This window comes from Megascapheus bottae, chromosome 22 (genome assembly GCF_031878675.1).
Source record: "Megascapheus bottae isolate mThoBot1 chromosome 22, mThoBot2.hap1, whole genome shotgun sequence".
NCBI lineage: Eukaryota > Metazoa > Chordata > Mammalia > Rodentia > Geomyidae > Megascapheus > Megascapheus bottae.
The window spans coordinates 1,675,758-1,747,554 of NC_143530.1; the positions used below are offsets into that span (position 1 = coordinate 1,675,758).

General features: G+C 48.3%; 1 protein-coding gene across 1 annotated transcript; it reads right to left on the reverse strand.

The window, feature by feature from the left end:
- Positions 1-1,153: 1,153 nt before the first annotated feature.
- Hcrtr2 (hypocretin receptor 2) lies at positions 1,154-58,490 on the reverse strand. The gene is made up of 9 exons (XM_090356505.1): positions 58,442-58,490; positions 57,406-57,618; positions 38,351-38,599; positions 14,437-14,615; positions 9,693-9,936; positions 8,085-8,200; positions 3,892-4,100; positions 3,518-3,639; positions 1,154-2,937 (listed from the first exon to the last, which is right to left on the reverse strand). Exons 1-9 carry the CDS (start codon positions 58,488-58,490, stop codon positions 2,708-2,710), a joined length of 1,611 nt encoding a protein of 536 aa, XP_090212631.1. The 3' UTR covers positions 1,154-2,707.
- Between the last annotated feature and the right edge of the window lie 13,307 nt (positions 58,491-71,797).

The following is a 71,797-nucleotide window of genomic DNA, read 5'->3' on the forward strand; positions in this document are numbered from 1 at the left end:
AACAATTTGTAACAGGTATCTAATATCCATGAACTCTACAAACTTTGAAAAATTTTTAAGTATTTTTTTCTCACAAAATGAGAGTCATCTTTTCCCAGGAGTACATAAAGTAAAATACCCAGGTTTTAATGGTTTTGTAAAAAAATCTAAAAATAATGAAGTTTAAACATGTTCTCTAGCACATAAAATCATGATCGCATCAGTACGTACAACAAAATTTCAGTGAGGTTGACATCTTACATTAAATCATCGAAATATAGCAGAAAAAAATAAATATGTCTGATGGACACCATAAGTTCCAACAAAAACTCTTTATACCAAGTCTTCTCATGTGTGTTCTAGCACATAGTGAGGTAAGAGGTTGACCCTTTTATTTCTCAGTAGCACTGACAGAATTCGGAGCCTTCTAATTCTTCCCCATTTATCTTAGGAAGAAAACCAGACCGAGCCCTGGTCTCGTCCACATTTCCTGGGTCTGTGCACGGGTGGTGTATACATCGTCTGGCTGCTCATTTCCCGAGTTCCTTTGAAGTATTTTTACAGTTGTTTCCTTCCAGGAAACATTCAAAGTCACCTGGTTCCGCCCCGCTCCGAGTTGGGCAGATGAAATTAGAGACAGAAGCATGAGGGTTGAGAAGTTCTGCTGACCCCATGGCAGAGTGTCCCAGGCCAGGCCTTCCTCCATGTCGCCCACGGGCTGGGCTTGCTGCCCCGTGGCTCTTACCCTGGAAGCCAGAATCTCTGAGCAAGATGTCACCCATAACTACTGTCTCTTCCTTCAGCTCTCCAACCGGGTTGAGGGCAGATGGTGGCAGTTCTGGTGTGGTGAGAAACCTTATTCCACATGGGCTAATAAACGGATCCCAGAAGACGTAGAGTGGTTTCGGATCTTAACACAAAAACTCCAGAGTCACCCAGAAGGCCGAGAACTACACACAGACCCACCCCAACCCCAAAGGCTTCTGTCTGCGTGGGTCCAGGGCAGTGTAGAAAGTTCCTGGGAGCTGCCGGCGTTGCTGGTTCTGTAATCACACTTTGGAAATCCGGCTTAGAAAAAAGTAATTCTGACCGGGTCTGTCACACACCATGTCAGTCTCCTCCCCCTCTCACCCCGCCCCCTCCCAATAACAAGGACTGCACATATATACTTTACATGACTACTTGCTACTCTAACCTGTTCCTTGGCTATTAAGGCATATTGCTCGCACAATTCAAAGTTACCTTCGAATTAAAGTGCTCCCTTTCATCACACTCTGAAAAGTGTACCTCTCCTTTCATGCAGCATACATGAAACAAAAAAAATTCTCGAATGTCCAAGGGGAGGGAGAAAGGAGAGACTTCTGAAGTCTTGCTTTGATTGACAGTGCAGATGCCTAACAGAGCAAGAGGCCTTGTGTAAAACGACCGCCTTGCCCTTGAGTGCGAAAAGGCACCCAGTAAAAACCTTACATTCCAAGATGGAGAACGAACAGTGGATAGCTTTGCTGTTCTGCTTTTCTCTGAAATGAGAACACGGAGTTGGAAACATTAAGAGGTACGCCTCTATGGTTCGTCTGTGAAATCATTAAGGGGTACACCTGTACGGTTCGTCTCTGTGAAAACATTAAGGGGTACACCTCTACGGTTCGTCTCTGTGAAAACATTAAGGGGTACACCTCTACGGTACATCTCTGTGTTCTGGTCCTTGCCATGCTTCCTGGTTGCCTCACCGCTCTGCTCTGAGCAAGACCCCACCGCTCCAGCTGTCTGTGCCCCCATGTCAGACTGTACATCGTTTATGGGGGTCGGAGGAGAGTCAAACCTGGTCACTGTGCCTGCCCGACCAGAAGTGAGCCACCTCGGAGCACAGAAGACGAGTCTTCAAGCACCTTCCCTACCCCCTGCCACTGGCACGCTCTGTTCTATTCATTCAGACAAGCAATTTCATTTGTGGGGTAGAAGAACATTACAATGTGATGTTGTCCCCTTGTTTTTAAATATTAAAAGTATTTTCTTACAGGTGGAAATTTGTATTCATTTTAGTAGTTTGCACGTAATTTACATAGAATATTAGTGGTTATGTGCTGGACAAGAAATATGAGAGACAACGAAGCTTCAGACCTGAGAAAATTGAGTAAGTGTTGATATCGGTGGAACAAAACGTTTGGTAGCCTCTATCTTATGCGATGTTGAAAGTTAGCTGTTAAATGTCTATGAACAGTACACTTCTCTGTAAATACTCTCTCAGAAGTCACTTTATAATGACAATCTTTGACTTTTTGAAAAAAAAAATTAAGTCAACTAGACATATGTCTCTTGTCACCTGGGGATTCATACTAGCTGCTTCTTTTTTGCAGCCAAGAGTAAATCGTCAAATAACCTTTGACAATTTTTCACCAGCTGTTTAAACAGGTGATTAAAAAAAGAACTAGGGATTGCAATGAAAATGAGAAGTGTTCCTTGAATCGATGCAGGTTTTAATGTCAAAGTGAAATAGCCTCACATAAGTTGAGCCAAAGCTTGAACTTCCAAATGTGTTGAAGCCAAACATTGAGAAATTGTTTTAAACTGACTTGCTCTTTTTGAAATTTCCAAAGAGCCATAACAGTTTGGTTTTGTTTTTTTTAAATGGGGAGGGGGCAACAATCATCTTACCCTCTGCTCCCAGGGGTAAGAGAACCATGTACAGAGGTTCTCCGTAAAAGGCGCGGGCCGGGCGGCGCGGGCTCTACCAGCTCTGCAGCGGGCCGGCGCCGTTGCCCGTGGGGAGGCGACTCAAGCTGGTGAGCAGGACTTGCTCGGAGAGTTTGGACAAGTTCTCAAAGTTGCTGATCTGCGTGGTGAGGGACTTCCGGCTCTCCGTGCTGGTCCTGCCCGCGGCCAGCCGGTCCTCCTGGCCAGGGCCCACGCCCAGGCAGCAGCAAGAAAATGCAGCTCTGAATTCCTCCCGAAACTTTCCTGGCAAAGCAGGGAGACAGAGAGACAGACAGACAGACAGAGGAGGGAGGGAAAGCTTTCCACCACTGGACACTAGGCCACCTGCGGCCTCAGGGAGATTCCCGAGGTCAGCATGAACCCTGGGGAGAGGCCCTGGGCCGCTCCAGTCCTCGTCCTCCCTCGTCCACCAAAGGACACCAGCACAAGGCCACCCAGAAGCCGTGGAAGAGAAGCCTTCCAGCAGGAAGCTCTGCCAGCCCCGGGGAGCGGGTGCTCCCGACTCCTCACCGCCATCCTTCGCTTCTTGTTTGAACGCGTGTTGGGTTTTACAAGGACCACGTAACGTGGGTCATTTTCTCTCGTGGGTCAGGTGGCCAGAAGTCCACGCCCTCCTCAAGGCAGGCCTGGCGGCTCACACCTGCAGCCCCAGCCCTCCGAGGAGGGGATGGAGGCCCGAGTTGGACGCCAGTTGAGCCTACGTAGTAGGACCTGCCTTACATATCACCAAACACAGACAGCCATGTGACTGCACACAGCGCAGTGTCACAGTGGGGCCTGGCTCCCGAGCTCGTCAGGGCGGAAGCGTGTGGGCAGCACTCACCACTGAGGAAGTTATAGATGATGGGGTTGGCAGCACTGTTGGCATAGACCAGCCAGTGTGAGAAGGTGAACCAGGCGTACACCGTCTCTCTGTCCTCCGCGTGGGCAAACATGCCGAAGACTCTGCGGAGGGAAGGGGACAGCGGAGCCTGCCGGGGGTGCAGGGAGGAGGAGGAGGTGCGCTGGGCCGCGCTCTTCCCTCCTCACACCCGGAGGTGGGCAGGGCCTGGACTAGACGTGCCCGCGGCCCCTGACCCCTGCCCCCTCCACCCACCACCCCGTCCCCTGTCACCACCACAGCCACCAGAGCTGCTAACTGCCAGGCTGGCGGTGCCCCTCCCCTCCCCCCTCCCCTCCCCCCAGGCACCCCCCCACCTCTTCAGCATGTTGAGGATGCTGACGGGCAGGTAGCAGATGGCAAACACGGCCAGCACCACCATGAGCATTCGGGCCGTTTTCCTCCGGGCTCTGATCTGCTTGATTTCCGCGGCCATGGCGCTGACGCGGGGTCTGGGCTGGCGTCCCGGCCCCTGAGACTGCAGAGGCTTCCATTTCCTCTGAGCCACCGATGAGGCTCCCGGAATCTGCAAGCAGAGGAGCCGTGGGGTTCGGGGGTGCCTGACTGCGTCCCCCTCCATCGGAGGCTGTGTGGCCGGGTTAGCTGGAGGAGCACATTGGAAAGGGGTCGGTGTTCAGGAGGGCGGCGCGTTCTCCATTAGAGATCCTAACGCTGCAGCCCTGCCCCAGCTCATCAGACAGGAGGACCCAGCCGAGAAGGAGCCCTGAGGGACCCTCCGTCCAACCCTCTCTGCCGCCATCTGCCGCCTGGAGAGCCAGGGCTTGGTCGGCTCTGCCTGGTGTTGGTGGCTCGCCTCGGACACAGCCCATCGCTGACCGGAAGGGGCAACCGTCTAGGAAGTCTGTGGTTTGCGATCTGGGCTTATGGAAGTGTTGTCTGTCCCGCCACGTCTCGGCACTGAGCAGAATCTGTGAGAGTCCTGAGACACAGCCAGGGCCTGTCCGCTTCCCGTCAGGCTCCGTCATGAAGGTGGGAAGCTGGTGCAGCAGGAAAGCGAGTTAGTCCAGCCCTGGAGAGGACAGCACACCAGAGCGCAGCCACGGCCACCACGGCTCCGTTCACACGGCTCAGCGTCCAGTCCGGCCGTGTCTGGGATGTGGTACGAGGGGACACCCGCCTGCCAGAGCCCAGCCCATCCCCTCCTCCCCGTCTGCAGGCCCAGGCGTCGTGCTCTGCTCCCCGTCAGGGTGATCCAGCTCCCGGGATGGGGATGGGTCTGACAGCGTCTCCTCCTCTGCACGTCTCTGTTCAGGGAGTATAAGTGTGACACGGGAAGAGAAGCAGCCATGACGCCGGGACAGAGCTGCAGCATGAACTGCTGGATGGCCTCGACTGCTTCACAGGGATCTGGGACGTCATTTAAACTCCTGTGATGCCATGGTGGAGTGCTCCCAGAAGGAGAGAACAGTGCTCTGCACCCTGGGGCTTCCGCCAGGACCGGAAAGGGTCAGCCAAAAGAAAATGGAGAGTGGGGTCCCTGCATCAGAAATACTAACGGACCTGGAGCTTCGCTTGAGCCAGCGACCTTCACCAGGATGGAGCTCCCCCCCCCCCACCGCCCTCCTCAGCTTCCCCCGGGTCAGACTCAGTCACTTTCAAACACTTCCTTAGTGGTGTTACTGGGGTTTACAGCTCAGTCTACACACGCTGCCTCGATTGGTGCCTGTTTAATCTCAACAGTACATCACAACAGTCTCTCCTCTAACATAGCTTTGTCCCTCCCTCTCCGCCTTACCTATGAATTGAATTAGGTGTTGGTAGACCAACACCTTCACAGTTTTGTAAACCATTGCCTTTTAATCTACATATGCAAGAACTACACACAGGTATCACACATGCTATCTTTTGTGTTTACCTTGGCTCGAGCTCTAGTTCTGTGTGTGATTTGAGTGACTGTCTTTTGGTTCTGTCTGTGTAAATTCCTAACATGCTCCCCGTTTCCCCCCATCCTCGTGATTCCTTTGAAGAATGCAGAGCAGAGCAAGAGATGGAGAGAAGGGCTGAAAAGAGTAAGGTCTTTCAAAATCTTTGGAAAGTTGACTCTCATAGCCTTACAGGATTTGGCCTCCCCCTCCCCATCCCCTCCAGTGCTTGATAAACATGTCTGTTGTGGATTGGAAGCAGCTCTTATGATGGTTCAAATGTAGGTATGTAGGTGCTACATTCTCCAGAGGCTTGGGCCTGGAAAACATGCTGTCATGCGCACAAGAGGCCACGCCAAGCCCCAAATACAAAGTTCTTAAAAACAGGCATTATAGAGAATGGCTTGCAGTTTTCTGAGTCCCCTGCATCATACTGTCAAAGAGAGAACTTAAATAACTGGTTCTACCAAAGAATGGACTGATTCTTTCAATGAGGCATGAAATTCTCGAGAAGTCAAACCAGGACACGTAGTTAGCTCTCTAAATCTCAGAGTAGACAACAGATTTGCACACCTCTGCGATTTCAAGCAAATGGGACAGGATCTCTGCTTGATGGCTTGCTCGCTGGGCCGGTGCTCACAGAGCACCAGCAACTCTGTTTATGGACACTGACAGTTGGGAATGGAGAATTGCTCAAGCAGAAGTCTACATAATTACCCATGTGGGGTTAATTTACTTTATTGTGGCTGCTGAAGTGAGCCCAGATCCACTTGCTATTATCCTTTCCAATCTGTTTTGTAAATATTTTAGTTTCATTATCGGGCTGCATAACTGCAAATCTTCTGAGCCGCGAGGCTTCTACTGACCAGAACAATTCATCAGAAAGAATATGTGGATTACTTCTAAACCTACAATGCAGTTTTGAATTTATCTTTCAATTGGCAAAGTTGAGCACAAGTTTAAATTTAAAGGAAATTGTTTGGTATAGTGAAAATATTTTATAAATGGCCACTGTTCCTCAGATGCAGGCGAGGCTGGGAAGCCAGTGGGACAGGGCAAATCCACCCATTATCTGTTCTCGTAGTATTTTTCCGCCTACAGCCACCCCAGGATGGGTAGGTATCTCTCTGTCAAGAACATGGCCCCTCTCCGGGACCAAGGGTAAACATAAGTCATGCTTGGGCCAATGGAAAGTTGGTGGACATTAGGTTATTGCAGTGCTCAGCATAAATTTGGGCTGGAGCGGAGCTACCATTGTTTTAAAACACGTGCAAACTGGAATTATTGTGTAGACCACAAGCGTGTTTCACGGCAGCATCGCTGGCGGCCAGGTTGAGGGATGCCGCCACAGCAGAGACCCTTGAGATGCAGCCCTGGCTGCAGGGTCAGGTAGAGAAGTCGGGGAGCACTGAAGCCCAGCCATCTGTTAGACTTGTTCCCATCTGTGATGCCTACGTTGTGGGTTGGTTTTTATGCGTCTTTGTTTCAGTTGAAGAACTTGGGAAATCCAAATTTAATAAACGGAGCCCCTGGCTGCACTTGCAAGGTCACGAGAGCCGTGCCTTATTTGCAAACCCAGACAAGGAGACATTTTGGGCCTTGTGTGATGGACGGCTGGATTGTTCACACACAAGACGATTCGGTAAAACATGACCTTGAAAAATGCCTCACAAAGCAAGAGTGGACTTCGTTGCAAATGGAGACTCATCCTCAAGGGCCAAATAAAAGGCATGTAATATTTGAGCAAACGGCAAGTCTCCCCTGTTCTGAAGACTGTGTCAAGGGAGAGACAAGCTGCATGGCTCTGCACTCAGATGACAAACTCAGGGCAATAACTGCAGAAATGGTGAACACATATCTTTTAAGCATTCTGCTGTTTCAAGGTGCAACTTGTGAAACACAAGAATCTGAGCCACTTTAGTTGTCCACGCTCTGTAAGTCTATTCTGTTTTCGTTGGTGATTTTTCTTCAGGTCATTAAGGTTCACCTGCACCCTCTGTACCCCTTTGCTAGGGGCCCCTGGGCTTCTGTTGCCGGGGGGATTTTTCTCTCTGAGTGAGTGCATGTGATTTCTCTAGATCGTCCATCACTGGAGATGTAGACTGAAAGCAGAGTCCCGTGAAAGACAGATGCACCAAGGCACAGGACGGATGGATGGTGAGAATGCGCGCTGGCTTCATGGATGCAGCAGGATTCTCTAACCAACGGCAGTTACACCAAGGCAGAGGGCACACCTGTTTGAAAATTCGAGTGATGCCTGATTTTTCTGCTTTTCTAGAAATGAACTCTCTGAAGGTAGAGACTGAACTCAGAGGCTGAACGGTGCTGTACAAACCTCATAAAATCCAGCCGTTTAGACTTGGAGACTCAGGACACGCAGAGTGGATTTTTATTCGCTATTGCTCATTAAAAGCTAAATCAGTCCTGTGCCTCCGGGACTAAAATCACCTCAAATAATCACCGAGATGGGAATTTCAAGTACTCAAGGCAGGACTGCAGACCTTCCCTCAACGTCAGTGGAAGGCAAAGGCGAGGTGGGCGCATACAGGCGCTAGGGAGGAGCAGAGCGGACGGGCACTGCCTTGGGCGCCTTCTGCCCCGCCAGAGGCCAACGCTGTCTCACCTACCTGCCGGCACCAGAGTTTCCGGAAGATCTGCAGATACGCCAGCACCATGAGACACAGCGGGGCCACGTAGGTCACCAGGAAGAAGCAGGTGTGGTACACCCTCGGGTAGACGTCGCCTGGGACGGAAGGCAAGGGGTCAGCTGGCTCTTGATTTTTAATAGAGACATTTCTGAGCATTTCCCTTCAGATACAGAATTACCTTCTACAGGACATTATTAACACGCTACAGGAAATAATTCACATCCCCACCCCACCCCGTGGACTCCCCCCCTATGCCCCCCAGCCCTGCACAGGCTTCTGGAAGTCAGGTGATCACTAGTGATAGCCTTTCATTAGGCTTGACTTAATCTAACTGATTCAGACCATCCAGCTGGGGTCTCAGTGCTTCCAGCGAGGGGACTTGATCAAGTCTGGGCACAGTGGGGCGAGAACAGAAGGCACTTTGTGCTACTGTGTTGAATGACTGGAAAACATGCAGTCATTTAGCATCGTGTGTCTCTGCACAGACCGTGTGCCTGGATTCTTCATGAAAGGGAGAATTTGGAGGCCTTTGGTTTTTATGGCAGTGTGGGCATTTTCTTTTGTATGCACCTCCCGTCTCAGCACAACTACCTCCGGGTTGTAGTGACTGTGGAATTCATCATTAATCCTTAATGCACAGAGAGAGGACATTTATTAGACACAATCATTTGATGGTTGGTCTTGTGGCTTAATATTAATATTTTAACACTCTATGTAAGGTATGTTTACTGCTGGATCCATTCTGTTCTTGTTCTTTGGGTGCTAGGAGTGAGCCCAGGGCTTTGTACGCAGTTGGCACGGACTCTCCTCACTGTGCATTGCTCTTAACGCTGGAGAAGCTTCCTGTGTCTCCTCACACGTGAGCACAGCCCAGCAGGGTGGCACCTTGGCCACAATCCAGGGCTGGACTCCGTGTCTCCATGCCAGATGTGCCACAGACACAGACACCAGTGGCTCAGTGTAATGGAGATGGAATACAAAGCAAGAGCTTGCTTTTGTTTTGCTCTGCTTTGTTTTATTTTGAGCCTGGTATTGGCATAGGCTCTCATTCCATGACCCCAGTGCAGAACAGGACTATTATGCCTGCAGATTTTGGCCCTCATTACCCCAGGATATTCCCTGGAAATCTACTGCCTGTGAAGTCGTGAGTCTGCCTCAGACCGCCCTGAGATTTGACAGGTAACCCTCTGTCCTTCTCACCCCCGTGGCCACAGTTTAGAGTGCTGACCAGAGGGGAGCAGAGGCCACCGAGGGCTGGTGTGTTTCAGGGTGGTCAGGGAGTGTGCGATTGGCTGATTACCACATGTGACCATAAGGAGCCCCATGTGCAGAAATGTCAATCGAGGAAAATGACACTTTCAGACTAGGAGAGGTGACTCTAATAAGGAGATCAAGGCCAGAGCTCTACCACCTGAGCCTCAGCACCACTTCCGGCTTTTTTCTCTGTATGTATGTGGAACCCGGGGTCTTTGTGCCTGCTGGGCAAGCACTCTAACACCAGGCCCCGTTCTAGGTCTTTTTCAGGAGCCCAGGTGGAGCTCAAGGTGTGGCACGCAGTGTCGGGGGCCCGGGCGGCACACGGCTCACCTGCCCAGCGCTCGTCGCACACGGTGAACAGCAGCGTCTTGTTGGCCAGGCCCGGGAGCATGCTGCTGCACTCCATGACCACGGCCTGCGGGACCATGATCACGCACGACACCACCCAGATCACCACGATGCTGTTGCGCGCCCGCTTGGCCGTGCTCTTGAACATGAGCGGGTGGCAGATGGCGTACCACCGGTCCAGGGCGATGCAGCTCAGCGTCAGCACGGACACGGACACCGACACCGTCTGTGGAGAGAACACGGCCCACGTTGGCCTCGGGACCGGTCCACCTTGGGTCCAGGTCCCCCTCAGGCCCCGTCTGGCTGGGGCCCGGTCCACCTCTGGGGCTGCCACACCCAGGAGGCCCCGGTGGACCTTGGAGGCCCACAGAGTGGTCAGTCCACAGCTCAGGTGTGAGGAAGACAATCCCCACCATCGAATCCTACTCTTCGTCACACGGTGGAAGAGGCAGAAAACCCTAGAAAGGCAGCAGGAAGTGGTCTTTCCCCACACACCTGCCTCGGACGCCATGCAGACTCTGCACGGAGGACAGGACTGCCCTTGTAGCATTTATGTGTTTTGCTTTACCTCTTTTCTACTTACAGGGGAATCAACCGTCAGGTAGAAAGAGAGAAAATGCACATGTTCATTCTGAACTATAAAACACCTTTTCACTTAAAAAGAAGGACGTGAGGTGTCTTTGCTTTTAATTGTCGTGGGAATCAGACAGGAATTACATTTATTTACCATGTATGAATCATGGATATGTCATCTCATAATTTTAAGTAGGAAGGGACATTTGTACATTTGTTGATTTCCAGTAAAATGACTGTGAAGAAAGGACTGATTCAGGCTTGAAGAGTTTCTGGGTAGCAATCTCTGTGCCATCATCTGCTCTCTAATAATAAAATCAACTTGCCTTGAAAAAAATCAGCTAGATATCCTCAGCAGTATAAATCTTTGTTTCCATTGGAACAATATTAACATTTTACACATGCCTACCCATATCTAGTCAGTTTATGTAACTGTGTTTAATGTTTTCTTCTACTTGGAGGGAATGTGGCGTTGTAGATTTGAGAATTCAGGCTATTCACCTGCCTGTGTTTGCTATTATTTTAGGAGTATTATAATGGTGGTGATAATTTTACTATCAATTCTCTCTTTCATTCTAGCAGTCACAGAAGAATATTTACTTACTGCAAGGTTTGCCAATTCTCGCATGCTAATTTCATTCTAAGTGTCATGTTAAGGGAAGGTTTCTGCCAGAGAGGGCTCTGGTCTGCTGAGGACTCCTGAGAATTCCCTAGCGAATTCCCTAGCGCTGTGCTGGGCTCCTGCTTCTGTCTCTCACTGTGTCTCCATCTCTCACCTCTCTCTCATAGTAGGACCATACCTCACCCCCACCAAACTCCAAGCCTTCCCAGAAAATAATCTGGTGCACCTTTGGCCGCGGGATCCCATCCAAACCTGGGAGGAGAACAGGCGGTCCAGATGTGCTCAGCCCTCTGGATAGCTGGTGTGTCTTCTCTAACAGTTCCGAGTGTGAAGCGTTCCCCTCGAGGTCTAACCCACCCGAATGCGTGGGCGCTGGTGCCCCCACTGCTGAGGGATGGAAGGAGCCCGCGGGGTCCTGTCACCTCCCTGACTCGGGCAGAGCAGTGCGGCTTGTGCAGCACGGCACAGTGAGAAGACGCGCCGGCCCTACTGGAGCAGCGTGGAGAGTTCACGGGGTCGGACACTGCCATCCGCTCACACCAGGGATGCTCTATTCTGCGCTCTGAATCCCACACTTGCAGCTCTAGGTGACACACGCATGGGTGGCTCACCCCCGCTCACCTCCGCTTCACGGCGGTCTGTCTGGGATGTGAAAGTTCGTCCTGATTCAGGGGTCGTGGGCGCGAGCTCGGCTGGGTGCCTCTGCCCTGGGATTCTGACAGCAGCTGGTACAGCGCAGTAGTAAATCACGAGAGAAGCGTGTCTCACGTGGACTGTGGACGCTGTGGGCAGTGGGCACCTTGCTTTATGGTCACGTGGAGATAGACCCAAACCACCTCAGTGACTCATGAGGGCACAGGCTCGGCTCTGCCAAAGCATAAATTTGGATGAAAGGCATGAGCAGAGTAGATCATGCTAAAATCTCACAGAGGGCTGCGAGCGTGGCCTAGTGGCAGAGTGATGGCCTAGCATGCACAAAGACCTGGAAGTGGTGCTGTGGCTCAGGTGGTGGAGCTCTAGCCTTGAGAAAGCTCAAGGACAGTGCTCAGGCCCTGAGTTCAAGCCCAGGACTGGCAAAAAGAAAAAGAAAAAGAAAATCAGAGAGTGAATGAGGTGGCCTCCCTGACCATCCACCATCGAGCACCTACATTTTACTTGAGGTTTGCTCGTCATTTCCTGGAATTCTCTATGCCGGGCCTGTTCCACACTTGTAAAATAATGCACTCTCTACATGTAGCCAACCACTCTCACCAGTGACTGAAATACGTGATAATTATCCAGCTAATAGCCTAGTAAACGTCAATGGTCTTAGAATTATAGAATTATTAAAGATCTATCTAAAAGGGTCACTTTCATTATGCAGCTAAGCATTTGTGAAGTTTTTAAGTTTTGAGTACTTGCCAGAATGTCATAATGTGCCACTCATAAATCTAAAGCTTGCACTCTATTTAGGAGAACGAAGAGCACATAAAACATAGCAAACTAGCAAATGCTCAAAGAGTTGACAATATGACAAAGTAATCTAAAAGATTGACTGGGTATTACAGTCGTTGTGAGGAGGAGAAATGCATCTGGATAATTTACCAATGCACGGTGGTCTTTCTGCAGCTTCATCTTCCTACCAAGAGGAAACACTGGGTACGATAATGGACAGACCCATTTTGCTCCATTCTGTGCTTACTTATTAGTTTATACTTGGCCTGAGGAGGAGCAATAATCCATGGAGGCAATTAGACTGGGTATGGTTTAACAGAGGCAGACAGAGTTTCTCTGGCGATGAAGATGCCCCTATGGCTGTAGGGCTTTTAATAAGCTGTTCGGTGTGAGAGAATTTAAGACAGCCGTCCACTGGTTACACACTGTTTGGGGCAGATTGTCCTTTCGTGCTCCTAGCAGACTCAGATACTCGCTCCACAGCACAGACTTGCCGTGTGTCAGAACAACACAGGGCCGCATGGCTTCTGGCTCACAGATCACAGGAGGCTTTCTCAGCCCGGTGAGTCTGGGGGCAGCTGGAGCCGTCCCGGCCCTGAACGCCACCCCCAGCCCTTCCAGCCCGGGGAGGAATTGGGGCCAAGAAAATAAAATGTGCCGCATGTCCCACGGAACTGGAAAACTATTAGAAGGTTTGACTTAGAGCTTTCCCAGTGTCTCTGTGTGAACGCCATGGAAGCATCCATTTATACCTGGTTCTCAGAATGTTTCTCCTGGCTATTCTTCAGACTGTTTCTAAGATTGGCTGCATTCGTTTGTGCAGTACATTCCTGGCCTCCACATCTACCTTACAGTGAAAAATGAGGTATGCTGGCGGAGGATCACGGCATCACGGCTTCCCCGCACTGCTGCCCCTCCGTGCCTGAGGTCTGACCTTACGAAGCGTCGGCTCTCTTTCGACTCGGTCACTGAACGTCTGCTGAGCTCAAGATCTCTTTCTGACACTGGAAGCTTCTCTGATCAGCCCGAGAATGTTGTACTGGGCACTCAAAGACTGGAGCGAGTGAGGATGAGGGTGGGGGTGGGGGCAGACAGTGGCTGTCCGCAGTGGCCGGTCCACTTGCTGACCGGCTCTTACAGGAAGTCCACCACTCTACGGCTTGACCCTGGCTGCCTCCTGGTGAATCTCTTTTCATGCCCAAAGGTTTTACATCATGCCAAATATACATTTTTTAATTACTGTCTCTAAATACTTGTTCCTCATCTCTTTAGTACAGAGAGTGTTTGTTTTCTTTGCCAATGGAACATTTAATGACCCTGTGCATCGCTGATGCTTGTTGTAAACATACTGTTTATAACATGCCATAGGTCATGTCTGAGCCTCAAGAATGTATGTAAATGTCCTATCAAAAGAACCTCGCAGGGGCCGGGAGCTTGGCCTAGTGGTAGAGTGCTTGCTAGCATGCACCAAGACCTGGGTTCGATTCCTCCGTACCACATATACATAGAAAAAGACAGAAGTGGTGCTGTGGCTCAAGTGGTAGAGCTCTAGCCTTGAGAAAAAGAACCCAAGGACAGTGCTCAGGCCCTGAGTTCAAGGCCTAGGACTGGCAAAAAAAAGAACCACATAAATGTATCTCACTAAAACCAGTCCTCTTTACCAGGAGGCGCAGTGCCAAGTGTCTGTGCCTGTGCCCGGCTCTGGGTGGAAAGGAGTTTCAGAACAGGTTGATGTAGAACTGATGGCAACGTCAGTTTGAGGCAAACCTCAAACCCCCTCAGAATGGCAACAGAAAGCCAAGCTGGGATCCTCTGTTTGTACCGAGATCCTTGTACCAAGAGAGCCTAAGTCCTTCACCTGGTCACGAATCACACGGAGCAACGGGGGACTCAACCGCCGAGCCTTCCCGTGCGTACACAACATCGTGGGGAGATGCGCCGGTCTGCAGCTTTACCTGAGCCCAGGCAGTAACCTGTTCCTGCAGGAAAATGTGACAGAGGCGGGCGACTCCACCTGCTTCCTGACTGACCCCGCCTCGTCCCCCAGGCGCCGGGCTCGGGTGGAAGGGAGCACGCGGGGGAACGCGAAGGCCTCACCTGCAGGTAAGGGATCACTTTGCAGAGGGACTGCCCGAAGAACCAGGTCTCGGTGATGTCCACCACCAGCGTGGCCGGAAGGCAGGTGACGGTCACCATGACGTCGGCCAGGGACAAGTTGACGATGAAGTAGTTGGTGACCGTCCTCATGTGCTGGTTCTTCCACACCGCCAGGCACACTGGCTCGAGAGAGGGAGGAAGGCACGGTAAGCAAAGGAACACGCTGTCCGCCCAGCGGGGACCACGGGCCAGCTGCTTCCTCTGCCTGACCACCCCGCCCAGCTGCGCCGAGGCCCTGGGCCCCTGTCCCCAGCCTGGGGGACGCTGCGGAAATGCCACGCTCACCCGGCTAGACCTTCCTCCCTCAGTCTCCGGGGCTGTGTTGGTTTTATTTGAGTTTGAGTCCCCAAAGTCACTGGTATGTAATTGTCCAAGAAACCCGTACCCGGTGACTGCAAGTGAAGCACCATTTCTTCAGACAATGACATACCATTTGTCCAGGGCGGGTCACACCAGCACATGGCACCCAACCAGTATTCAGGCAGGTGTGTGTTCAACCAACGGTTCAGTGCCCACGCTTGCCTTAGCCTGCTCTGCTCACTCACAACTCCCGGGAGCAACACGGGAAGTGAATTCTGTGAATACACTCTCTAATCGATGGGAGAAAATTAGCTAATGAATACTAGGGTCGTAGTCCAAGGCCATCTCCCTCCTTTGCCGTGTCCCGCGCTCTTGGTTGATGCAGGCAATGGAGATGGTGCTAGGGTCTGTAATGATTGTTCCACTGGAAATTATTCCACACAACCTATCATCTGATGCATGAATGACCACCTCTGCCGAATCACGGATTTAATACACCAGAGAATATACGACTTTCAGAAGTCCTTGAGCTCCTTTCATGATCACTTTAGCTGCTGGCAAGTCCCTGTTCATGCTGAGTTGACATCTGTTCCCATTTCATGTCTGCTTACTAGTTCTCAATGTCTTCTTAGAAATCCGAAACTAAGCACTCCATACCTAACTCCCTGTTACCCCATGCTTCATTGTTTACTTGTGCGGATCAGAAAATGTATGGTAAAGTCAATACCTTAACAAATCACAGGCACAGTCTCACAGCCCTGCCCCAGCTGTGGGCCAGGCTTACGTCCCAGCCTTGGCTTCTTCCTCTCCCAGCCCCTGGGGCTTCCTGGCCTCTCGGCGAGCCCTGCAGCTCGGAGCGGCCATGCCCCGTCCGTCTCTGGGGTCGCAGGCCTTTGTGCCTCGGCAGGGATGCTCATGACACTGGAAAGGGTGTCTCGCCTTGGTGCAGCACCACTTCATCGTCACAAATCCCGTCAGCAGCAACCTTGGGCTCTGGCCAGGCTGCTCTGGGAGGCGGGAGCTCCACTGGAGGGTGTGTGACAAGCAGAGGCTCCAACCCCTGACGGCATGCGCCCAGCTGCTGGACGAGCCCAGTTCTACCCAGGCTTCTAATCTTGGCTTCCCTGGATCAGGACGCCAGCCTCATCTGTGCAGCTGGTGCCACCCTCCCCCTCCACCGGCTGGGACCCTCCCTCCCGGAGGCCTCCCCTCGGGAGGAGCCTGGGGGCTGCAGGGCCCAGCCCTGGGGCTTCACTCTGCCCCTCCCTCTCCGTCAGCAAAGCCTTCTTGCCTTACCGCCTTCTTAGCAGCCAAGTTGCACATTTTTGGTCATATGTGTGTCCGATTATTAGAATTATGTTGTTGTGTTGCAGTTTAAGTCTTTCCCTTAGACTCCTAGCAAGGCAAGAAAGGAGGAAAGGGGAAATCTATGAAGGATATAATTGGGCATATTGGAGAATGTAGAACACTTCGTGCTTTATGGCGGACTGCATGATGGTAGACGGGTCATAGTTGTTGTGTTCTGCCTATTCTGATATCTATAGGAGGCTTCTACCCGATTTCCACGCTCTTCCCTTTGAGTGAAGCGGCCTTTACTTGTGTCCTTTCTTTTGGGTGAAATCTGAGGGCTCTGGGTGAAATGTGCTCCCGTGGATGTGACAGTCAACTGCTGCTCTCCCTTCTCCATGTCCAGTCGCCGGGGCAGCTGGGGTATAGTCTGAGACCTGGGCTGGGCCACGGCACTTGAGGCCACTGCTGTGAAGGCCACAAACGTCATAGCTGTGCTGATCTGCAGTGAAGCCTCCTCTTAGAAGCCTGATTCTCCATGAACTAGGAATCCGAGAGGAAAGACTGAGCACAGAAGGAGAGAGAGATGGAGCAGGTGAGGAAGCAGAGTCAATGCAGTGCCACCTCAGGCATGGATTTTTACTCAGAGAGAGATCCAAAGGGCAGCAGTGACAAGAAGGCAAAAATCCATGTCTTCCACTTCCCAAAATCCATGTCTCTCACTCCCCCACACCGGCCTCTCTTTCTCTATACAGCAGGGTATACAGAGCGGGTCCTTCTTTTGTCCAAGCTGCTTGTGAAAATCCACAGGCCAGCCTGACAAGGTGACCACTAAAAAAGTACGTTAGTAAAAAAATATTCAGGAAACGACCTGATCGTGGAACTGGTTACGGCACGGGCACGTCAAACGGCCGTTCACAGGGATGATAAACGTGAATTTATCATTCTCCAAAGGGCGTGTTGGCTATTATTAGTTTCACATCGACTTTGGTGTTAGTATCTGTCAAAACACATATGGACAAAGACGAATTCTCAAACCAATCATTCACCTGGAGACATTCAAAGTAACCCAGTGTTTATGCACTACAGCACCAAAGCTGACTTGATGCAAACACCATCGGAGGCCCGGCTAGGATTATTTAATGGACGCATGGTCCCTGAAATGTCAGGTAGTAATCGACAATAAGATATAACATCAAATTATGAGCTATTACTGTATTACCACACCTCTAAAAATCTGAACCAAATATGTCAGGTTAAGTTTACTGCCTTATGAATATATTTGATCTCTATAATGTTAAAATGGAAGACAGACATTATGCTGGGGAAAATGAGCCAAACGCAAAAGGACAACTATTTCATGACTGCATTTCCATCTGTCACGGGGACTCAGAACCAGAGGGAGAGGAGGAAGGTTTCCGTTTGTTTGGTTTGGTTGGTTGATTGGCTGGGTGATTTTTTTGAAACAGCTTCTCTCTATCTGTCTCAGCACAAACTAACATACAGTCAAGGCTGGCTTCTGGGGCTTCTAAAATCATTCATTCTCCTGTTCAGCTCCACAGTTAGGGGATTATAAGCATGCCACACCAAACGCAGGAAAAACACTTTTTAAAACTATAAAACTACTCAGCATAAATTAATTGTAGAAGGATTTCAATGTGACATGACCGATGCAGTATGCTCTACCAGACTGACCTTTTGCGCTCTCTCCCTCGTCTCCCCATTTCTTTTCTGATGGGAGTGTGGGGGGGTGGAGGAGAGACCACTATCTGGTGAATAAAAACTATCCATTTGGAAAGCAGCAGAGGTTGGGAGACGGCTGGTGCAGTGGCAGCACACACACACGCACACACACACACGTGAGGTATTCACCCCCGTTGTCTGTGCTTTGCTCTCTTCTCCCCTTTGGCCCTGGTGGCGGCCTCGTGTGTCCAGTGACAGCCAGCTCATCGTTTGCAGGTTCCAGACCTGAGCTCTTTCCCGTGTGCTCACACAGGACAGGAGCTTCCTTCTTCTCACTGCGGGGCAGCAGCCCACTGCTCTGAACCGCTCTGTCTGTTGGTAGAGGTTCTGTCTCCATTTCTGACTAAGTAGACTCAGGATGGCATGGATTTCTTAGGATACTCATCTCATTTACCCCGGGTATCAACCCAGTAGCAGGCTCTCTGTATAATACGGCAGGTCTGGGTTTAGAATGTCAAGAGCCCGCCATGAAGTCTTCTGCAAGGCTAATCTAAATTACATACGTCCTCCTTCCCACTGGCCCTTCTGTCGTCCTCAAAAGTCCGCCACACAGAGCAGACGAGCTCTGTCAAATCTAGCGTACTGAAGTAAAACCTAAAACAGTGACATGAAGCACAAGGGTTTGTTTTTTTTTAAAAACTCAACATTCTAAGATATTAATGGATACCAAAGACAGCAGCCTTGTAATTTTTCACAGAAATTTTAGTCATTTGCAAAGTAAAAGTATTTGTGATGTAAGGATAATAAACTTATAGATGCTAAGGTACTACTTAGAGTTAAGGTTGAGGTTGAATTAGTTTGAATATCTATGAATATATGCATGTCAAAGATATATGGGATAACCATTTTTGACTGTTATATATTACAGGATACATCTCTAAAACGGTATTTCCTTAGGAAACATATTGAAAATGCTGTAGTTCCAGTCTTCCCCACACAGTGTCAGTCGAAGACCTGAAAACCACTCTCCCCTGCCAGCCACTCAGCTGTGAGCTCTGTGAAGCAGAATGGAAGTTTCAAGTCACACCTTCTGGAATGAAAAATGTGCATTCCTCTGAAAGTATATTTCCTATTGAGCTTTATATGCTTTCAAAGGGAGGGAGACAGGGGAGCACCAGGGGAGAGGGAGGAGAGAGGAGATCAGGAAGGGGGAAGAAGGGGAGAGATTAGGAGGGGGGAGAGAGGAAGGAAAGGGGGAGGGAAAGAGGAAGTGGGGGGGGAGAAGCAATTAGCTCCCGTTAATTATTCCTGTGTGGACATCCCGCACGGACACTTGTGCTGTGTTTACAGGAAAGACATTTCATTTCTGTACCCATGGTTGAGTTTCCTCAGAACAGAGGTGGGATTAAAAGCAGTTGAAGGGCTAACATCAGCCATAGGATATGAGAAGGACATTCCTTAGCCCAGAACCTGGTGCTTTGACCAAGATTCCTGGCTGGGAAGCACTTCAGAGGCTCCGCAACTCCAAATGTCTCTTCCCCCAATTTACCAGACATCTGTTTGGCTGCACAGAATAATTTCTATTTCTGGTCATGGAACATAAGCTCGCCGCAGAACGAATAGCACACCTCCAGCGACAAGAAGCATGTCACGGTGTCCTCAGGACATGGCAGCTCCAGGGCAGCAGAACAGAAAGGGCCCAGGCCCTGGAGGACAGCCCCAGGAAAGAGGGCAGAGCGCTGCTTCTCTAGTGCCCCACCGACAGGGAGCGCCCCTGGTGAGGACTGGGAGAGAGGACAGAGGGAAGACCTGAGTCTCCCTGACATCAGATGGAAAGCGGTGTGTCTGACTGAAAAGAGAATGGCAACAGTTGGCTGCCTCCGCAGTAGGTTGACAACCTGGACTTTAGGCATGCACTTGCACTTGAACTGTCCTGCAGCAAGAAGCCCAAGGTCAAATGCTTTGACTGGCTAAATGGAGCCTGCTTTGTTTGTCCTTAAACTCCCTGCCTGCAAAGAAAAAGCAAGGTCTTTTCAAAGGAAGATACCATTAAACTGGACTATCAAATAATTCTGGCAATGTTTTCATGCAAAATGTCACTTGCTCAATAAAAAATATCTATGATCATTCAAGAAAGCAATAGCATATGACCACAATCTACTGAGAAATTGGTGAAATTTTTTTCAGAAAATTAAAAACAATTCAAGAGAACATATATCTCTATATATTATCATGAAGAATATCAGAGAATAATAGGAAAGGATTGTTGATGAGAAGTAATATTTAGAAAGTAGTAGTCAGGAGATATATTTACCCAAGAATCTTGCAAACTGATTAATCTGTGGTATGTACCCACTGACTCAGTAAGTGTGCTACAAACCTCAAACAATTCCTATTGAAGAAAAACCACAGCCTGTAATAATCTCAAGCTACTAAAAAAAAGAAAAGAAAATTTAAAGCAGGAAAGTGGTAACTAAATTCTCACAGAAAGAAAATCGACCAACGCCTCACTAGCACTCACAAAGAGTCTCCCTGGAAGACCTGGAGGAAGTGAACAAGGTCTCCTAAAATACCGTTTTCTAAAGGAGAAAAGACGTAGTTATTAAATCACCTTGCTGCTTTTATAACGCTTACTCGCCTTGAATGAAAACAGATACACTAAAAATACCTCTTGGAGTTAAATCGTGTTCTGCCCTTGCAGCCCGTGCAGCTGTGAGTTGTTTAACTCCTCTCCACTTTGGACATGGAGGAGCCTGTCTGCTGGCACCCGTCCCTCAGAGCTGCCTAAAGACATGCCTCAACATGGAGGGAATGAGCAAGGGCGGAGAGACACCAAAACCTGTACGCTTTTAACAACTGATCTCAACTGATCTCTGTCACCTAGTAAATCGACGGCCATCACTGAGTAGTTACTAGTATTATTATAGTTTGTTAGTGTTGCTGAAGCTTATCTTTATCTAATACAGGGGACTTTTTATCAGATACTAGCAAATGTCCCCTCACGTTAGGGCTCACATCAGCCCATCTGAGATCTCTGAAGACAATGCATCAGGAAATCAGGACTTCTTCCTCAGTAATTCCAACTCTCTGCTAGGAAAATATTTTTTGTTAAATTTCACTTGGCTCCATTAGAACACAAGAGCATGGCACAAAGGGCTGCAGCTGTCCAGATTCGTCCCCCGTGGACCCAGGGAGACACACGGAGACGGGAGCCATGGGATGCGTGGTAATAAGTGACTATGCAAAGACCATTAATTGCCCATTTGACTCAGTAATATTCACACTCAGCGAACAGGCCTGAAAGTGAATTACATGCAAACTGCTGTAACTAGTCGCACCTGGACAAAGACAGGAGGCTGGTGAGGCAGCTATTGGTATTGTTGTGTTTTTAGTTACAGCGCAGGCTAAATGCTTCTGTCAGAAGAGATCTGCCGAATTAAAAAAATCGTTTGTATACAAAATACGTCCAGTGAAGTGGGTTAGGACACATCCGCTCCACTGAAGACGGTGCACAAAGAGCTAAAGCACGGAAGGAGACGACGGGCTTCGTCCTGGCCATGTGAAATGTGACGCCCAGAGCTCAGGTGGGAGTGAGAACACACGGGATGAAGACGGGGAGGTCCTGCCAGGGAGAGCCAGCGCCAGCCTCGCTCGCAGGGACAGTCGTCTATCAACCCCGGCCCAGAGCCCTGAGTTGGCGCCATTGATTCTGGTGAGTGAGAGCATCACATCAACGAGGCCTCATAATGACCTGAAACCAGACATGGGGGAGCTCTAGATAGGTAGGTAGACAGACAGACAGACAGATGGTAGATAGATGATAGATGGATGGAGAGGTGATAGATAGATAGATAGAAGATCAATGGGAAGGATAGAGAATAGGTAGCTGGTGGATGATATAGACAGATCTGCTGATGGATACATGGCTAGAAACAGATGATAGATAAATTGAGAGATAGATAGAGATAGGTGATAGAATGACAAGATGGTAACCACGGAAGTCTCCCTTCTTCCCACACCCGTTGAAAATGATTTTACAAGAAGTACTTTTCTGAAAGTGAGTCAGGCCTAAGAAACGCCCCACTATGGAGCTGTTTCCTGGTGTTTAAAATTCCTCCAGCAAAAATAAATAAATAAATAAATAAAATAAAATAAAATTCCTCCAGCAAGCTCCTCAGACAATGCTGGTGTTCTTTAAAATTTTGGTTTTAGAATTAACGCTTATCAGATAGTGATAACTAAAATAGAAGGAGACAGGAAGAATCAAATCTATTTGTGAAAGCTTCATGAAATCCACTCCACAAATAACCAGATAGATGACAGAATCAGCCTGTTAGGTCTTTTGTTTTCTATCAAGTCGACTGTTGGTTTCTTGTTGTTACACAGAACTGCCAGAACCCTGAGCTTGGATCTCTTACCACTTTCTCTTTCCTGGGAGTCTTTACGGATCGTTTGGTGCTGAGGCAGGAGGCTGCCATGGAAGGTGAGTGGCAGAAGTCCATCCCGGGGGCATCGCTAGCTGTCTTGCTCTGCACTGGTGTCCTTTGGGGGTCCTGGGCTGGGGTCTTTGGCCTCGCTGGTGCCCTGGAAATGGCATCCTGACTAATGAGCTCATGTTATCCCTCGAGTGCTAATAAATGTCAGGAACCAGAGCACATTATGTGAACAGCAATGATTTCCTTCATATGTTAATAATTATATGATTCGAATTGAATTGTCACACTCAGCTTCTAAGCTGTAATACGCATTTTAACCACGACGAGAAAAACGTTCATGGTAACCCACTGTTGGTTCCAAAATATCCAGTGAGATCCGAGCTGCAGCAGCCGGGGACACTGCGGCCGCTGGCTCGTTCTGTCCCCCCACGAGCGGCTTCACCCCACCCGACACTTGTCACTCGGAGGCGGAAAAGGGCACTGCTAGCCCTGACGACATGAGCAGAATGAGGACCAATGCCAGGAACTGTGCTCAATACATTTGTAGTCAGTAAATTACGCACTGCCTTTTTCCTACCCTTGCAACCACTTAGCAAATGGAACATGTGTAGTATCTCTCGTGGCAACTAGAGTTTATTATTAGGGTGGGAGAGGTTATGTCCAGAGTTCTGAAGGTTTCCATTTTGAAAGGAAGCCAAACACTATTTTGTGGGAGAATGGTTTCATGCAACATTGAATTATTTATGGTTCTGTGCAATGTGGTCCTATTTAAGCTTTTCCTAAATAATTTTCCTGGACATTAAACCTTCCAAATGGCCTGATAAGAACTTCTTTTGATATTGGACTCTTTAATATTCAGATAACCTAAGGAACTAGAACACATACCCTGAAGCATGTCAATAATGTATAGAGAGATATACTGGCTTAAAGCAAGCTCCAGGGATTTGAGAAAGGGTTTGAGAAGCACTGCGTGGTTTACCTTAAAATTGTGTCAACATGGTGCAGAAAATGATTAAGAATGAACTGGAAAACATGTTTCTAATTTAAACAACGATGAGCAGCCAGGTGCTAGTGGCTCACACGTGTCACTCTGGTACTCAGGAGGCTGTGATCTGGAGATCGTGGTTCAAGGTCAGGCTGGGCAGTAAAGTTGGTGAGAGCATTATCTCCAATTAACTACCAGAAGCCTGGAAGTGGACCTGTGGCTGAAACTGGCAGAGCCCGGAGACAGTGCGCGGGCCCCGGGCTCAAGCTGCACGACTGACAAAAAGATGAGCCAGGTAAAAGCCCAATTTTCATTTGTGAGTCCTGGTAGCAGTTGAGCCTCCTTTCTGAGCGCCATGCCAGAAGCAGCCTCACGCCCAGACCTGGAGCTCAGAGCCTCGGGCACAGATGAACAAGAGCGTGGACGGCTGCCTGCTGGCTAGCCGGTCTTCTGCTAGCCGGGGACTCTGGTAAATAGCGCTTCCACACAAATACCATTTGCGTCAACACTTCTCCCGTGGGTGCAGGACGTGCAAGTCTGGTGCGATCACTGAGGCAAGACTCGTGACCAGGGCCATCCAGAGCTGCTTAGAGACGCTCGCGTCTGCATTCCACTGCAGATGGAACCCGAAGGCCCCGAGGCCCAAATGAGGACACGCGCAGGCTGAGCCTGGCTCGGGAGACCAAGTGCAGAGTCCAGCAGAGGCCGTGGACGCACGCCTGGTGCCCTAGCCGCGGGGCCAGCAGCCCTGCGAGACTCCGTGACGGCCAGGTCAGCGCGCCAGCAGGGCAGGGAAGACACGCGTGCTGCGCTCCTCACTGCAGGCTTCACGGTGCGTGCAGGCCTGCGCCGTCCCTTAAGATGCAACACTTCAGTAAGCGCCCGCCAATGCAGCGCTGCTCAAAGCTTCACCCAGCACAGCTCTCAAACCCCGCCACAAATCACGGTCAGGAAAGAGCAGGGAGATGCCAGGCGGTCTGTGAGACCCAGGACGCTTGGCCGGATCGTGAATGCACACTTTGTTCGAGGATCATAGAGATGACAAACTCCATCTCGCAACACCTGAAACTTGAGCAGATTTTTAACAGGCTCCTGTGCTATTTTCACATTTTAACAATAGATTATTGGGTGTCTACTTTGATAATATACACTCTTAGAAGTTAGGGCGGAAAAAAAAACCTCCGTTGTGTTATTTTAGTATTAAAAGAAACGGAATGGGTCACTCTGTCTCATCTTCCCATGACAGAAAAGCTTTGCTACAATAGTGTACTGTGCAGGAAATTGCCGAAACGTTTGATGTGTTTAGGAACAAATGTCATGATTTCAGCCTGTTCTGTCACTCTACAATCCTCCCTACTTCTCCCATGCTGTCAGCAGTAATTTTCTACCTATTGTTTTGACCCTCTTGTCACAGTGCCAGCCAAAGCATCAATGCCATCCCCCAGCCTGTGTGCTCGAAGCCTAGCTGAAATTTTAGTTTTATTTCAATGACAGGATCTAAGGCAAGTCGATCCCCATTTCAGTCTTTGACATAGAACTACTGCATGTGGGGCTGGGATCCCAGTGGCCTAGTGGTAGAGTGCTTGCCTAACATGCACAAAGCCCTAGGTTCGATTCCTCAGGACCACATACACAGAAAAAGCCAGAAGTGGTTCTGGGGCTCAAGTGGCAGAGCTCTAGCCTTGGGAAAGCCCAAGGACAGTGCTCAGGCCCTGAGTTCAAGCCCAGGACTGGCAAAAAAAAAGAATTACTGGAATGGGAGGCAGTAATTATAAAGTTCATGGAAAATACAAATCTTCTGCTTATTACATTTCTACATTTGACTGTGGTCATCACAAAGAAAGCCTTCTTGTCCACAGATTACACGATGCTTTTTTTAAGTTGTGGGGCTTGAACCCAGGGCCTGGGCACTGTCTCTGAGCCTCTTTGTGCTCATGGCTAATCCTCTACCACTTGAGCCACAGCGCCACTTCTGCATACATTTGATTTCGCATGCCAACCACATAGCTTATTTTACAACTAGAAAGATACTCATAAAGTGAATTTTCCATACCTCATCAAATACTAAGTCAGTACCAATATAAACTTGATAGAATTCGCCATTCACCTCCATTCCTACTATAAATTATTGTAAGAAGACTCAGTCTCAGGCATCTATGAGATTTCAGCTCTGCGGCTCAGGGGATTTGTGCTCACGGGATAAGGTGGACTTACCAGCAGTCCTCCGCTCTAGAGAACAGCGAGCCAAGCTAAGAAGGTGAAGCATATTTCAGATGGTTCCACATCCATTAATAATAAAGGGAGGGATGTGAGGGACTCCAGTCAAGTGTACAAGCCATGAATTCAGAAACTGACCCGAGCCAAGGTTCACACTCGCATTAAACCATTCCACAAGAACCATTAAGTTATTTGTTGGGTTTTCTAATGAAGTGTTTTCCAGAGAAATTTGCAATGAAGCCCCTTTTTAAAATTAAATGCTCAATTTTCTGACCTCAAATGCAGAATCCTCATGTTTTCATAATTACCACACATCTTATTTTTGCTTCACTTTTTTTATATAATTAGGATAAGCCAAGAACATGTTCAATCTTTTATATTATGGAGAGACTTCTAAAAGTTCAAGGGCTTTGCCAGTCTTGATAGCTAAGTGCTCAGTTTTTAAACCAGAATTCTGGCCTTCGGTTTCTTTTCTTCATTTATTTTATTAAATATATATATATATATATGCATATTGCCAGTCCTGGAGCTTGAGCTGGTCACTGTCCCTGCGCTTCTTTTGCTCAAGGCTAGCGCTCTACCACTTGAGTCACAGCACCACTTCCAGCTTTTTCTATATACATGGTACTGAGAAGTTGAACCCAGGGCTTCATTCATGCTAGGCAAGCACTCTACCACTAGGCCACACTCCTGGCCCCTCATTTCTTTTTTAAATAAACATATCTAACTACTAATATTCTTACACAATTTCCAATAACGACCTCCTGTGATTTGTCTTCGGATGCTTCACAAAGTAAATATAAGACTGAACAATCTTAATAAAAAAATTGAAATATCTCAGAAGAGATTAAAGACAAGCCCCGAGCACTATGTCAGTCATGGAATCATTTCGGGGTTATACATATTTTCAATATTTATATTTCCATAAGTATTATGTTTCACCTGTGTGTCAAACTTCAAAAATATGAATTCAAACAGATACACCCATTAGCTACATATAGTGTTTATATGCCAAGTCAACCTTTAAAATATTCCACTTGTAGCTCGTATAGCTTGATGAATACTAATCTAAAAATCACGCTTATTGCAGCACTGGTCACCAGAGCCAAGGTAAGGGACTGGCCGGTTGCCCGCCATGGGCCAGTGGATAAAACAAAACCAGAACATGTTCTGTCTATGCACAATGGGATTTTTCTCAGCCACTAGAAAGCATGGCATCTATTGTACCGTTTGAAAAGAAGTGGAAAGGCCTGGGGAACTCTGTCTGGGGTGATTCAGGCCCGCGTGGAAGAAGGCATGCCTTCCTCATCTGTGGCAGGAGGATTCCGGCGACACACTCCGGAGGAGCACGTCGGGTGGTACGCCAGGGTGAGCCGAGGTCTGAACTGAACCAGGGCCCACGCAGGGGAGAATGGGATCGTGTAGTTCCTCTGTGTGGACTCCAGCGCCGTCCTTCCTGACGCCCTGGTCTCTGCCGGGCCCCAGAGCCAGGCTCTCTCCACACCAGAGCCCGGGCCACACCGAGCGCCCCTGCTCCCGCTCCCCACTGGCCTGCTTCACCCTAAGAAAAATGTTCAGGGAAAGGTGAGGTGGGCTTTTCCTTTTTGTCTTGTGCAAGTGATCCCTGGAAACACTGCTGGGAGATGACGATGGCGGTGAAGAGGAGAGAGAATTAACACACACCTCTGTCTAGACTCTGCTGGAGAAAATAATGAAGGGCCCAAGGTGTGCGTTTTCCCAAGGCTTCACCCTGTGCCGGAAGGCGCGTGGCCAGCGGGCAGCCGTCAGTGTTTGTGTTTCACCAGTGGCTCTGCTGGCAGGGGCTCCCTGGCTGTTCTCAAGGCCTCCGGGCCTGGCGTATCGGGGTCCCCGGGCCTGGCTCCTCAGAAGCCCCGGGCCTGGCCCATGAGCCAGCCCACCCCATGCCGGCTTCCCTCACGCCCAGAGCAGAGAAGGGTGCAGACGCTCTCAGTGTTGTCTTTCAGTCTGAACACCCCAGGGACACCCAGCCAACGTGCTTGGATGGAATCAGATTTGGGACTGACAGGTTCAGTCTTTCCCTTATGAATTTCATTTCATCCATGCTGACAGGAGAGAACTTCCATAGACTACTATGGTTTCCTCTGCCCCCCACCACACCCCCAGTTTTAAATTATCTCCAAATTACAAGTACTTGTTAAGTTTTTCAACCTAAAATGAATAGAGTTATTTTGAAAGCTCGTAAGAGCTTCCGCCAGCTGGGGTCACCCAGTGCAGAAGTTTGACCTCCCTGAGCTTGGTTCATCCAGGACAGGTCAGGACGCCACGGTCTCGGACCGTCTGTCCTGAGCGACACCTCAGAGCCCTTCTCTCTGGCTAGTTTTGAGGTAGATCTTAATTTTTCCACCCTTATTCATATTTTCTGCAATCCCAGCCTCCTGAGCTGGGGTGACAGGCTTGAGTCACCCCACCAAAGTCTGACCCACTGCTGCCAAGGCTATTCTGCTAGGCAAAGCAGTCCTGGGCATGGATTGGACACATACATGCTTGGTAGGTTTGGTCAAGGTAGAAGATAACATTACAGAGTGAAATGAGGACAGAAGGCAAATCCTCAAACCCAAAAGTGTTGACCCATCACCAAGGTTGTAACATATTGCTGGAGCAATATGGTTTTAAACAGTTATGTGTATGTCGGGGGTTCATGGAGAGCAGAGCTTTGGGAAGGGCTTGGGTGCTATCAGACCATCAGGATGTAGGATGATACCTCCCAAAAGGAATCTCAGTTTTTCTACAAATTTATTCCTCGTGTTTGTTAGAAAGTGAAGCTCTCCTGTCAGCTTTCAGTCCTGTGGTCTTCAACTAATCATGTTGAGGTTTGCTTTCAGTGGCCTTCCTAATTTGAAGTTTGAAGATGGAACCCATTTAACGATCAATATTGAATTTCAAAATTCTATGAATCTGGCTTTCCAGATGATATACCTGTTATTTTGTAAACCCAATGGATTACAATATGAAAGTGCATGTCTAAACTTATCTTGATGGTCTTACTATTACTCCGCAAAACATTGTGGTCTGCGAAAGGAAAATGTTTTCTTCATTGAGAAGGTGGAATGGGTAAATTTGTCCCTCAGAGTCCAAGGTAGTCTGCAGCTGTGTAGCATGTGCAAAGGGACTGGGACACGGTACTGGTCACTCGTGCTGAGTGTGAAGTTCCACCTTAAACTGCTTCGCTATAACAGCAAACACAAAAAGTGGATGTTGACCACTGCAAAACTGCTTCCCGTGCTACAGGATGTTCGGATTCCCATGCCATCACCTAAGGACTGCCTTCCAAAGCAGGGAGGCAATGAGATTTAGCGAAGAGTAATAAGATTAGCCTTAACATCCAATACGTGCATCAGTCATGCTTGCTTCCCAGCCGGGGAAAATGTGTGCCTGGCGGTGCTGAACTCATCGCTCCTTAGAGAACCCAAGAGCGATGCAAAACGTTTGCCGGGGAATAAATACTACGGCATCAGATTTGAATTGCCTGAATGAAGCGAACAGAGATTCCGATGAGCGTGTAACTGCCACCGACACCTCTTTGGATGACACCCTGGAATTTACACACACACACACACACACACACACACACACACGCACACACACACACACACACACACACACGTCTACACAGCGTATCTGCCATGTCTAGGAAAAGCCCAAACTTTCACATTACAAATGGGAATTGACTTACAATCGTTTAAAGCAAACGCGTCTCTCTCTCGCCTACAATAGCCAAATCCATCTCCGGCCTTAACTCTCACGCACGGCTTTGCTAACCTCTTCTCTTTGCTCCAGGTTATTTGCCAGCTCTGGACTATGGAAGGAAAGGACAGCTTAGAAATGACATTTCTAAAATCTGAGTGTGGGCAAGTCCTGAGAGATAATGCTTTAGATTCCTTACCATCAGCCTTTTTCTCCCAACATTGTATTTTCTACATCGTGGCTGAAATGCTGGTGTTTACCAACATTCTTGAAATCCTATACATATTTGGGGACCACATTCTGACATTGGTGTCTTAATAAATCAGAGCCACGAGGCCTGACTCAGAGGCAAGTTTTCTCCAGACTTCGGTTTGGGGTGAAATACTTTCCAACTTCTTAACCATCTTGCAAGTCTTCCTCTGCCATTATCTGTTGACTGAACTTGGTGTATCTAGCAATATGTTTGCAAGGTTTTGCTTAGTATCTGAAAGGATGCACAGAAAAAAAAACATATCTATTGGAAATCATAGACTAGAGAATACAGAATAATACTATGTGATATTAATGATCCCATGAAGTGAACTTTACTCATCTTCCCAGACTCCTGAAGTATACTTTTTAAAACAGTATATTAATTAAAAGCAAATTGCATGTTTTTAATGCATAAAGTGAGGTGAAATAGTCTTAGTAGGACTTAAATAAATATACTGGGATCCTTTTGCAGAAGAGAAAGTCAAGATAAAATCATCTGTAAGAAGAAATCACTTACACTCCCATTTCACTATGTACTTCATTCTGTGGTTTTGGACACCTATGAATATTGAACAGCAAGATGGTTTCTTAAGCACCTTAGCCCGCCTCCCTAGATCTGCCATAAACATGTGCGCAAGCTTCCCCCTCTGAGAAAGAGAAAGTGCTTGAAGACTGTTGTCTGTCAATCAGGGATTTTCCACCCACGGGGTGATTCACCAGATTCACTGGGGGGGTGAATTAAATCCTCGGAGCCTGTGCTTGCCCTGACCCCACCTCCAGCAAGGTGGACAGAGGGTAAGTGCAGTTAGGAGCTGAAGGGCGAGAAAAGCTCGCTGAGAACCTAGGAAGGACACTACACTTTTAATCAGGGCTGTAACTTCATCATCACAAGGGGCTTTGAAACAGCGACACCTTGAAAACTTGAAGAATGTCACCATGCCAACTGCAGAGAAGTGCTCCCCAGTGCTCCCCAAGACCTCACCAGTGCTCCCCAAGACCTCACCAGTGCCCCCAAGACCTCACTAGTGCTCCCAAGACCTCACCAGTGCTCCCCAAGACCTCACCAGTGCTCCCCAAGATCTCACCTGTGCCCCCAAGACCTCACTAGTGCTCCCAAGACCTCACCAGTGCCCCCAAGACCTCACCAGTGCTCCCCAAGACCTCACCTGTGCCCCCAAGACCTCACTAGTGCTCCCAAGACCTCACCAGTGCTCCCCAAGACCTCATTGGGCTCCCAAGACCTCACCTGTGCCACCCAAGACCTCACCAGTGCTCCCAGACCTTACCAGTGCTCCCAGACCTTACCAGTGCTCCCCAAGACCTTACCTGTGTCCCCAAGACCTCACCAGTGCTCCCAAGATCTCACCTGTGCCCCCAAGACCTCACCAATGCTCCCAAGACCTCACCAGTGCTCCCCAAGACCTTACCTGTGCCCCCAAGACCTCACCAGCGCTCCCAAGACCTCATCTGTGCCCCCAAGACCTCACCAGTGCTCCCAAGGCCTCACCTGTGCTCCCCAAGACCTCACCTGTGCCCCCAAGACCTCACCAGTGCTCCCAAGGCCTCACCTGTGCTCCCCAAGACCTCACCTGTGCCCCCAAGACCTCACTAGTGCTCCCAAGACCTCACCAGTGCTCCCCAAGACCTCACCAGTGCCCCCAAGACCTCACCAGCACTCCCAAGACTTCATCTGTGCCCCCAAGACCTCACCAGTGCCCCCAAGACCTCACCAGTGCTCCCCAAGACCTCACCTGTGCCCCCAAGACCTCACTAGTGCTCCCAAGACCTCACCAGTGCTCCCCAAGACCTCATTGGGCTCCCAAGACCTCACCTGTGCCACCCAAGACCTCACCAGTGCTCCCAGACCTTACCAGTGCTCCCCAAGACCTTACCTGTGTCCCCAAGACCTCACCAGTGCTCCCAAGATCTCACCTGTGCCCCCAAGACCTCACCAATGCTCCCAAGACCTCACCAGTGCTCCCCAAGACCTTACCTGTGCCCCCAAGACCTCACCAGCGCTCCCAAGACCTCATCTGTGCCCCCAAGACCTCACTAGTGCTCCCAAGGCCTCACCTGTGCTCCCCAAGACCTCACCAATGCTCCCAAGACCTCACCAGTGCTCCCAAGACCTCATCTGTGCTCCCCAAGACCTCACCTGTGCTCCCCAAGAGCTCATTTGTGCTCCCCAAGACCTCACTTGTGCTCCCAAGACCTCACCAGTGCTCCCCAAGACCTCACCTGTGCTATCAAGACCTCAGCAGTGCTCCCAAGATCTCACCAGTGCTCCCCAAGACTTTACCAATGCTCCCAAGACCTCACCAGTGCTCCCCAAGGCCTTACCTGTGCCCCTAAGACCTCACTAGCACTCCCAAGACCTCACTTGTGCCCCCAAGACCTCACCAGTGATCCTAAGACCTCACCTGTGCTCCCAAGACCTCAGCAGTGCTCCCAAGACCTCACCAGTGCTCCCCAAGACTTCACCAATGCTCCCCAAGACCTCACCAGTGCTCCCAAAGGGCCCGCCGTGCTCCCCAGGCTGCAGAGCAGCCCCGAGGGTTGTCTGAAGGGTAGCGTGACATCATGCAGCAGGGAAGACTCCCTCGGGAATCCCGTCCTGAGACTCGGGTGTGCTCAGCCAGGGTCCCCCATGGGCTGTGTCCTCACAACAACAACAGAAATGCTTAGAAAGGGACGGGCAGGTTAGACCCAAACAACCGGGTCTGAGCTGGGAAAATGTGAAACATCTTAAGTCTTTGCTTTCCCCTTTTATGTCACCTCTACACGTCAGATAAAAGATGCATGGGGTCTAAGGACCCATTGCAGCCCAAGCAGATAAGTCTTTGCAGAAAATAGTTTAGTTAAATTTTATGTAGAATATTGGGAAATATTAATAAGGCTAAGGGATACACAATTTATAATTATTTCTTCCAGAAAAGAAATTACAAAATTACTGTCCAGATTTATATGTTTGGCAGAGTCCACAGCCCACATTTTCATAACGCACAGAGGTTTGCACACACATTCCTCCTTACCTTTCTTCCTCACTTTCTCCAGTGAAGAATCTTGGTAGTGGTTGGTGCCTCTGGAAGTTTGATATTTCTCTGTGGTAGACTTATTCCTCAACCTTGGTCACATTATGACCCAGCACGGGACTCAAATCCCAGTACGAGAAACTCACTAGCCATTCTGTTGGAAGTTTTCCTCCCTCGTTTTCAGGATGGTCTCATGGGAGATGGAGATAACGGGGGAGGGGGCGAGCATTCCCCTCTAATGTTCCAATGGCACCCAGCGTCTGTGCAGCTCATAAAACCACCCGTGGGCCAGCCCTTATCTGTTGCTCCAGCCCCATCTCCAGACTCCTCATCGGGCCTTGCACAGAATTACCCGATTGCTTAGCATTCTCGTCACAGCCCATGCTATTTCACGCCTCTTTGCGTTTGCATCTGTTTCCTTTGCCTAGAACATCCGTACCCAATTTTCTTCACCCGGATGACTTGAATCCTCCATTAGAACTCATCACATCACAGGGGTCACGTTCGCCCCCTGCATTTCCATCTACGGTGAGGAACAGGGCTCAGTGGCTTGCCCCGGATTCCGCCTCCTTCTCTACGCAGCTCTGCCTGTCTCTGGCCACTTCGGGCGGGGATTTCTTGAAATACCTGTCTTGCTCTCCTTCTACTTGCAACCCTAGTACAGAAATGAGCACAGAGCCTCCTAATATTACCAGCTCTCCACCAGCAGACACCCAGCTCACCAGCTGTCCCTAGACACCTCCCCCGCTCAGTTCACTTTGGTCAGCTTATGTCACGGCTCCTTCATGTAAGGCAGGACTTTGCCTGCGGAGCTTGCACGCCTCCCGTTCTCCCCTGTAGCCAGACAGGTAACAACATCCCACCAGCAGGATAAATGCATCACATTTTGGCAAAAGAGTCTGTGCCTTTTCCCCTCAGTTCACTCTTGTCCTGCCATGAACACTGCGGGATTTGTTCCCTAGTTTATGTGCAAATAGAGCACTTTAAACCAACCCAAAGTGTTTATGTTAGACCTTGTGGATGGGGAAACTTCTGGAAGCTCAGTTGGACTGCCAAGTGCCTGTTACACGGGGATGTGCTGGACTTGGTAAAGTCATGGAAAGCTCCACCGGACTGAGGGACTGGCTTGCAGACTGACCGCGAGGCTGCGGCTGGCTGCAGGTCCCCCTGCCTGGAGAGTTCAGCTCCTCAGCGACCCAGACTGCTCACATTAAGGACACTCACCTGGTTCAGAGGAAAAGATTCCAGAGCCCGAGACGGCACTGGAGCGAGAATCCGTCACCTTTTGTCATGTATCCTGGGTGTGACGTCTAGGTGCATCTCTCATCTGGGCCAATTCTGCCACAACGTGGGAAGAAGTGTGTGGGCCAAGGAGTGTCCAAAGCCGTCTTGCTCACGCGTTCCTCCGCAGTACCTTTACGTCGTACCAACTGCTTGAGGTTATGCTGTTTTCTTTTAGTACTTCCAGGCAGGTGCGCCTCCATGAGCCACAGTGCATCCCCGTGTCTGCTTTGGTTATTTTCTTGTGCCGAGGGTTGGTCTGGATGAGTCGTCTCCTCCCTTCGCTCTGGGAGATTGCTGGGACTGCAGGCCTGGACTACCACCGGGCCTGTTGGCGAGGGTTGATTGCAGCCTTGGACTGTGGCGTTCCTACCTATGGGTGGATTTGAAATCTCCCCCCAGCACATTTGGTGGGTGGAAGGATCGCCTCACACCAGGAACAAGGAGGAGGCCAACACATGTGCTTGTCAGAGCAATGGAGCAGACTAAGCCGGCATCACGCGTGTTCCATGCAACAGCACCTCAGGGTCTACAGTGGAGTCCAGAGGTCCTGGCTTCCGTCGGGAGAGGTGAGGGGTCCGGCTATCGCTGTGACGCTCCTTCTAGGGGAGCAGTAACAAACACCCTTTCCTTTTCCCAGGGAGTCATTCCCTGCCCGGAACCGGCAGGAGCTTGGTGCCAGCACCTGCCCCAGCTTGGAGTTGTCTCTCACGGACTAAGGGGGCCTGACCTGGGCTAGCCTGGGACCGCGGGCTGTTAGAGAGGGTGGGGGCTGTGACCGGGCAGCTGCCCATGAACTGTGAATTGTCTCCTACATACGGAACAGCAGGGTTGGTAGGGAACAGTCACCTCCACTTCCGGTTCATAAAGCTACCTTTGCAGAAAGCAATTCTAACGTTAACCCTACCTCCTACCTAACATCCAGTCTATCTTGATCTGGGTTGGGTAAATTCTTTCTTTAGTTGACAGTGGACTTTGATCTTACTTTATATTCTACTGAGTTTAATCAGCTCAGTGCAAGTTTTTATTTAGAGCACTAATAGAGAAAGATGGAGCGAGGGCAACAACCGAGACCATTCCAGGTGAACGGGGCCCAGCACAGAGTGAGGCATGGTTCTCCACTTAGGACCTCAAGGACTGGTGGCCGTGGCCGGCGCATGGCACGTGTGAGGAGACTAGGAGGGAGGTCTGGTGTGGAAAGTGAGTGTGGCGGGAAGAAACCCACTTCCCACACGGCTAGGGAAATGCCCCGTGGGAAAATGGTGAAAGCAGAGGCCGTGAAGAGCCCCCGAGACAGAGAGGCTGGGCCAGAGCGAGGCAGACACAGAAAGGCTTCGGGAAGGGCAGAGGCCGAGGCCGCGGGTGAGAGAGAGCACCCGACCTACAGAGCACTGCGTCGTGAGTCGACTTCTACAAGGCAAGACTCCCCAACCCTCATTCCAAGTCAGAAGGAAAGAGCCCCTGAAACATGCCAGTGGTCACACAACAGGCAATGAGCACAGCTGGGCCGATGGGCGTATTTAGGGGATGGTTTTCCACTTTGTACGTGGTAGAGATAATCCTGAGGCAGGCAGAGACACGCCCAGCGAAGCATGGTGTGTCTTTGATGCGGACACAAGAGAGGCAGAAATCTGACCTTTTCCACAGGCGTGAAAAGTCAGGAGCAACTGCAAACATCTTTCCAGTTCCCACCAAGTTACTGGCAGTAGACATTGCACCCAACCAGTATCTCTACCACTTCGCATGTGCATTCCTTTTAAAATATAGAATTGTCCAAAAGCTACGGGTCAGATAATAGTACCTAGATACAAGCTGTCTGGCTATAATACAAAATATTCTTAGGAACGCCCTATTTGTGCTATTGTTTTCCAAAACAAAAAACAACCCTCCTTCCCCAAGTAAATTTTCTACTTGTTCTTCCCCTGGGCTTGGGCACTCCACAGTCATGCATCTGGCTTTTCACGAGGACGTGCATACGCACAGAGCCTCGTTGACAGTAATTTGTGCCTTCTGGTGAATGGCTTCGTCATTTCTTTCCTGGAAATTGTGTTCCATCACTGCAATGAGTATCTTTAATGGGGAAAGGAAGGCGGTGGGGATAGTTTTAAGAGGGCAGTGTGGGGAGAAGAGGGGGGGACCGAGACTTGGTGGCCCTGTGCCAAGAGCATCTTGTTAAGTCACCTCCCACGGAGCTGTGTGGGGGGAATGACCTCTAGTGGACAGCGTTCTGGGTGTGAGTTCAGCTAGACAGTCGGGTATGGGAGGTACAGACGGCAGCCACACCCGCAGCAGCCAGGCCTAACTCGAGCTTGTGACTTGCCACAAGATGCTAGTCTGTCTGTGTAGCTACTGTGTGTACCTGGCCTCTGTATCTTGCAGCCATCACGGCATGGCATCTTGTCCTGATACTCTGCCCGCAACCACCTCTAGAGGGAGGGAGGCACAGAAAAGGAGATTCCCACTTGCTTTCCTCTGGTTTGCACATTTGATGGCGGCATCCTAGCGCGGTGGTCGCCTGTGAATAATGATGCTGCTTGTTGGTTTGAATGTGGACCCTAAACTTTGTCAGTGCGCAGGGAGGGCACGGGGAGGAGGGGTTTCCGCTGGGGTGCAGGGAGAGGATTTCAGGGCGCGGAGACTTCGGTCCCCAAGGGAAGAGCTGCGGGCATCCTGCCAGCAGAGCGGTACCCGGCGCCACCTCTCCCGAAGCTGAGCCCCACGACTTCAGCACCGGGCCGTGGACAGCGCAGCCCGACGCCGCCACCCGAGGAAGCCGGGCCCTGGGGACGAGGCCGGCGTCCCACCGCGGCCAGGCGCAGGGAGGCCGGGGAGGGAGGCGGCCGGAGAGCCTCGGGGTCCCTCAGCTGCGCGGGGCTGGAGTGGCCGGGGAGTGGACGGGAGGACCCCCGGCCTGCCCCTGCCCGCCCTCCCCCCGCCCCCCTCCCCCTCCCCGCAGACTCTCGGGAGGAAGAGGCGCGCGGCGATTCGGAGCGGAGCGGCGGGGAAGGACGCGGGTGTGAGGTCAGGGCGGAGGAAGCGGGGTCTCCATGGCGCTCACCCCGTCCACCTGGCGGTGTGGGGCCCAGGCCCGGCACGGCGGGGTCCCTGCCCTTCAGACCCTCCCCCCCTCCTCCTCCTCACCTGCGGCCCCCGCCCCGGCCCCCGCGCGCCCCGCCAGCTGCTGCCGGAAACCCGGGCGCGCCCGGCCTGCGCTTCCTCCACCGCCTCCCTCCACGCCCGGCCGCCGGCGCCCCCTCTCCGCCATTCACCCAGGCTCCGCCGCTCATTCACAATTCCAGGCCGGCGCCCATCCCCGGCTCCCCTCCCCGGACCCGGCCGGGCGCCCAACCCCGGCTCCCCTCCCCGGACCCCGGCGCCGGGCGCAGAGCAGCCCGGCGGGGAGCGGGGTCGGCGCGGCTCGGTCTGGAGCGGAGACACTCGTGGACCTGACACCGCGCGTCCTCTGGGAGGAAACAGTCGCGCTGAATGGAGGGGGAGTGGGAGGTCCCGGCGGGGTCCCCAGCCTCCCCTCTGCCCGGGAGCCGCCCCAGCGCCCCTCGTCCAGGGAGGAGGGGGGGAGGAGGCGGAGGAGGCGGCGGCGGCTCCCGGCCGAGGGCAGGGCGGCCTGGCGGCTCTGCGGTCTGCATTCTGCCCACGGCGCGCGGCCGCCCGGTCCCCGACACCGCGCCAGGGAAGGAGGGGACCCCGGACACCGCGCCAGGGAAGGAGGGGGACCCTGGACACCGCTCAGGGGAAGGAGGGGGACCCGGGACCCCGGACACCGCGCAGGGGAAGGAGGGGACCCTGGACACTGCTCAGGGGAAGGAGGGGACCCTGGACACCGCTCAGGGGAAGGAGGGGACCCCGGACACCGGGCCAGGGAAGGAGGGGACCCGGGATCCCGGACACCGCTCAGGGGAAGGAGGGGACCCCGGACACCGCGCCAGGGAAGGAGGGAACCCCGGACACCGCTCAGGGGAAGGAGGGGACCCCAGGACCCCGGACACTGCCCCAGGGAAGGAGGGGACCCCGGACGCCGCTCAGGGGAAGGAGAGGACCCCAGGACCCCGGACACCGCGCCAGGGAAGGAGTTGATCCTGGACACCGCGCCAGGGAAGGAGGGGACCCCAGGATCCCGGACACCGCGCAGGGGAAGGAGGGGACCCCGGACACCGCGCAGGGAAAGGAGGGGACCCTGGACACCGCGCCGGGGAAGGAGGGGACCCCGGGCACCGCGCAGGGAAAGGAGGGGACCCCAGGACCCGGGACCCCCGGGCACCGCGCAGAGGAAGGAGGGGACCCCGGACACCGCGCAGGGAAAGGTGGGGACTCCGGAATCCCAGACACCGCGCAGGGGAAGTGGGGACCCCGGACACCGCGCCGGGGAAGGAGGGGACCCCAGGACCCCGGGACCCCTGGCACCGCACAGGGGAAGGAGGGGACCCCGGACACCGAGCCGGGGAAGGAGGGGACCCCAGGACTCCGGCACCCCGGACACCGCGCAGGGGAAGTGGGGACCCCGGACACCGCGCCGGGGAAGGAGGGGACCCCGGACACCGCGTGGGGAAAGGGAGGGGACCCGGGACCCCGGGCACCGCGCAGGGGGAGGTGGGGACCCCGGGACCCCAGACGCCGGCCGCGGCGGCCGCGCTCACCCAGGACGTTCCCGACCAGCGCCACGAGGAACACGAGGATGTAGCCCGCGATGAGCGCCCACTCGTACTCCTTGGGGCGCAGGTACTCGCGCCACAGGAACCGCAGGAACGCCTCGTCCTCGTAGTCGCTCGGCCCCGCCGGCGCCCGCGTCCCGTTCCCCTCCGCGCCCCACGACCCGTTCCCGCCGCCGGACATCGCGGGTGGGCTCCGGCCACGGCTCAGGGCGCAGCCGCCGTGCGCTCCACCGGCTGGAGAAGAGCGCAGGGGAGAGGGAGGGGGAGAGGGGGAAGAGGGAGGGAAGGAGGGAGAGAGAGGAGAGGATGGAGAGGGGGAGGATGGAGAGGTAGAGGGGAGGGAGGAAGAGAGGGAGAGGGAGAGAGAGAGGGAGAGAGAGAGAGAGAGAGGAGAGAGAGAGAGAGAGAGAGAGAGAGAGGAGAGAGAGAGAGAGAGAGATGAGAGAGAGAGAGAGAGAGAGAGAGAGAGAGAGAGGAGGATGGAGAGGGAGGGAGGGAGAGAGGAGAGGTTGGAGAGGGAGAGGATGGAGAGGGAGGGGGTGGAGAGGGAGAGGGAAAGGATGGGGGAAAGGAGAGGGGGAGAGGGAAGGAAGGAGGAGGAAAGAGAGGGAGAGAGGGAGGGAGGGAGGGAGAGAGGGAGGGAGGGAGGGAGGGAGGGAGGGAGGGCAGGCAATGGGGGCTCCAAGCAGAAATGACGTGAAAAGTTCGGTCCAATGCCTCGCTTGGCTGCCCAGTGGGGGCTCTGGGCGGCTCCGTGCAGGACCTGGCCTGAAGGAGGAGGGGAGGGGAGGACGGTGGAGCAGGAGAAGCGGGAGGGAGGGGGAGGAGGAGGAGAGGAGCAGGAGGGCAGAAGTGGAGGAGCAGCGGGAGGATGGGGAGATGGAGACTCCAGGGCGGCTCCTCATCTGAGCCCGGGCTGCAGCCCCGCCCTCCTATTCCACCTCCTCCTCCCCCCCTCACCTCCTCTTCCCCCCCTCCTCTTCCTCCCCCTCCTTGCTCACCCTGAGCAGCAGGCAGGGAAAGCCAGGCACCTTCCCAAGGGAACCCCTGTGGGGCCCAGCACAGGGCCCCGCCGGTGGTGGTGGTGGTGGTGCCACCCCCACCAGAGGACACCTGGAGGCCCCAGCCTCCTCCAGGCAGACCTGACCCAGCCCCCTGAGGTGACACCTGGAGGCCCTGGCTATGTCTCCCCTCCCCCAGGTGACACCTGGAGGCCCTGGCTATGTCTCCCCTCCCCCAGGTGACACCTGGCGCGGCCTCTCCAAGGGGTGCTGGTGTCCCCAGACAGAACCCACTGGCAGGACACAGAACCCTGGCGCTGTGGGATGGGCGGGCAGCTAGCCGGCCTCTAGTCAGCCAGTGTCTCCGGCCAGCCCGTCTCTCCGGTCACCCTGGCCTCTCTGGTCACCCCGGCCTCTCTGGTCACCCCGGCCTCTCCAGCCCGGTCTCCCCTTCCTTCCCGACCTTCCTTTTGCCTTTTCCCCGCTGAGGAGTCTCTCCTCTAAACGCGTTTCCTGGTGAGGCGCGAGGTGCTGGAGGACGAGGACAAGGGTGAGAGGACAGGGCGGGGGCCCAGCGCGGTCCTGCCCAGCTGCTGAGGGAGGGAAGAAGACCGGAGGCCTGGCGCGAGGGCGAGGTGGGGTGAGGGCCCTGTGGAGAGAGGCCCCGGTCACTCTGTTCTATTCCCTGGAGGTTTGAACGTGGATGCTGCTCCAGGAGCCACTGGAGCCAGACTGGGCGCCTCGCCCACCTCCCCTCCTTCCAGTCCTCCCAGGGCGGTGCCAGGGCTCCCGGTCTCTTGTTCCCTCACCATCGCCGCTGTGGGGAAAGTCACGAGCCGAGCGAGGAGAGGTGAGAGCATCCTCAAGGTTTTCTTCCCACACCCTGAGACCCGTCGTGTGGTAACGTTTTCACTGGTGCGTGGTCGTGGGAGCAGGGTCTGGCAGTCGTCTCCTGTGTCCGCACAGCGCGCGCTCACAGCGCACCATGTTTAATGTAACTTTGTGGTGAGCACAGTCAAAATCTTCCCTTCAATTTGCACTGTGAAATCCATGGGCGTGGACTCTGCTAAGGGGCCAGAGCAGTTGTGCCTCCTGTGGCTGTGATTTCATGCAGGATAGCTCAGCAGCCCCCGCCCTCAGCCGGACCCTCTCCAGTCTGGAAGCCACTCTCCTCCTCCTGTGTGAAATGCTGTTTTGAGTAGAGGAAGGGTAATACCTCACTGCTGACTTCCTACTCTTTGAAACACAGTTGCTTTATCTTTCTTCTCTGCTGGAACTAGAATAAATCAAGAATAAGCATGCTCAGTAATGGCTGAATTAAGAACGTGTGTTCCTAGCACAAATGTATTTAATTTGCAAGAAGTTATCTGGCATCTCTAGGCTTCAAAATACACTTTCTTACCTCATGCCGTCTAGCTAAATCTTTCGGGAAAAGTCTTGAATGGCAGAGACTCCAGCAGTCTGTTAGAGTGGAGAGAGGGAACTCATAAAACGTGTTACCACTGAAACTCAATGGAGGCTCAAACCCCACGTCCCTAAAAATTTAGCCATGAGTCACCAAGGCCACTCGACACAAATTACTATGAAGCACTTGTGCCTCCTCTCTCTGTGTGCCCATCTCTGCATCTCTTCCTGTTCTAACTCCGCCCTCCTGTCCTTCAGTGTCACCTCTGACCCTTCACCCCCTGACTACCCACTCTAGTCCTGTCCTATCTGTTTGAGTCTTTGTTCCTAAAAGGCATTGGAAAATGGAGAGGTTATTTAATTTGGTAAGGTAAATGCTTGAAGTTGTATACTGAAGGGGGAGGGCCTGAAAGCAGAAGAAGCCCCTACCCTTCCAGCATGGAGGTCCACGGGTGGGTCTGGAAGGGTACCCGAGCAGACACGGGGAAATGCGGAGCTGAAGGATAGAAATGATTCTGGGAGGATGGGGAGCAGCTGGGACCCCGTGGAAGTAAGAGAACTATTACCTAGAGAGCGGGCGCCAGTGCTCACCAAGTAATCAAGGTGGGATGGGTTATTATTATTTCAGTTTTGTACATGGAGAGGTTGAGTCGAAGGCAGAGGAGAGAGAGAGCTTGAGAGAGAATCAGGGAGAGGATGGGGGCGGGGGAGAGAGAGAGAGAGAGAGAGAGAGAGAGAGAGAGAGAGAGAGAGAGAGAGAGAGAGAGAGAGCACAGCATATGGCCTGAGTCCTTGATTTACACATTAAGTTATTTTAACATCACCATACTCTGGTGTTGGTTTCCTTTGCTCACTTTTCAAGTGAAGAGAACAACTGAAATTTGGATGACTTTCTCAAGATTCCTGAGAAATCTTTCCAAGAACTGGTTAATGCTAACAGGACAGACCCAGCTAATTGGGAATTGATCTCGTGTTTACAAGGATACAATAAATTAAATTTTGATTACATATTCTCCAGAACCAACATTCTTTTCCTGAAATAATCACTGGGCTTCAATTCAAATGTATCTTTTTCTCTTACCCTGAGAATAAACATCTTTGCAGAGTATTTTCTTCAATGCCTGGCTGAATGAGTGTTGGAAAGTCTCACCCCACCCCCGCACAGCTCTGTGATAAACAGCTCCAAGGCCTTGGCAGGCCAGATAAGTGTTCCTGAAATAAAACACCATACGTTTATATAAACCATTTAATACTAATGGCTGAGTATCTCCCCTGGAAGACACAAACAATGCTATTACCTAATGTTTACTTAGTTTCACTTGCCCTGGATGATAGGAATTGGTCATGTTTTAGAGATCCTTGGCCATTTTCTGTGCCACCAGAAACTATTATTTAACTACAACTAAGAATCTATGAATCAGCTTTGATGCTTGCTATTTTGTGTAAAAATTAGGAACTAGGATTTGGCATTTAATTGAGTCAAATTCAGAAAAATAAAGAGAACCCTCTTGTATATTCTGGTTACTAGCCATGAATTATATTGTTTTTTCCATTTCTGTTAAAGTTTCAATACAAGGGGTGACATTGATCAAGATACATTATAATGACAACATGTACCAATACTACTTAAAATAATTTAAAAAATAATAGAATTTCAATATGAATTATAATGATTTATAGATTGTTCTGGGTGGTACTGATATTTTATTAGTATTTATTCTTATGATGGCTTAGTATCTTTGCATTTCTTTGTCTTTAGTGCCTTTCATTGGTGTTCCTTTTCCATGTCAGTTTATTCTTTTTTTTTTTTTTTTTTTTTGTGGGTCATGGGGCTTGCATTCTGGGCCTGGGCGCTGTCCCAGAGCTCTTCAGCTCAAGGCTACCGCCCTAACCTTGGAGCCACAGTGCCACTTCCAGTTTTCTAGAGGTTAATTGGAGGTAAGAGTCTCATTTTCTTTTGTGCCTGGGCTGGCTTTGAACCTTGATCCTCAGATCTCAGCCTTCTGAGTAGCTAGGATTACAGGCGTGAGCCACCATGCTCTGCCATGTCAGTTTATTCTTAAGCATTTTATTACTTTTATACAATTACAAGTGGGATTATTTTCCTAATTTTCATTCCAATTAGCTTTGTTGTTTTGTAGTAATGCAACAGAGTTTTTTTCTATGCTGATTTTTATATCCTTTGACTTAACTAAATTTATTTCTTAATTCTTACTATTGGGGAGGGTTAGAATTTCTACATACAAGATCATGTCATCCACCAACAGAAGTTAGATGATGTTTCGTCTTTTCATATGAATGCCTTTCATTTCTTTTTCTTGCCTAATTGCTCTGGTTGGGATATTCTAAAGAAACTAAAGATTTCTTGCTTTGTTCTTGGGGAAAATTTGTTCTCTCTCTCCTTTTAAACTGTTGGGTACAACAGTGGTGGGTTTTTTGTTTTTTTAAAGATATCTTATATTGTGTAGAGGTAAATTATTTATTTGTCTATCATGTTGTCAGTTCATATCATCAAAGAATATTGGCTGACTCAAATATAAGATGTATTGATGTAGTCACAGGATTTGAATCCTTTGCATCCAGAAAAAAAATTTCTGAGGAACTTCATCTCCAAGGACTAGGTACATAAGCTGGGCTGGGGGTCAAGCAGTGGTGCTGCAACGGTGAACAGAAAGAGCCCAGCAAAAGCACAAGGCCCTTTGTTCAAGCGTCAGTAACAGAAAAGAATGCGGAAAGGGAGCAGTCTCATAAGAATTGCTCTTAGCGGGGGAGCGATACGTGTGGTTGGGGCACATAACCTTAGCTTCAGGGTCTTCTGGCGGAGCACATGGGCCGGTGCACTTTTCACTGTTACGACTGTGTCTGCAATAAGGAATTAAAAGTATAACAGTGTATTGCCTCGTTTAAAAAAAAACAGGGCCTAAGTGGAATTGCAATCACCATTTAGCATTTTTAATAAAATGTTCTCAGAATTGAGAAACTTTAAAGTTCAATGATGTTCAATTTTTAAGTGATTTAAATTTACCAAGCATTCTAAGTGATTTCCAGCAGAAGTTCTGAAAGCCAAATACACTTGTCTCACTTAAGTGCTATATCACAAACACTTCTGAAAGAGACCTCAGACGTGCGTACCAACATAAGTAAGGATGAAGAGAAATTCCAGACAGGTAAAGCCTCTGCTAGAATGTGTTTAAAGTTACTTTAACAAGTGTTTTGATGGTTGCAAGGTTGATAATAGAATGTCAATATATGTGATAAAAGTTGTCTGGCTCACTTGATTGAACGCATGCATTAAGGGCTTGACATTTCATTTCTAATGCATTGTACATTTTGGGAGAACCTGTTTGGCTTTGGTGAGATGTTTTGCTGTGTCCTCAATTGGCCTTTCTTGCATTTGTGCCTGACAGAGAAAAGGGAACAGAAAGAGCAGGTAATCTTCATCCCCGTGGCAGTCTTCCATCTCCCTCTTCCCCATGCGTCTGCCCACTTGGGTTTGTTGGTGAGGTCTAGAGATGAGGCATGAGCCGCACAGCGCAGGCAGTGTCACACGGTGTCACCCTGCTGTGCAGGACTGAAGAGCCCGAGTGCCCACTCTGGCCCAAACGCTACACCTTGGAGCGCTGCTTCTGAAAGACAGTCACAATTAGCAAAGAAGCAGACGTGGACTGCCAGCAGGAATACAACCTTCCCAGAGAAGAAAGCGGCATCTGGTTAAGACAGGATGAAGCCTAACTTCGGAAGACGTACAAAGAGGAAGTGTCAGGGGATGGACGTGGATGGCCACGGGGGCAAGGGAGTGTCCTGTGTGCCGGGGGCGCCCCAATCACCCAGATCCTCGTGTGGTGCGCAGGGCGCTGCTAACTCTGCACACAAGCTATGGAGAGGGAGACCCGTTGTATTCACAAACCGCTTCTGTACAACTACTTAAAGATGCTGGAAATATGATTTCAAAAGACAAGTATTCATCTCCCAGAAATGACCACTTGATTTTCTTATGACTCAGAGTATTCGGCGAACTTAAGTGAGGTGTGACTGTCCTTTTAAGTGGTGGTCCTCACAGTTTGCTACTTGCCGTGTATCTCTAAGGACTGAGTGAAAAGTCAGTAACTCTTATCCACATTCAAATAATCATGTGCACATTATGCAGAACCTCTAAGTTCAGAATTGAAACTGGGTAGGCTTGTGACGGAAAATGATGTGACATAGCATTTTCCTGCCATGAATTGAGTCGCACTAAAAAATACAACCTCAGCAGAGAAGGGGATTAGCTTTTCATTCTGCTCTTGAGGTCTGATTTCCCACCGCACATCCAGCCTCTCACAGCAGTCACTTGTTTCTGGAACAATTGTTATCTGTGAGTTTGAAGTAAACTCCTGGAAGAGGGGGTGAAGGATAGGAAAATTTTAAGCCTTCGTAGTGCCTTTCAGTGGATACTTGAAATCAGAACACTCAGAATGGCTTTTGGATTAGAGTCTGAGGAGAAGTAGAGAGTTACCCTGAATAGTAACAGACACAAAAGTGTGAGGTTTTTGTCCTTATTCTTTGGTTCATCAGAATTCTTTTGGTCGATATTAACATTTAAAAGAGGTGGTTGAATTTCCTACAAATTACATGAATACAAACACACAAACAAAGACATACACACATTGATACATTTCTTAGAGTCAGATGTTTATACATTATGCATATTCACAAATACATCAATCATAGATGACAGACTGACAGGTGAAGCAGATAGATGATAGGACAGAAAACCTAACAGTAAAAAAAAACAAGCAGTACAGAGAATATTTCTTCTCCAGGATTTTACATCGCAAAATAAAAACTTTTGCTGCGGTTTTGTGTGAGTGTGTGTGTGTGTGTGTGTGTGTGTGTGTGTGTGTGTGTGTGTGGTGTGAGCAGGAAAGCCAGCACTGCACATGTGACACTGAGCTCCACCTCCAACTTGTTTTCTGCTGTTTTAATTGGCTCTGGAATATCAGCACATTGCACTGCTGTCAATCAACCTGCTGCCAACCCTCGGTAGCTCTCACCGCTGGAAATAGAACCTACTCATTTCTGTTAGCAAAGGACTGATGTCCAATAACTCTCCATGACTCTAAACCATCCACTCTTCCAGCACAACCTGCAGACCCTTTGGCCGAGGCTGAACTGTTCCTGTTTCTCCTGAGCAGGTACCAAGACAGGAAAAGCACATCGACTTTTGTTTTTCCTTTTTTTGATATATCATATGACTACATATCATTTTTAGATATTAAGTTAAAAGATTATCTGTTTACAAAAAGACGAAGTATCGTGCTTAGTGGGTAGAGTATTCAAATGAATTACTGAAAGGTAAATCACAGATAATCTCTACATATAACTAATCAAATAAGCATCTTTACTCATAGATTTGTGAAAACATTAGAGGGACACATTCAGTGTGTGAGACACAGAAGAGTATAAGAGAGTTTCAAACTTCCCTTAAGATATTGGCTTGCCAGATTGTCTGTATTTTGGAAGTACTGCGAGGTGTTATTATTTTTTTAATTTCGTGTGCTGATCACATCACTATGTCAGCTTCGAGAAATGGCGGCAGACAGCTCTTAAGATGACAGAGTAAACAGAGAGAGGAACGGTGCACATACAGTCCACGCGTGTCTGGAGATGGTATGACAAACCCCGTGGTGTGCACACTGGAAGATGCACTGATGAGCCTTTACAGAGACCTGGAATGTGCAATCTGGTCTGTGCGGCCTGGGTTCAAGTGCGGCCTGCGCGCGGAGGGGATGTGTGGAAATTGCAGGGTGGCTCCTTAGACTCAGGCACTGGCCCCACCCAGGCCCCCGGAGCTCGGCAGGATCCCTGGGTGACTCACATGCACAGGGAAGTTGGAAAAGCTGCAGCTGAAGTGTGAAAGAGACATTAAAAAAAAATCTCTTCAGAAGGGTAATGTCTGGAACCTAATTCTAGAAGCTACATGGGCATCAAAAAGTCACTATAACAATCTCTAAAAGAGGAGAAAAGCCTACTTTTTGTTCCAGTAACCTTTGCCCTTAACTGACACTCTTGACTTTTATTACTCAGACATCCGGGATATTTTATCTGTGGTGATAATGATTCCAACTCCTTTCTATCAAGGCCTCTTGCCGTTGCCCAGGACTCCATGAGCATTTTTGACCTTGAAATGTCAGTTTAGCTATAGATATAGATTTTGAAAATTAATGGCTACAAGTCTTTTTTGGACAATTATAAGAATTTTTATAATGATGTGGTGCTTTTGCTATCATTGGAATAAATTATTACTTTTGCATCATGACAGTGTCCTCTTGTCAAGTTCTGTGACAGCCAAGACAGGCATCTCATGTTGACATCATCCCTTTCTGAGGTAGATGCTGAGTGAGGCACTAATGTGATTATTCTTCCCCACTATTCAATCATTTATTAGCTCAGCCATATTTGTTGCAAGTGAAGTGTGCATTACCTATTTTTTTTACCAGTCCTGGCGCTTGACCTCAGGGCCTGGGCACTGTTTGCCAGGGACAATTTTTGCTCAAGGATGGCACCTGACCGCTTGAGCCACAGCGCCAGTTCCAGCGTTTTCTGTGTGTGTGGTTCTGGGGAATTGAATCCAGGGCTTCATGCATGCTAGGCAAGCGCTCCACCACTAGGCCGCCCTACTGGTCCTGCATTAAGTAATTTTACAGGGGAGTTCTTTTCATTTTACAAAGTCTGCATAACTGGTAGGATAAATTACTCAACTGGAAGGCTAGACTGAAAGAAAGGGTGTCAATGCGTGTGAAGTAACACACCATCTATCTGGTGACTATTAATTACCATAACAGTATATGAAAAAACATGTAAATGGATAAAAATCCCATCGACAACCAACTGCTAGTATAAATGAGAGAGAAGAAAGGACTGGCTCTCCTGCCTCTCACTGTTCTACTGTGGACAGCCAAGCCACTGTCACTTTGCTCCAGCGACATGGTAAGAGAGGGCTCTGGCTTTGTCCACCTTTGTTTTGGGGACCCTAGTAGGGTGCTTGTTGAGCCTGTCTGAGACCCGATTTCCATCGCATGATGATTTCGATCATCAAAAACAAAAGGCAGAGAGGATCAGGTCTCTGGCAGAGGAAAACGGTTCCTGGGACTCAGGCAGAGCTGGGGAGCCAGTAGAAAGGAGGGGGAGAGACAGGCTGAGGACAGCCGTTGAGCTGATGCGGAGGGTCTGAGGGCCAGTGCTCCTTTGGTTTGCTTGTTTGGGGAAAGAACAGTGGGTTTTAGAGTAGCAGATGGAGGAAAAAGACAAAAGAAGGCCAGTTAGAGGCCTATGAATATGCTCCCTATTTTAGAATATAAGGACCGAAAAATCCAATCAGCAGTTCAGATAAAAAGTTTACAGGGTTTAGCGCCCTCTAAGATCTGAAGAGGAAAGTGGAATGGTGGGGCAAGTGATAGAATGCCAGCCTTGAACAAGCTAAGGGACAGTGCTAAGGCCCGAGTTCCACCTCAGTACTGGTGCACACACACACACACACACACACACACACACACACACACACTATGCATGTGAAGGAGAGAGGAGAGGAAGCTGGCTGATACTGGCCTTTGTGGTCTCCAGGCTGAGGAGAGGCAGTTTGGTGGAGGGGCTGGGCGAGGCCGCTCTCCAGGCTTCCCTTGGGGAGAGTGAGCCTGCAGCACGCAGAGGCTGCAAGAGACTCTGAAGTCACCTATGTGGAAGTGGCTGCCATGGCTTCTGGTCTGGTGGAGAGCCGCAGGAGGGGACGCACCACTGGCTGGCTTCTGACACACGTCTGGGGAGCCACATGTGGTGGAGAGCTGTCCCAGACCTGAGGCGTGACTGAGTGGTGACTCGGCTCCAGAAAGAGGGAGAAGCTCGCAAAGAGAGCCCAGAGCCTCAGGTCCAGTCTCAGAACACAGCCCTCCATTTCCTTCCCTATGGCCTGTGTGTAGAACAGTGCTCCCACTCAGCGGCCCCACGGAGTTGTGTGGATTAGGGGAAAGTCGAACTGCCCCGCATTTGGAAAGAAGGTGCACACAGCACAACTCACTACGCATGTTAGTTCTTGTCACGATCACGCCTTGCTTTCGATGGTGGGCTAGGACCTGCCAGGTCCAAATAAGGAGAAAAAAACTCATCTGAAGAGAAACGGAGTTCATTTCCTAGGCAAGCTGGTAACTTGACCTTGGGCAAACTCCCAGAACTTCACGGAAGCATAAATACTGAAAACTGTTGTTATGAATTTCAAAATGCTTAGACAGCGTAGAATTTGGCCAATACTTTTAAATGCCCTTTCATTACCAACAAGTCATTTTATGTATACTATTTTACATACAATGCAAAGCCCTATCTATTTATCTACCAACTGTCATAAATTACCCCATCCATCCTTTTATTTGCTGCAAGTTCTACGAATGAGGATGGAACCCGTGTATTTTATTAGTATTTATCTGCACCCCACGATATTTATTCTTTCTGCTGATCACATTTAATGAGCTGAATCAGAGGTGGTTCCTTTGGTATAAATAGTGTGGATGACTCAGAATGATGCATTGGGTAGCACACGCAGCTGGAAGAAAATTCATTATTAGTAAATCACACTCTCTGCATGTTAGCCCAGTGCTATGTGTTTAATTTAAAAGAAATAACGGTTAAGTCAAACACGAGGAGAACCGTGCTGTAAAAGTAAGGAAAGCACTATTCTCTGTCAATCACTCATATAAATATACTCGTATATTAAGCTTCAACATGTCAGGCTGAGAAAGAAATAAGGGAAACAATTGCATTCATAATTGCTTCAAACACAAAAGAAATTAGAGATAGTTCTGTGTTCATATATCCACAGAGTTAATGTTGTGAACGTAGCTACATACAGGTTGCATGCAATCCCTGTAAAAATCCCATTGCCACTTGACACAGACATAAAACAGAAAGATCAATTTTAAAATCACTATGCAAAGGTAAATAGCCTTAGATAGCCAACGCAATCCTGAGGGAAAAAAACCGTGTTCCAGTTCTTTAAATACCTTTAAACCACACCATCAGAGCAACAGTAACAAAACAGCATGGTACAGAAGCAGATCAAAACATGAATGGAAAAGGGAAAAAGAAAGACTTACTCATCAGCCTTCATAGCCTTGGCCATCTGGTCTTCAACAGAAGTACAAGAAATATGCTGGGGACAAGACAGCCTTTTCAATCAATTGTGGTGGATATCCACAGGTAGAAGATTAAAAACAGATCCTATCCCTTACCCTGCAAAAAAAAAAAACAAAACCAAAAAACAGACCAAGCCAAAATGGATCAAAGATCACAGTGCAAGACCAGAAACTTGGAAAATCCGTGAGGAAAACAGAGCAATCACTCCAAGACACGCGTACCACCCTAGAGGTCTCAGCATTTCAATATAATGTAGGGGAAAAGGAAGCACAAGCTAGGGCGACTGGTAGAGGTGCCCTGTTGTTTCTCCATTCCCTGGAAAAGATTTAGAATAAGTTCTACAAAAATCCAGAATATCCATTCAATTTGACCCTTTTCCTTGCTGTTTCAGTAGAAGGCCAAGGTGCTGAGGCCTGGGCGGATGTGTTGAGGTCCTGAGATGTCACTGGACTTTTTCATCATGACAAAAGACACTTTTTTCCCCCCAGTCTTGGGCTTGAGCTCAGAGCCTGAGCACTGTCCTTGGACCTTCTCAAGGCTAGAGCTCTACCACCTGAGCCTCAGCACCACTTCCAGCTTTTCTCTATGTATTGGTACCAAGGAATCGAACCCGGGTCTTCGTACACGCTAGGCAAGCACTCTACCACTAGGCCACACTCCTGGCCCCCAAGAGACAGGTTTTAAAGTTACCCAAAGAGATGTAAGGAATTAAAATTGGTTAATTTTTATGCTTCCTGAATTTCAAAGAAAAATTTCCTTCCTGAAAACAAAACAAAACAATTTGAACATGTACTTTGAGCTTTCCACCTTCCTTCCTTGGAGCGGTGGGTACCTGACCTCGCGTGGTTCAGGATGTCGTCTGGCGCTCTCCAGCAAGCTAGAGGAGAAATAAGAAACCACCAGAGCTTCCCGAGAATGAAGTCAGGTCCAGGAATTATGCAGAATGATGCCCACATCCGTACAGTGCGATCCGTGCACTGCCGGGCTCCGCCCCACTTTAGCCGCAGCCCTCATCCCTCTTGAGCTCCCCTGCTCTGCTTGGCTTGCTTCATCTGTCCTCCTCTTAAATGAACACCCTCGGAGGCCTGGCACGTGTCTCCGCCCCCTGCTCGCATGGGCACCTCCTCCCGGGCCTCACTGTCCCTTTGCCTTCCCATGGCACCGGCCAGCCTTAAAGCTCAGAGTGGTCTGCATCCTGATCTCCTGGCCCCTCAGAACCACTGATTGCGGTCCCCCTGGTCCTCCTCCTCTTCCAGAAGCAAAGCTGCCTCCTTCTGTCATCCTCTACACAGCACGGCCTCACCTGCTGGTCTGCCTCTCTCTGTCTCTGACTCTGTCTGACTGTCTGCGTGTCACACACACACACACACACACACACACACACACACACACACACACACCAGAGCCCTCCAGCTCTGGGGGTAATGCTAACATGCCCAGGCCGTCAATCAACATCCATACAATGAGCGCAAGGCTGTGTGCATCTGCGTGGAGAGGGGGGCGCAGCCGGCGGGGCCATGCCACGCGGGGCTCTCTAGCCCGGGCACGTCGTGAAGGCTGCGGAGGAGTGACTGGGAGCTCGTGAGCGCTTCTTTCCAGGACTGCCTAGGCAGTCCAAATGGGCATGTGTGAAAATGCTGATTCTGAGTAAAATTTAAAGGTGAGAATCATGTTCTGGAAGGAATTGGTTTATGTAAAGCAGTTAGTGCCACCCCATCACCCCCCATCTCTTTCTCTCTCTCTTTCTCTCTCTCTCTCTCTCTCTCTCTCTCTCTCTCTCTCTCTCTCTCTCTCTCTCTCTCTCCCTCACACACACACACACCAAGTTTTCAACCACATCTGTTTCTCACTCTGCTTGAACTGAAATACCAGGTGTATAACACCCATGACAAGCATATTGCTTCCCAAAACCAGCCGTGTGTTTTCTGTAGTACAGACGCACATTTAATGAAGTAAGTCTTTTTATTAACCAAATTATCCATTCATTTGTTCTAGTTAACAATGGGGTCTAGTAGAAGAACCATAGTATTTTCATTTTAAGGAGCTAACATTCCTTGCTAGAGGCAAATATACAAACTACATTTTTCATAGAATCAAATCTCATGATATTGATCCTATAAAATATCTTTCCAGACAGGCTTTTCATAACAAAAACACCAATTTAAATACGTCGCCTTCCCACCGTGCTTAGAAAACCAAAGCTCGCCCTTCCATCTTTGCTTCTTTCCCTTCTTCCTTTTCTTCTGCTTACATCCTGTCTTCATTGATCACATAAAACAAATCTAGAAAGAAAAACTAAAAGTGATCATTGTTCAGTACAAGTTTGTTTTACTGTAATCAGGAAAGAAGAAGAGCGCAGTTTGCCATGTTAAGTCAGCACACAATATGAGCGGGGAGGAGACACTGTCTACATTACGAATGGCAAGACCCTGCCTTTATGCCTCATTGAACTTGGCTCTGGTTTTCTTTTTTATTATTATTATTTTTTTATTGTAATTAATAAAAGGGTTACATGATATTGGCCAGATAGAAGGTTTACTTTTCCTATAAGTATTATTTAAAAAAATTATTTAAGAGGCAGCATTTAAATGAGCCAGGTGGCAGTTTTACGCATACTGTGGTAAGCTATGCTTGAATTTCAAAGGACAGTGAGACAGACAGATAAATAAACAGATATTGCTTGCCATATTTCCTTGAAGCCATAATGGCTCTTCACCCCCAGTAGATACCTGCCCCGCACGAAAATGGATATCAGCCAATCACGCACCCTGATTTTCAGGTCCCTATGCAGCCATTGAAATAGATATGACATCTTCACTTGAGATATTTGCAGATGGTTTCTGAATTTTATGTTTGTGTGCATCCCCTCTCTTATACACATACGTGCACATGCACACACACACACACACACACACGTCATCCAACCCACCCATGGAAAGAAAACAAGTCAGAGGCATATGCTTGCATCTTCCACTTTGTGTGCACACATACGTGTGAGGGAAGAGACTGAAAACATGGGAGCAAAGAGACAGGAAATGTCAAGCTTGACAGATTGTGCTGAGGAAAAAAATTTACTCTAAAAATAAGTTCTGAAACTTCTGGTATTGATTGGATTTCGTATTCACAAGGACTGTGCTGCTTTCCAGAAGTTGAGCCCAGCCTCGTGGTCCCAGCACCCCAAAGCCACGGCGGCCTGGGAGGTTCAGACCCGAGTTCTGCATTCGTGGTGACCAACTGCGTCCATTTTTAAAGAGTCGTCCAGAACAACTCCCGCGCGTTACGATGTGTTTTAGTGTTGCAAAAATTCTCCTGTGAATTTAAAGACCTGGGCCTTATGAGTCACTGAGAGTTGGGTTAAAAATGACTTGGTTTTTGTTTTTTCCCAATCCTAACCAAACCTAAAACAAACCACTTTCAAAATTCTGTCTGTGGGTTCCTCTCAGGGCCTCCAGGCGAGCGGGAGTAGCTGGCACACCCGTGACCCTGGCCTCCGAGAGGCCTCCGCTCCCCGAGGGACCCCTAAGCCAGTGCCCTCTGAGTGCTGCACACATGACCAGGCCACCCGTGGAGGCCCCCACCCGCCAGAGCCCATGCAGCTGACAGGTGACTGCACCCTGGCTTCTGTCAGAGCATGGAGCTGGTGATCGAGGGAGTGGGGGGTTAATTGGGGTTCTTCAGCTGCTCTGAGAAGAAGAAGAAGAAGAAGAAGAAGAAGAAGAAGAAGAAGAAGAAGAAGAAGAAGAAGAAGAAGAAGAAGAAGAAGAAGAAGAAGAAGAGGAGAAGGAGGAAGAAGAAGAAGAAGAGGAGAAGGAGGAAGAGGAGGAGGAGGAGGAAGAGGAGGAGAAGAAGGAAGAGGAGGAGAAGGAGCAGCGATTCAGGAGACCCAGTATTAATCTGTTGTTCACTACTCAAGTATCTGAGCTGCTCCCTGTGAGCATCCACACATCCTGTGGAAAATAATGGCGGCCATGTTGTTTTCTGCCTAACCGGTCAGAACAAGCTGTGATAAAATCAGGCATAGCAGGGCTGGGAGTGTGGCCTAGTGGTAGAGTGCTTGCCTAGCATGCCTGAAGACCCAGGTTCAATTCCTCAGTACCACATACATAGAAAAAAGCCGGAAGTAGTGCTGAGGCTCAAGTGGTAGAGCTCTAGCCTTGAGTGCTCAGGCCCTGAACTCAAGCCCAGGACTGGCAAAAAAAAAAAAAAATCGGACATAGCAATGGTTTTCAAGTGGTTTAAAAGATCATAAATTTGAAGTTTAGTATCAATCACATTGTGTTTCTACTTACTTGATACTTCAGCATTTTTTTTTTTACCAAATCCCAAACTTTATCTGAAGAGGGGCCAAGTTCAGATAATTACTCTTCTCAGCTTTTCTCAGTACATTTAATGAAATTATAATGTGATCAGCTAACATCATACTAGAAATGCACTTTGTTTAATTCAATTTACCCTTTATGAGGAACTCTTTTGTTTTTTTTTTTTTTAAGACCAATGTCTAATGCACATGAAAGCCAGCTCCCCATGACAGCCATGAGAACATGACAAGTTGTGTGTGAAATGGCAGTAGATAGCCCAAGCTTGGCCAGATTTTGCTAGAACTTGCTTGATGTCATTATCATGATGACGTCTAAGAAAACAAAACATGGAGAGAGAGAGAGAGAGAGAGAGAGAGAGAGAGAGAGAGAGAGAGAGAGAGAGAGAGAGAGAGGTTTTATGGTTTGCACCAATTTAAAAAATATCTGAAAATATTTGATAAATGATTCTTTGTAAATCACTATCCCCTAGGTCAACTTCTAACAGTTTTTGAGGATGACTTAATGCAGATTGGTGAAACTGACTTTTGAATAAGCCGGAGAATTAACACAGTAATCAGGTTCTCAAATGCCAGGTATTCCAGGGCCCCAGGCAGAGCTTTCCCCAGGCTGACCTGGCCCTTTCTTCCCCCCTGACTCCGAGAGAATGGTTTAAATTTGCACTCACACAAACGGCCACTTAGAAATCTCACACAGCCTTGGCTGGTTGGCAGGGGAAGACATGAAGGTTAAACTCGAGGTCAAACTGTTACCAATCTCTACACAGTGAAAGTATTTAGCACACAGAAGTAAGTGCAGGGAAGGAAGATGTGAGACACCCAGAACACACAGTCTTTTAATCCTCCTTTCTATTAAAGAAACGTCTGCCTCATCCAGAGATGCTCCCACCTGGGACATGCCATGTTTGTTTCTGTGCGTTGCCCTTCTTCAGACCGGCAGATCTGCATGTTCAGACAGATAAAGCAAACCTCCCTAACATGGACAGCCCGACACAGCGTCCACCTCCAAGTTCGCTCTCATTTGGTGCCAACACAATGAAATATATCTCAGCATCTTAGGTTACGTAATATAATCCATTTGAAATTGTACACAAAGGCCGAGAAAACCACTCAAAACTGCCATGTATCTCAGAACTTCAAAGAGAAGGAGAAAGCATGTAAATGGGTTTGTTTTCCTTTGTTCTTGCATTCTTGACTTGTGCAGAAATAGGAGCTTGCTGCATCCCATCAGGAGCAATGCCCGAAAACCTGAACTGGCAGTGGTGTCTGAGAATCCTGAGGAAAAGCCTGCATTCCCAGAGCCAGACAGCAACAGCCGCTCCTGAGACGCACACTGGGCAGGGAGAAATGCTGGCTAGGTCATGGTTCTTTCTTTCTTTCTTGTTTTAGAGAACTGAGCTACCGACAGGCCCAGAGGCCTCTGGACACTCAGAAGTGAGGAGCAGGAACGCTGCTCTTCAAGGCCAGCGCAGGCAAAAAGTTCACAGCGTCCCAGCTGGACTGGTAAACGCTGGGGACGCTGGCACATTCCTGCCATCCCAGTTGTGTGGAAAGCATAAAGAGCAGGATTGTATTTCAGGCTGACCTTGGTATCAAAACGAGACACTATTTAAAAAAGATAACCAAGTGACAGAGTTCTTTCATATCAAGTCTAAAGGCTAAAAACCCAGTATCACCAAAAAAGAATTATTTGCCAGCATTTGAATTAAAGACGTTGGTGAATTTTCCCACTGTCTAGAAAACGGGTGATTTGATGACTTAGACCCCCAGGCCTGCAGCTCTGTCCCCAACCTGCGCTGCCCCTTCCGGTTGCAGAGGACATCCTTGTGAGCATTTGCATCAAGAGTTCTGTGCCTTACACCATTGCATCTCCACACTGCATGTCACCTCGAGTGTCCTGGCGCTCATACCGACATGGCGCAGTCACCATCTCAGCCAGCTCGTGTCTTTCCAGCCTATGCAGGACTAAGACTTCCAGCAAGCTCTGAGTGCATGTCTGACCCCCAACATAGGCCATTTCTAGCCAGAGACTTTTTCCTGCGTATTTCCTTCTTTACCGTGCACGGGACTGGGGTATCTGTGCTTCATTTTGCAGTTCCTCGTGGTGGGGGCCTTGCATCATGGTGACAACATGGACGCAGAATGATGTCCTTTGTCAGGATGACCGTTGGAAGATGGCGGATCTCCTTCCTTGTCCCACAGTCTGGGTGCTTGCCTCTCCCCACACCCTGGCGTGGAGGCCTAGGCAGAGCGGAGGCTGAATGAGGTGTGAGCTCAGGGGGCAGAGCCTGGCGAATGAGGTCCCTGCCTTCCCCGACCCCAGGGAGAACATAGAGAGAAGGCCCCGCCCTTGCTGAGGACACCGCCACCGCACCTCAGACCTCACACGCCTTCAGACCTCAGACCTCAGACCTGCCCGGACGACGAGCTACCTGTCCACAGCACTTTGGTGGAGTATCCCCAGAGCACAGCCAGTCCCAGGTCTGCGAGCGGCAAGACGGCGGCCTTCCTCTGTGGACACCGTCCCTCAGGGAATTTTGATTAGATGCATTTTGGAAATGAAGCGAGTTCGATGACAGGCACCGTCCATACCAGCCCCCAGCTCAACTCTGGACCAGGACAATCTAAGTGCTACCCCTCGCTTTTGATGCTGGGCTAGATGTGCTGCCAAGCCACTTTTTTTTTTTTAATGATAATTGAGGTATCATAAAATAAACTCAAAGAGGGAAAAACAGTTCTGTCTGAGGGAATGATGTGGAGGCTGAGAAACAAAACAACACAAAAACCTGCTCTTCAGGGGCAAACCTGAAACTCAAGATCTTAGAAACCTGAGCTCCTGGGGCTTCTCAGTGCAACAGAGGGACCAGCTTAAGAAGCCAGCCCCACAGAAGTGGTAATTAGAAGATCTTGTTACGGAGAATTACAATGCCCCGAGTAATCAGACAACAGTGATGGTGTAGACTGGAGATACGGAGAGTGAAGAAAAAGACAAAATACTGTACCACAGGAAAGGGCATTCAGGAAGCATTAAACATGTCATTTGTATATCACCATTCATGTGGACTCAAGTCAAACCAAAGGTTTTCCTTGTTCTGGAGTGTCTTTCCCGCGTATGGGCCGAGTGTCACGTGATGAAAATGGAGTAGAGAACGGGTTACTTGTGTTGATAGTTGTCTTGGCAGGAGTGCTGCCCACGGGCCTGTCCCCAGCCCAGATGGCGTCCTCAGGGCGTGGACGCAGCACTGGGCAGGGAGTGGCACTGCGGGATGCACTCCGCTGGCTCCAGGGCTCCTGGGCCGGGCCACTTAGGCCTCCGTCTTCCTTGGGCGTGGCAGCCACTCTCTGTTGATTCTGCACGAAGCCACGTGGAGCTGGTGTGGAAGGGAGCTGTGGACAGGATGAGGACCAGTGGGCCTCATCCCTGCCTGGGCCTCCCTGTCCTGTCCCCGCCCAGGCTGTGCCCACCTAGAGCCCAACCAGAGACCCGAGGCCCAGGAATCCCGGGCCAGGGAGCTCTCCCCCTTGAGGCTGTTCCCCAGGGCAGTGACTGCACACCCGTCCTGGATTTGTGAGCAGTGACTCAGTCCCCGCCCAGAGTTTCCCCGTGTTCAGTGCATGAGGTTTTCTTAAGTAGCCAAGGACACGAGCCCAAGGGCTGCCTGCCCGCAGCCACGGAGCGGGGTCCGAAGGACTTCGTGTCTTCCCTCCTTCTGTGGCTTTCACTGGCCTTGTGAGCCACAAGATCCTGCTAAAGTTGTCCTCTCTTTCCCCTACCCCTAGATCTCCTGGGCTTTATTTCCAGCCCTTCTTCCTCACTCTCAAAACGTGGTCTCCCCAATGCACACACACACACACACACAACATAAACATTCCTATGTGAAATCTTACCACCATGGAAAAGCAAATGTGGCTGAAGGAGAAGAAACCATGTTCTCTCTCCATGCACCCTTAGGTACTCTCCTTTGAGTAAAATGGCGCACTGACCAAGCCTCAATCATCCTGAACACTCACAGGGCAAATACTACATTTCCATGTCTATATGCAAATGCGTCTTCTCGCCCAGACCCAGGACCGGGTTTGCACAGTCGTGTTGAGCTGCGCTAGGGAAAATGGGAAGAACACACTGTTTTTGTTGACTAATAATGTGAGTTTTTCCTAATTGTTTTCGTGTGATGGCAAAAACTATGATCCAACCTGCCGGTGCCCCAAAGCCGCTGCCAGCGCTGAAACGAGAGGCATTCATCTGGCGCAGCCCTGGAGTGTTGCGGCTCGAGTGCGGCCGAGCAGAAATCCTGGCAATTAGTGCCTTCTAGATGGTGCTCACCAGTCCACTGCAATGAGCCATGGCTCCTGCTGGGTTTTTTTTAAAGTTATGCAATGGAAATTTTTATTCATGGGTATTAATTGTATAACATACTGTCATTGCTTCATTACACACGTCCTTAATGTCGAGCGCGCATAGTCACCTGTCTTACACACACACACACACACACACACAGCATCATGGCCGACATTTGAACTCACGTCTATCTCTCGAAAAATTTCAAAACTATGTTTCTCTGATTGTGGTGGGGGAGAGGGAAGTGGAGGCGTGTCTTTTTCTGTGTGTGTGTGCGCGCGTGTGCTTGCTTCCATTACTTTTTTTAAATGTTATTGTGAGGGTGATGTATGGAGGGGTTACAGTTACATTCACAAGGTGGTGAGTACATTAGTCCTTGACTCTGTTCATTTTGGGAACTTAAACTGTTTAAATTTTAGTTTCCTTGTCTTGTGTCAGTAATTCCTCTGCTTTCCGGTGACTGAAGATCTTATCCACGGATGCTGCCCACTTCTTTTTCCTTCTCAAAGTACCGTCTACAGTTCTATGTCAGATCTACCTCCTGGCCACACACTCTCCCCCTCAGCCTGGCAAACACACGGTCTACATTCCAATCCTAACCCCCAAGTCAGCTTGTACTCATCCCCCATCCAGACGCGAACCCACGTTCTCCAGGGCTATTCTGTTCACCGCTGCCCAGTGAACACATGCTCTCCTCGCAGGCAAGCCCACGAGGGGAAGGTTGGGTGCAAAAGCTCTGGTGAAGACCCCCCTGCACCGCTGGGAACCCACTGGCGTCATGTCTGGAAGGACATGCGATGACTCTGCAACAAAGAAACACCAAGATCAAGAAGAAGAATACAAAGAAGCCAGTGACAATCATACATCCAAAGCTATATTTATATCCATCTCTATTGTAGCTATATATACATGTAGAATCCATATATATCCATATATATATGCCTAAATACACATACTATATCTAGGTATATATATTTTATATATATAAATATATAAAGCCGTGTGTATGTACATATCATGGCAGACTGCAGTAATAAAAATCTTCCAATTATATGAATAAAAGGAGGGAGAAAGGAAAGAAGAAATGGTATTTGTTAATCCCGATCTGCAAAAGTAGGCAATGAAGAGAACAACTTCATTGACAGCATTTACACACACTAAATGCCTGTCATGAATATTTATGCACACAATAAGCCTCACATCAAAATTCAGGAGGCACACGACACAAGACAGGCAGATTCTGCCAGTCAGATACGGTTATCAATCTGTGAGAACACAGCTGACACCCGGCTCTAGGGGATGGACAGTGTGTGGAGAGCTGAGGGGACCCCAAGACCAAACAACTCACCCACCAAGGCTCCCAAGCTCGACTTCCTACCATCTTTCCCAAGTGTTTGGCAGTCGTTTTTAAAAGTCATTTTTGGAAGAATGTGGCAATGTACTACGCTCACCTGTTTTACCTGTACCCGTGAATTTCCTAATCAACTCTTCACACAGTCACCTTGTGTTCGCTGCATGCCTGGAATGTGTACTTGGCACTTTCAATATACTCACGTTTTTGGAGAAAATGAAGGTAACTTTTCTTGTCCTGAAAGGACTTCGAGGCTCATGGTTATGACATAGAACATCTTGTCACATGTCCATTTGCGATCTCCATCCCTTCCTTGGCAAGGTACCAGTTCATTTTGGTCATTTTAAGGATGTGTTAGTGTTTTCATTCTTGGCTTTTCCAGGTCCTTTGGGTATTTAGGATTGAAAATATGAAGTTTGAAAATGTTTTCCCCTGATCTGTGACTTTTCATCTTCTTGGCAGTGTCCTTTGGAGAGCAGCAGAAATCTGTTAATATAAATGAAACACAGCTTGCCAAACTTTTCTTTACAGGGGTCATTTTTGTTGTTGTTTTTGTTATTGCGTTATTTAAAAAGTAGTTTCCCTCAAAATGGCCACATCAGTTATCCCCAATATTGCACTTTAAGAGAATTAGTTTTGTATTTTTCATCAAGTCTAGGATCATTGTTTGAGTTAAGCTTTGGGAAGATTATAAAGTCTACTATAAGTTCTTGTTCTTTTTCCTTTATGATTTGATAATAAAACAAAATAAATGTAACCTTACCTTTATTTAGGGCAAAGAGACTGTTTTCCACATGTATTTTGTGAAGCAAAAGGTTATGGTATATTAGTAACAGAATATGGCTTCTTAAATTATTAATATCACTGCAGAAGAAGGAAGCTAGGACTCCTTTTATATCTCTGCAGATTTTTAAAAATGAAGAGCAGGCTTAATCCTCTTTGTTACCTCAAAATCTTCTGCTTCTGTAATATTTTAGTTGCCATTAAAAAATTGAATGGTGTACATTTTGTAAGATAAATTTTGTCAAATACTTTTTTGTAATCTCTATTACAGTAAAATGTTTTTTTCTTTATTAACATATAAAGTGATAGATTAAATTAGGTTATTTTTTAATGCTGAGCCAAGTTTCATGCCAGGATTAAAGTTTACTTGTTTATGCTTTATAACTCCTTTTTCTTTTTCTTTTTTTTTTTTGCCAGTTCTGGACTTGAGCTCAGGGCCTGAGCACTGTCCTTGGACTTTCTCAAGGCTAGAGCTCTACCACTTGAGCCTCAGCACCACTTCCGGCTTTTTTCTATGTATGTGGTACCGAGGAATCGAACCCGGGTCTTCATGCATGCTAGGCAAGCACTTTAACCACTAGGCCAAACTCCTGGCCCCTCCTTTTTCTTTTTTTTTGTGGTACTTGGGCTTTATATTTGCTTGGTTCCCTGGACTAGCTGGTGCTTGATCGCTTGAACCATGTCTTTGAACCCACTTTTTGCTGATTATTTTTGACATCTCCAAAATAATCTCATAGGTTTTTCTGCCAGGCTGTTTTTGAATGTTGAGCCTCTAGAGCTGAGCCTCTTGAGTAGCTGGGATTGCAGGTAGCTACCCAGCTAGAATTCCTTTATACAATGGTGTATGCCATGTGTTGATATTCTGAGGAAAACTTTTGGAGTTATGTGTGTGAGACTATTGGCCTGCCATATTTTTTCCCCTATAATAACTTTATTTAATGTGCAGCCTTGGGGTCCATAATGAATTATTCCTTCTAGTTTGATCTTTGTGAACATGATTGTGGAAAGTTTATATAATTTCTCCCTTAAGTATTGTATAGCATTCACGAGGGCATCTCACTGGATGCATTGCTCTTGCCTTTGAAAGTGAACTGTGATTGATTCAATTTCTTGAATAGGTATAGGCCAGTTTCAGTTGTTTGTTTCTCCTTGCATGAGTTCAGACAGAATGCATCTTCCAAGGAGTTGAGTCAATGCTCAAACGACACTGGAAATGTCAAGACAATGGGAAAGGAGAGAGGAGATACAGGAAAAGTGATGCATGTGCATACATGATGAGAATATTTGTAATGGACCCACTATTCTACAAAGTTAATAAGAAATAATACCAGAAAAATGTAGACATAAGGAGACCAGAAGTCGCTATGGTGTGTGTCTCCAGCGGTGCCCTCTGTGATAAAGATCCCAGGGTTTTGTTTCGGCATGGACACCTTGATGTCTCTGGGAGAAGTATTTACACCAGATTCATTTCCACCCTTGGAGATGTTGCCTTTGTTATCCTCTCTCTGGAAAGATATGTGATAAACCGCCTGTTATTTATAACAATGTCCTTTCTCTCTTTTATCTCCAAACTGCCTTTAAGTGAGAGTTTTGATCCTTTCTCTCTAGAATGCTGGGCTTTCAGTATCATTTCTAAATTTGGGAATTGAGCATTCTCTCTTTCCATGCTCAATGTCACCTTCCAGATTAACTTTCAGCATGAAAGGTTTCTGCCACCTGTCCCCCTGCCAGCTGCCAAGTCTGGAAGGTTAGGTGGTACTGCCTGTCTGGTCCTCTTCCTTGTCTGACTGCTGAAGGTTTTCCTGGGAGACCTGCAACACGAAGCCAAAAAGCCAGGAAAAGCCACCTTCCCCCGTGTGGTCCAAGCACAGGAAGGAATGCCACAAGTACAACCGTAACTAAGCAACCTGAGAGGCATCTGACATGTTCACAAAATCTTGTGACTGTCTTTGAGTCATGGTGTTGACCCTGGGTGTTAGGACTGCTCCAAGCACCTTCAGGAAAGCATCACATTCAACCAGCACACACACGTGCAAACACACACACACACACACACACACACACACACACACGTCACACCCTCACCCTGAGGTACTGAGCTATCTCAGTTGTATTCTTGCAGTAACTTCCTGTATTATCCATCCTCATGTCCTCTGTTGAACCTTTTGCTTGCAGTGTGGTAATTCATCGTCGAGTGGCAGCTCTGTGAGTGTGACATTTCCACACGCAAAGCTGGGAAGTCTGAGTCAAATGCTCAGGGCAGCACTGAGTCCAGTGAGGTTGAAAAGACAGGTGGGCAGCTCCGGGATTTCATCATCTTTGCTATTGTGGACAGGCACAGCACATTTAGAAGGTGACACAAAGCCCCACACCCACACGGCACACAGGACAGAGACACTTCTTTGTGACTGCCAATTTGGAAACTCTCAGGAAGTCATATGACAGAGAAATTCCCTAAGCAACAGAAAGGAACTACCTCCAACACTTGGCTTTTCTACAAGAACAGTGATGAAGACTCCCTGTGAGCCTCCTGAGAGGCAACGGGGCAAGACTGGAAGACGGAGGTCACAGAAGGAGCGCTCTCCATAAAAATGGGAGTGAACGTGAATGGGTCTCTCAGGTCATGTTAAGTCTTCATTGTGGGACAAAAGACACATCTTCTAAATATGAGGACTATGAATACCCCTTCCCTTGTTTCCTGGAAGTCATAACTATGTCTGGTACAATATCTGGAGCACATAGAAGGCTCAAAGAAGTCAGTGTCTATCTTGAGCTATTGGTACCCCAGCCACAGAACGATGTGAAAGTCACCACTGCAGCAGGGATACATGGCCCCACTGGCCTCTGTCAGCCTTCCTTGACATATGGACAGCACAGGAGGAAGAAGAAAGGACAGCTTACAGCAATACACAAAAGGGGAGGATCTATTAGCAGCAATATGAAATAAAAAGTGCATCCTCAATGCAGCAACTTGATAGCTTTTACCAGGGGTCAATGGGGAAAGGAAGAGGGAATAATCTCAAAGAAAGCATTGAAGAAAAATGGCTGAATAATTAACATATAATCAAATCAAATATTACAGAGCTTGGGTAGAATTAACAGGATGCTGTGAAAAATTACATTTCTTTTGGGAGAAGGATCTTAACACTTAATTCAGTACCTGGTGGATTGTAGATACTCAATAACTATTTATGGGATGAGGGAAGAGGAAAGAAATGGAATTTTCAAGAAAATATCTCCTCTAAGGATAAACAATTCTGTACAATTGGTAATTTGTGTAGGCCAGGAGTTGTCAATATTGACTATGTTTGTGTTATTATTTGGAATTATTATAAAGTAAAAAGCAGACATCAAAAGCGTAATAGCATCACCAGAGACTGAGATGAAAGTCCCTTTGATTTCCTTTCTTGCCTTAGCCCCCCCTTCCAACTAAGAGGAAGGCAGTACTAGCGTCATTTGTTTATGCACTTTCTACATAAATTTATGAGCAATATATGTGGTGGTTTCATCTATTTAAAACATCTGTAGTAGTTATAGAGCATGCATTGTTTTGCAAAATACAGTTGATGACAATTGTAAGATTATAAGAGTTCTCCGTGTGGGTACGTATAATGTAGCTCATGCATTTTCATGGCTCTATAATATGGTATTGCATAAAAATATTATATTCCCATAGTTCATTTTCATATTTCTACTCAGAGATACTGCAGATGACACAGCTAGGAGAAAAATTACAGTCCATGCAAGTTTTCCTTTATGTAGTTTGCCTTAAGAAATACCACTGCATGTCCTTTCCTATTGGGCCATAAAATATTCTTCTGAAATTTTACAAGGCTTTAAAAAATGAATGGCTTTATTTATCTGGAATCAATTCTGATGTATGGTGTAAGGAAAAAGATGAAGCTCCATTACAGAACAACAGACTGCATCTCGTCACTTCAGAATGTAATGTGCTTGCTGTGGGTCTACTATTTAGCTCCACAATCTACTCTCTTAGTCACAAAGCTATGCTATTTTCCAAAACTGACTTTTAAAAAAAGGCAAGGGGCAGATTTTTAAAGGAACTCATTATACAGCTAATCAAGGGTCAGGTGCATATTCTAATGCCCTGGCAGGCAGGTCCAGAGGAGAAAGAAGAGGTCACTCAGAAATGTCCACATCCATTACACCTCCAAATACCTACTAGTATCTCATCTCTAAATGTCATTTTCACAAGTGTTTTTGAAACAGAGCAATTGCATTTGTGTGAATAGCTGAGTCATTCATAATCAAAACAATCAATGCAACCTGGTAATTTTCATTAGCTGAAAAAAAGCCTCATTAGAAGGAAGGACAAGTTAAAGAACACACACGTACATAAACAAACCCACACGCAAATATGAAGCAACATGAGAAGTGTGAATGTTGGCACTTATCTTCGAGGGCCCAGGAATGTCACAAAGCACCACAAACTGTGGTGTAACTTAATATTTTAAATAATAGATTAGAAGGATGAATCATTTTTATTTAGTGCCAGATTTCCTAGATACAAAGCAGAAAATAACTGCAAGTGACTCTCCGAATTCTGCCCGGCCACCTCGGGAGAGAACATCCATTAAGGAGTCGGCACAGACCAGTTAGCGGGGATGGAAATACAAGAAGGGAGGGAGACATGTGTGGGGAAGGCAGGTGCTGGCGGGGAAGAGCTCCGAGCCGGCCACCTGGGCTGTGCTGTCCCCGAGCTCCACGGCATTGCCAGCGTGCACTCTCCACGTGTCACACAGGTGAGTGACCAAGGGTGGCGTGAGGCCAAGAAGACAGAGAAAGAGCCGACAACTGGGAAGGTGATCCGCAGTGATCTGTGGTGATCTGCGGTGATCTGCGGTGATCTGTGGTGATCTGCAGTGATATGTAGTGATCTGTGGTGATGTGCAGTTGGCTGTAGTGATCTATGGTGATCTGTGGTGATCTGCGGTGATCTGCAGTGATATGTAGTGATCTGCAGTGATTGTGGTAATCTGCAGTGATATGTAGTGATCTGTGGTGATGTGCAGTCGGCTGTAGTGATCTATGGTGATCTGTGGCGATCTGCGGTGATCTGCGGTGATCTGCAGTGATATGCAGTGATATGTAGTGATCTGCAGTGATTGTGGTGATCTGCAGTGATCTGCGGTGATCTGCAGTAATCTGTGGTGATCTGCAGTGATCTGTGGTGATCTATGGTGATTTGCAGTGATCTGTGGTGATCTGCAGTGATCTGTGGTGATCTGCAGTGATCTGTGGTGACCTGCAATGATCTGTGGTGATCTGCAGTGATCTGTGGTGATCTGTAGTGATTGCAGTGATCTGTGGTGATCTGTGGTGATCTGCGGTGATCTGTGGTGATCTGCAGTGATCTACGGTGATCTATAGTGCTTGCAGTGATCTGCAGTGATCTGTGGTGATCTGCAGTGATATGTAGTGATCTGTGGTGATGTGCAGTCAGCTGTAGTGATCTATGGTGATCTGTAGTGATCTACAGTGATCTGTAGTGATATGTGGTGATCTGTGGTGATCTGCAGTGATATGTAGTGATCTGTAGTGATTGCGGTGATCTGTGGTGATCTGTGGTGATCTGCGGTGATCTGCAGTGATCTGCGGTGATCTGTGGTGATCTGCAATGATATGTAGTGATCTGTGGTGATGTGCAGTCGGCTGTAGTGATCTATGGTGATCTGTAGTGATCTGCAGTCATCTGTAGTGATCTGCAGTGATCTGTGGTGATCTGCAGTGATATGTAGTGATCTGCAGTGATTGTGGTGATCTGCAGTGATCTGTGGTGATCTGCAGTAATCTGTGGTGATCTTCAGTGATCTGTGGTGATCTATGGTGATCTGCAGTGATCTGTGGTGATCTGCAGTGATCTGTAGTGACCTGCAGTGATCTGCAGTGATCTGTGGTAATTTGCAGTGATCTGTAGTGACCGATGGTGATCTGTAGTGATTGCAGTGATCTGTGGTGATCTGCGGTGACCTGCGGTGATCTGCAGTGATCTGTGGTGATCTGTAGTGATCTGCAGTGATCCATAGTGATCTATGGTGATCTGTAGTGATTGCAGTGATCTGTGGTGATCTGTGTGATCTGTGGTGATTTGCAATGATCTGTGGTGATCTGCAGTGATCTAGTCTGAGACTCCCCTGGACGGACTGACTCCTTATCCAGCCAGAATACTCTGCAGTCACGACTTTCAGCTCTTCGATGATGGCTAAAATCTAAAAGCTTACACTAAAACCGAGAGCACCTGAGCCGAGCGCCCGCGTCCAGGCTCCGCCGTCAGCACTGCCTGGAGCCGTCGACAGCTGTCGAGGCGGGCGACCATCTCTGTGTGCTTCTCCATCTGCAGATTCTGGGCCCTCAAGCCCCAAGGGTTCTGGTCAGTCTGGGCTGGAACTTTAGTTTGTATTGCTAGCCTCAAGTACCGAATCTTTGCCGGCGCTGGTGGCTGAGAGTGGTGGGAGGCAAGGATTTGATCGGGTGGGGGGCAGATCTACTGGTTAAGGTGACCTCATTAGAACAGAGAGGGCTTCCTCCATTGCCTGCCCTGCACAGGGCCCTGGACCAGCTCCCCACCACCATATTCAAACCATTTTCATGGCTTTCCCCACAAATTAGTCTTGGTATTTTGAAATATGAAGAGATTTTGTCAAGTGAACACCTCTCACTGCCATTTTAAAATCTCTCCTATCTTCAGCTGCCCTACAGCTCATGTTTCATAGAGAAAAATCTCAAAAGAGTCTGAAAGCTTATTTCAATAAAGCACATTTTTGAAAGGCACTCAAACTTCTGGCTGTTGTGGCACATAAAGGAGATTGTACAAGCCTAGATAAACAGTTCTCAAGTGACAGGCTGAATTCCAGAATGGCCCTCTCTCCTCAAGCTGGAAACAGTTCCGCTTGAAGACAAAGCTGCAGAGGACAGCAGAGGTCTGCCCTAGGCTACGTTAATACATCCTTTCTTTAGAAGGGGATACCACCTTTTATTTCCTGCTAAAGACTCAGGAATGTGAGAAAATGGACAGTTCATCCATTTCAGTCTGAAAGAAACCAAGTACCTTAAGGAAGAGAGTAAAAGGACATTTAATTGACTAAGGAAAAGAATTTGAGGGTTAGAGCGATTCACTTCTAACTACAATGAGATCCAAGCATAGAGATACTGAAGATTATTTCTCATCATAATACCACCACATAGGTCTAACCTTTTAATAATATTTAAATCAATTAGGAGCATCTGAAATCCATGCAGATTTTTTAAATAATAAGGAGTCTGTGAACTTCCCTTGAGCACTATGACTGGATCATCCAATAAAGCAGAAATTGAAGAAATACATTTTTATGAGTGAAAGTCACTTTTAAAACAATGAGTTCCTCCTCTAGGTTTTTGTTTGTGTGTTGTGTGCATACATGGGTGAATTTTAAAATACAGACTCTGTTCATCATTCTAGTTGATGAACTGGTTGAATTCTTACTTCTCAGTTTTATTTTTTTATATACTGAATTTAATTCTTCATTTCAAAAGTTTTGAATGTGAAAGTGAAACAACTGAGGATCAAGCCAAGATCACATTGATTTTTTTCAGTCATCAGGACAGATTCCAGAAAATAAGCCATGGGAATGCGTGAAACACAAACACAATCTATGGTATGCTGTAGTTGAGGCATTTGTGATTCTTAGTATAATATTATTTCTACATTCTTATATTTAATTTATCAATAAGCCCTCTCAAATCTGTCTTACACAGTGACTCAATCCATTGTTTAACTTTATCACCATTGTCTCGATGTTGTCTTCTTTTTTTCTTTAGGGTATTTCTGGAGCTTTCCAACCCATCTCCTTGACTGTGTGCTTTGTGATTCATTCTCCATACAGAAAGCATAGTGACCTTTCTAAAATATGATTTTCCTTCACTTAGAACCCTTATAAGCCCTTTTACTGTCCTGAGCATGAAATCTTACAAGGCCAAAAAAGACCTTCTTTCTTCTCATCTCTAATTTCATTTCCAGCCAGATAAGCTGCCACTCGCTGAACTCCAGGCACCCTGATCTTTACTTCATTTCTAATCTCTCTCTCTCCCTCCCCAGCCCGTCCCACCTCTCTTTTTGCTAGGAATTACCTTCTCCTCAAGCCTTCAGCAGCAAGGATCTGCCTTATCATCCAGATCAGAAGGTAGTTCTCAGCCTGGGAGCTGCTTGCACATCCTGAAATTTTCAGACAGGAGTTTTCTCTCGTCTTTATTTCCTAATATGCTCCCTAATGGTAATAATAACATTTTTGTTATTTGATTTTAGAAGTCACACTCCTAATCCCTCTGCCTTGGTATTAAGTCTTGATGTCTTAGGTGTATGTTTATGTATTTGCTGACTCATTCCTCATCTCGTTATTAGATTATGAGCTCTCCCAGCAGGGAACAGGCCCGGTTGGTTCACTCATTTGTCTCCGGTAGCTAGTGTCCTGTCCTACCCAATAACCTCTCAGCAATTGAAGAAACTCAAAGGGAAACTCACAGCTACCACACATTCCTTCAGTGTAAGTTCTATTTTTATCCGGCTCCTAAGAGTTCAATAAAATCTCTGAGGAAACAAAACAAAACCCTCCACATTGTTCAGAATGACCGAATCCTTTGCAGAAAATCACTTCATGTTTTCAGATGAGTATATTAGTATTTTCCCAGCAGTAAAACTATTTGATCCGTGGTTGCTACACTCTGAGAGGCGGCACAAAGTCAAACCCTGACATTCTTCTCTTCCTTACCACGCTGATCACATGCAGTAAACTGATGAATATTTCAGCGTCCACGATGGCTGTCCTTGAAGAGCAGTGACGACGAGTGTGGAATACCAAAATCACAGACCACAGGCACAATGCCACACTGCTATGTGTTAGTGAGGCCATTGGTAGCAACATATTTCTCCTTTCCACTCTTTCTATTTTTAAATAAAGTTTTATGGCTCACAGAGGGGGAAAATGACATCACGAAATCAGGTATATTTGGCATCTTTTGTGAAAAATGTTTTCATAGATTCCTTAAGTGTTATAGTTATCACAGATTATAGTACTCCACAACAAGAAATAAGACCTCCTAGAACACAGCACACCACAGTTGTGTAAATTAAAAAAAACTTTGTTAAAGATTATGTTAGAAGAGACATAATCTTCACAAAAACCTTTTATGTCTACACTGGGAAAAATATTAAGACACAAATACAAGATTCCGTGTTCCTGAGTTCAAAGCTGAATGGATGAAAGCTCCTGGACAAATATGAAAACATTGTACAAAGTCTCTTCCTGAAAATATGAAGGTTTCACTGCCCATATCCTAGACAAGACCCCAAAATGTGACTTCATTGCAATTCAACAGCTATCTGACTATAAAACAAAAATGAAAATAAACGAATATCAATAAAATGTGGGTCAACCTCAGGCATGGGTGTGTGTGATGTACACTCTGCCCCGGGGAGGGGAGCACAAGACAAGCCTGGGCCACCAGAGGCGTCTTCTGCCTCTCTCCTGTCTCTCCCTTCCTCCCCATCCTCCTGCCCTGCCCCTCCCCTCCCCTTTTGCACCCTTCCCTTCCTCTTCTCCCTCTTCCTCCCTGAAACGGTAGTTTTGCAGACCAAAGCCCACGCATGCTTCCTAGCTCGATGGCTCCTGAGTAACACACTTCCTCACCTGCTCAGGACGTGCTCTGGAGTTCTCTCCAGCTGGCATTCAGGGATGGATTGTCTCTAAAATACTGTTCTGCCAACGTTTCAGTGAGACTAAACAGAAGATATGTTTTTTAAGATTTTATTAACACTAATTTTTACATCATATTTCAAATGTCATGTTTAACAAACAAGTATTCAAGAAGGAATCTCTACGCAGTCACTGGCACATAGAGTTTTAGAACATAATTAATATTGAGCTGAGGTTTTGTATGTCATAAATACATGTCAATCTATATGATAAAACATTGTGTCTATAGAGTATATATCCCATCATAGATTTTTATGTCTATAGCTCCAAGACCACTTCCATAACCTTGGGTACCTGAATATTGAATTATTGCTCTTATGCTGTTTGGATCTAATATCTACATATTAAGGATACCATGTGCCTTTTGTTCCTTTATAGACAGCATATATTATTTATTTCACCAGCAAAATGCAAGCACATAAAATACTTGCTTTACATGGATCATACCACACCCAGTGTTATTTTTTAAAAGTTAAAACGATTAGAACAGATCTTTTAACTTTACATCCCTTTCCCTTTCTATCCTTTGCATAGTTAGGACCACCTTGAGGGGAGGCCTATGGTTTGATACTGAACACCCAAGGACCACAAAATCAAGACAGAAGAGGGAAAAGACATTCAACTACAATTCTAGAAATGTAAAACTCAATAATTCAAACAAACTTCTTCTTTAAAAAAAAAAGTAAACTAGATCAAGTTAAAAACAGAACCAGGGCTTGAAGAGATGGTACACTACGTAAAGTATCAGACAATAACAAGAAAAAGGGCCGGGAACATGGCCTAGCAGTAGAGTGCTTGCCTAGCATGCACAAAGCCCTAGGTTCTATAACTTGGTACCACATGCACAGAAAAATCTGGAAGTAGAACTGTGGTTCAAGTAGTGGAGCTCTAGCCTCAGGAAAGCCCAAGGACAGTGCTTAGACCCTGAGTTCAAGCCCCAGGACTGGCAAAAAAAAAAGAATAAATAAAATATAAACAACATAAGATACCTCAGGATAGCATTTCAATAGATCAAACATGAATGATAGGCATAGAAGGAGAAGAGTTATGAGATAAAAACATAGAAAAAACACAATAACATAAAGTAAGCAATCTCCCAAACCTTCAGAAGAATTTCAGGATATCAAACATAAAAGACTAGCAAAAAGAATTCCTCAATGCCATATTATAGTTTAAATATTAGTGTGCCAAACAAGCCATTTTGATAGCTTCAAGAGTAAAACAGGAAAGAAAACACAAATGTGAATCCATCAGAATCACAGCAGATTTCTCAGTAGAAACCCTCAAGGACATGTGTAATGATGCAGTTCACTCCCAGAAAGAATAGA

Bases quoted from the DNA above. Each gene is read 5' to 3' on its own strand.
- Hcrtr2 (XM_090356505.1), bottom strand. From the start codon at position 58,490: ATGAATGCCTCTCGTTTCAGCGCTGGCAGCGGCTTTGGGGCACCGGCA. The intron at 14,616-38,350 runs GTGAGCGCGGCC...CTCTCGAGCCAG, and splicing joins GCTGGTCGGGAACGTCCTGG to TGTGCCTGGCGGTGTGGAAG. The intron at 8,201-9,692 runs GTGAGCCGTGTG...CTTCCGTCCCAG, and splicing joins GTGCGACGAGCGCTGGGCAG to GCGACGTCTACCCGAGGGTG.